General features: G+C 41.5%; 3 protein-coding genes and 2 long non-coding RNA genes across 9 annotated transcripts; 2 read left to right on the top strand and 3 right to left on the bottom strand.

Moving 5' to 3' along the window:
- The first annotated feature begins 259 nt into the window (after positions 1-259).
- On the top strand, positions 260-971 carry LOC309719692. The gene is made up of 3 exons (XR_014280298.1): positions 260-422; positions 497-641; positions 724-971. It is a non-coding gene; the product is annotated as an uncharacterized lncRNA (long non-coding RNA).
- Positions 972-10,484: 9,513 nt separating this feature from the next.
- On the bottom strand, positions 10,485-14,934 carry LOC309718374 (LIM domain transcription factor LMO4-B-like). 4 transcript variants are annotated; one of them, XM_082553523.1, is made up of 6 exons: positions 14,510-14,895; positions 14,276-14,399; positions 13,397-13,634; positions 13,200-13,296; positions 12,771-12,929; positions 10,485-12,077 (listed from the first exon to the last, which is right to left on the bottom strand). In XM_082553523.1, exons 3-6 carry the CDS (start codon positions 13,609-13,611, stop codon positions 12,069-12,071), a joined length of 480 nt encoding a protein of 159 aa, XP_082409649.1. In that variant the 5' UTR covers positions 13,612-13,634; positions 14,276-14,399; positions 14,510-14,895; the 3' UTR covers positions 10,485-12,068. The 4 variants fall into 4 exon arrangements, with proteins under 4 accessions (XP_082409649.1, XP_082409650.1, XP_082409648.1 ...); XM_082553524.1 differs by lacking the exon at positions 14,276-14,399 and having other exon boundaries at positions 14,510-14,934; XM_082553522.1 differs by having other exon boundaries at positions 13,397-13,686; positions 14,276-14,916.
- Positions 14,935-25,722: 10,788 nt separating this feature from the next.
- Positions 25,723-29,602, bottom strand: ccn1l2 (cellular communication network factor 1, like 2). 2 transcript variants are annotated; one of them, XM_082554980.1, is made up of 5 exons: positions 29,290-29,602; positions 28,940-29,149; positions 27,372-27,719; positions 26,999-27,201; positions 25,723-26,905 (listed from the first exon to the last, which is right to left on the bottom strand). In XM_082554980.1, exons 1-5 carry the CDS (start codon positions 29,585-29,587, stop codon positions 26,615-26,617), a joined length of 1,350 nt encoding a protein of 449 aa, XP_082411106.1. In that variant the 5' UTR covers positions 29,588-29,602; the 3' UTR covers positions 25,723-26,614. The 2 variants fall into 2 exon arrangements, with proteins under 2 accessions (XP_082411106.1, XP_082411107.1); XM_082554981.1 differs by having other exon boundaries at positions 28,940-29,153; positions 29,290-29,465.
- Positions 29,603-32,283: 2,681 nt separating this feature from the next.
- LOC309719709 lies at positions 32,284-33,928 on the top strand. The gene is made up of 3 exons (XR_014280301.1): positions 32,284-32,503; positions 32,770-32,820; positions 33,677-33,928. It is a non-coding gene; the product is annotated as an uncharacterized lncRNA (long non-coding RNA).
- Positions 33,929-43,135: 9,207 nt separating this feature from the next.
- Positions 43,136-68,519, bottom strand: fkbp15b (FKBP prolyl isomerase family member 15b). Its single transcript, XM_082554080.1, has 29 exons — positions 68,350-68,519; positions 58,990-59,093; positions 58,823-58,901; positions 58,562-58,631; positions 58,395-58,469; positions 58,097-58,195; positions 57,738-57,887; positions 57,554-57,622; positions 55,176-55,319; positions 54,908-55,050; positions 54,777-54,825; positions 54,574-54,690; positions 54,117-54,201; positions 53,941-54,041; positions 53,755-53,809; positions 53,533-53,642; positions 53,337-53,435; positions 53,155-53,249; positions 52,508-52,610; positions 51,252-51,423; positions 49,524-49,660; positions 49,263-49,418; positions 49,010-49,162; positions 48,518-48,610; positions 47,639-47,752; positions 45,624-45,731; positions 44,475-45,139; positions 43,822-43,930; positions 43,136-43,651 (listed from the first exon to the last, which is right to left on the bottom strand). The coding sequence occupies exons 1-29, from the start codon at positions 68,397-68,399 to the stop codon at positions 43,574-43,576; spliced, it is 3,582 nt and encodes a 1,193-aa protein (XP_082410206.1). The 5' UTR covers positions 68,400-68,519; the 3' UTR covers positions 43,136-43,573.
- Between the last annotated feature and the right edge of the window lie 2,728 nt (positions 68,520-71,247).

Below are 71,247 nucleotides of genomic sequence, written 5' to 3'. Positions count from 1 at the left end.
CCTGTTACCATACATATACAAATATATCTTAAAATGCTATATAATATTAGAATTATAAAAAATGTTTGTGGTCCTGAGTATTTATTAGTAACATGTATGTCATAATCTAAAGTAACAGTAATATATCCATTCAGCCATGTTAACGTGTGCAACCACATCAGTCTAATTTTACCCGGTTACCATATCACTTTAATGAAAAAAGCATAAACCTTTTTCTTAGCTCATAAAGGTTTAATATATTGCCTTTGTATTTGTCATGGTCCGTGGTCCTGTGTCTGTGGAATGCGTGATGCTCGGGTAGCCACACCCCCGGGCTGGGCCATCACCAGCACACCTGCTCTCCATCCCGGTGATTACACGGAGATCCACTTAATCCGGCGCTGACGGATGCTCCACGCCAGTCCGTAGTCATCCCCACAGTGGTAACCAGACTTCCACGAAAAGTGTGCATTCTCTTCTGCTTGGAACTGTGTTTAACCTGCCTACTTCTGTCCAGGTTTCTACTCGGCGTCTGCTACCTGCCTGTCCTCCGGCTCGACTGGATCTCGCGGTGCTCACCTGGCCCACTCGCCATTCCACGGACTTCCTGCCCCCACGGACTGCCACACTTCCCTCCCGAGCTCCCACGGTTCCGTTCTATCGTAAGGCCCTACTCTAACTCAGTCCTGATATGTTCTCCCCGCTTCCTGGCTCCCTAGTAATCATCTCCCCTTTCTATTGCAGCCCCCCGCCGTCCCGATCCCGGCTTCCTCGTGTCATTGTTTCCCCGGATTTTTAGTTTCTGTTTTGCTCTCTACTTTCCCCGGGTCGCCTTTCGTTGTTTTATTAAAGTGTCTTTTTGTTAGCTCGGAGTCTGCGCCTGGATCCTTTCGTGCCCGCGCACCACGGCGCATGACAGTATTGGCTTGAATTATTATATGAGTAGATTTAAAAATAAATACTGGAATACAAAAACATATGACTACTGAAAAGCAGAACGGGTTCATTTTAAAGTTGCTGAAGTGAATGTAATGAAATGATGTAATCTTTCCATGGGTACTATGTGTACAATTTTAAGGTGAAAACTGAATGCAATCCACGTTAGAATAAGGTTGTAACCAGCGAAGTGCCGTGAGTACTGTCAGACACACTGTACATTTCCTCCAGTAAAACACTCACTTTCACTTTTGTTGTCAATCATGAGAAGTTCAGCCACTCACACCAGTGAAAGCTCAACTCAGATCCACAGACAGGGCATTTTTCTGTCTCCTACAGCTCCACCATATTAACTTCCTTCATGATAAAAATAGTCCGACATAAAGGCAATGATATATGATCTCAGTCATTCACCTAAATTGGACAAATGAGGCCCACAGGTCTGAGCTGTTAAAAGCCCCCACCCATCTCTTCCATGATAGGACCAATGTGTGTGTGGAGGATGGAGGTGTGTTTTTATGTATAAGGATCTATTTGTGTTATGGCACTATGTGTGTGTGGATGAATATAAACACACGATGACTCTGTTCCATGACCCTCCATAGCATTTGTTGGAGCGTCTTTTTAAAAACAGATGTGTGTTTGTTCACCTCATGCTCTGCATGAAAGAGCGAGACAGTGAGAAGGAGCGTTGTTGCATCTGCTTCTCATTAAAGGGCGCTAATGAACGTGTGTTCCTCCTGGTGGAGTGGGGGAGTTGATGAGGGCCAGCCCTTTCTCAGCTCTCCCGTTTGTCTCAAGACAAACAGGGGAGCTCGATCCCCAGACATTCATCTGACAGCATCTTGCCGGTTCCTTCTTTAATGATGAGGGTGATGCCCAGTGGCAGGCACAACTGTGACTGTACCTGGAAATAAAAATAAGTCATGTTACACAGAGTACCTGAGATAGTACAGTGTTTATATTTATATGTAAGAGCTTTTGAATAACACAAATTCACCAGTTTCTTAAAGTCATTTGGTGCCTTTTTAAATATTATTGTTATTTTTCTTTTAGTTCATGTACTTGTGTACACGTAAATGTGCGAGGATCAACTGCAAAAAATCAAGTTTTGCAGGTGTTGCTTTAGAAAAGTAATGTATTTTGCATTTTAAAAAATTAACAAGTACTGCATTATGGTAAATATTTTCTCTGTGAAGAAAGTAATAAATTACATGCTTTGTTGCATTACACCAGCGAAAATATGGCGTGAGACATGCCATTACATAACTAACAGTTGACAATACACTACAAACCCTGGGCTCCTCATTTTTTCACTAGTGTTGCATTTGGATAGGGTCAGTGATGATACCTGGACCCTACAGAGGTTGCACAGGTAGTCCTTCCAAAGACCTTAGAGAGAAACTCAATCATATGACCCCCTAAGAGGAAGCACTTTGGCGACAGTGGGAAGGAAAAACTCCCTTTTATCAGGAAGAAACCTCCAGCAGAACCAGGCTCAGGGAGGGGCGGGGCCATCTGCTGTGATTGGTTGGGGGTGAGGGGAGGGAGACAAGACAAATCCAATACAGCATCATCTTTGCTTTGGGCCGTCAGCTACTAAGAGAAAGATCTTAGAGATGAGTGTCCTCGTTAGGGATTTGTGTTGGTGTGTGGGGCTGTAGCCTCAGGTTTATGTTGTTAGATGGTGATTATGAGACCATGTATTTTAGCTATTTTACAGAGTAACATGAAAGGAATGTAACAAGTAGTATAGCAAATTACTTTTTCCTGGGAATAATTAAGTAATGTACTGCATTGCTTTTAAGAAAACTGTAATGTGTAATAGTTAAAAACCTCAACAAACATACATAAATGTTTGACCCCAAGCATGCAATTAATTTGCATGAATACAATTTCTTTATTGCTGCTTAGCAAAGGCAGTTATTCTCAAAACGGTGCAAAAGAGAATCCAATGACAATCGATAAGAGAGTCGATAAGCAATATTGATAATTGCTAAATTCTTATCAGTTCCCATCCCACATGAGGAGCCTGCTGTATCATTTTTTCACTTTGTTTTTGGGCTTTCTTTGAATTCAGCTCTCTGTAGGTTGATCATTTTCATTTCCATTAAACACTGCAGTATCCTTTCATTCCTAACACATTACGCAGTTTGTATCCAACATGATTTATCTCCCACTGAGATCTGATGGGTTTTTCGAGTGTGTTCCTTTCATTTTTTTGAGCATTAACACACCAGTCCAAACAGCACTTCACAGATAATGTGGTTGCTCTCTTGATTCTACTCTAACACAGGTATAGGTAAACATGGAGGCTAAGGAGCTACCAGCCTGACTACTCATCACCGCTTTTGTTACTTACTGAAAACTGGCCAATCAAAATCAATTAAATTGTATCAAAGTGAGCACAATCCTTCTTCTTTCATCTTTGTTCTCTCATAAAGTTTCATGTCTGTCTGAATCTAGCCTTTAAAATTGCCGACATCTTGTAGCAGCAATTGGCAGTTATCAGTGGAAGCAGGATTAACTTGGCTTCACTGTGTGTCTCATTAACAATGGCTCGAGCTTTTCACGTTCAGCCCACCAGCTTTTTCTGCGTGTTTTCACAGACGCATTGACGTGAACTTGATGTGAGACTAGCGTGAAAGACAATCTGCTGCTGGCTCTGATTTCACTGCTCTGAGATCAGATACAAGCTCTGCTTTGCATGCAATCACATCTGACTTTAACAAGGAGCTTCTCGGATTTTTCCTTCTCCACAACTCTTCACTATCAACTAACAGTAAATATTTTGATGATAACTAGACAAGTCACAATATTTTACAATTCTTCAGCCAATTGGTCCAAAATTGCAGAAAGATGTCCAGAAGGGTCCATGAGGGCGTCGGCTTATATCAGAATCAGAAAGACAGGCAGCCCAAAATGTTGTGTTTTAATCCAGTTTGTCTTGTTAAATAGTGGAGGATTTCTTTTTCTCTTTACTTACCTTCCTGTGAAGCCGCTGGTCTTGATATGTCTGATTTACTTGTGCCAGCATTAATGCATACATTACTTGCTACTTTAAAAAAAATAATGCTTTGTGTTACTTAATACTTCTGGGATAAGTAGTTTATTAGATTACTCAAGGCATTATTTATGTGTTACTCTATGACTTGGACTGAGATGCTGTTTAACATTTGGTTCAGGCCCCGGTGCCAAACACATCCCTTTGAGAAGACACACAGGAGCTTTCTTTTAAATGCATGGTAAATTTACAGCTCCTTATATCGTGTTTTTCTTCTCTCTCTGAGCACTCAAAGGGCCTCATTCCCAAATTCATACAAGCATTTTTCTACTACTAGGTGCTTTTTATTTCACATCTCCAATGATTGAGAAACAACTTGGGGTTCGGAATCTTGAGACGGGTGCAGCCAAGGATCAAACCACCAACCTTCTGGTTGAGATGGGCAGCTCTACCTCCTGAGCTAAAGCCCGCCACTAATGTCTGTTTAAATATAAACACAAGACAGCAAAGTTAAAGAAGATATGAAGGTTAGAGTCTGCAGTCCAGACTGCTAATCACTTGTTCTGCTGAAGATCAGGCTCTGGCTTCTCTCCTCACGGTGTCATACACTCAGCTTCTACATCACTCTAGGTAACACTGTCATGCTACCAATGGTTGTATCTGTACTGGAGTGAGATTTTCCTTTAAAGATAACAATGAAAGAAAGATGAAAGCGTTTGAAAACTCATTTTATATGCAGAGAATTTGCTTTTTATTTCTCCTGAAGAGTAATGGGGAGTTAAAATAATTTCTTCTTTTTTTATATTTCAATTGTTCACAGATAATAATGGTGGTTCGTTCCACTGGAACCAAATACTGTATGATGGGAAATAGACTGCATTTATTTCTGTAGTCTTACATATGAGTGAGGGTGCCTTAAAATTCATTATACAGAATAAGAACAGACATTCAAACAGTGATATATAACACTGTACATGTGCTCTGCAGACCAGAAAAGTCCAATGGTTCTGCGTCATATCACACAGTGAAGAAATGACTTTGTTTATTAAGCACTTTTAGAGAAATGTTACAATGTGTCACACAAGTAGGAGCAATAAACCAAAATGAAAAAGTGATAAAACTGTAATGAACAGGTTATAAATCACAGAGAACAGTAATAAAACGAACACATTATAAAGTGATACTCTGAGCGATTATAGCAATCAATCAAGCACAAAAACAAAGCAGAGGCACGTTTAAACCTGATTTTGCACTAAGATGTTTTGGCAACTTCTTGGAGGCCGCTTGTCTGTTTAAGTGAGTTCAGTCTGCTTGAGTTCATTATTTATTTGTTAACTTTACAGCAATCCTTAGAATATCAGGAAAACTGCTCAGTATTATTGCTGTAAAGTCAAACAGCAGATAAAGTAAATGTACCATTATTATATGTGCAGCCTGTGTACTGATGTTGTGTTTTTATCTATCAGCAGAACACTGGGGGAGAGGTGAAGTAAGCTGGTGCTTCAACCACTTTGCAAACACCCTTCTCCTCCTGCCCTGCAGCTGTCTGTGAGTCTCTGCGGTGAGAAGGCCTCCCTCAGGTTTCTCCCACAGCCTGCTAAGGTGGGTATTGATACAACACCCCTGTGAGCTCCCCTAGCACAGGCACTGCTGGCAAAATTCACATCATAATCACTCAGTGAAGTTGGCATCTTTTTAATATGTTGGTGTTGAGCTAATCCTGTCAAACTAGTCTGGTAAGCTAAACCTCTTAATCATCATGATCAGAGTTTTCTACAGTCATTGTTCTGGATTCACAACCACAGAGAGCCACAGTTCCTTCGGTTCTTTCAAGGCTTTGATTAGTACTTCAGTACTTAACGCAGACACAGAAATTCATTCGTCATTAGGAGGAGCAGCAAAAAACAGTGACTGACCATCATAGTGAGCGATGGCTATCCAGGATAAATGCACTGATCAGTGTGCTGCCCTGACATTAGCGTCAGCTCAGATGTTTGACATACTTTGAGTTTTTTCTCACTCAGTTTGTCTCTCTGTTGGCTTTAAAAGAGGCCCCACTCTGAATCACCACACTGCCACTCAGGGACACCAGCGCACTTTAAATTACTCTAAGCCAGACTTCTTTAATGTCTGCTTGGTTAGTTAGCTGCATTGATATGCTGTATGACACACTGTTAGTTAGTGCTAAGTAACAGACAAATAAAATGCTACATTTTCACTCACTAAAATTTGAACACAAATTTCTAGAAAGCCGATATTATTTGTTTATTAAAAATCCTCCAAAAAGGCAGAAACACCAGTCCAGTCACTTGGATTAACACAGGTGAAGGATTCCCAGAAGCATTCTTTAGGGCTGGAAAATGAAGTAGAAAAATAAGGAGGAGAGAACTGAGAAAGCCCAGGTACAAGCTTACAGGCAGATTGAAGTATCTGCAGCTTCTCCCTGTTGCAGGCATTCAATGCTTTTTTTCCACTTTCAGTGTCTTTGTAGAACAATGTAGCTGGGACACCAGAGGTTGAAAGGCGGGTTACATTTGTTGACTCCATCACATTTATCTGTCTTTGTGAGTCTAGCTCTGAAAACACCATTCCTCAACCGTGTCCAACGGTGACAGCTATGGGTAATGACAGTCAAACGCTTGCTTGCTCTTCATTTACTCCGAGCTGGTAGTGTAACAGTTCGCTCAGAACTCTTAAGTGCTTGTTAATTTAATATGCAAATAAGGCTCTTGTCAATCTGAATGCATTTTAATGAAACGGCTTCTGCTTCCATGGGCGGCGGCTGCTACTGGTTGCAGTGGAGGATGTAAAATGGCCAGGGGCAGGTTGAGCAGAGAGTACAGGGGAGGTATAACTGAAGGATAGTAGAAAGACACCGAGCTAGCTGGTGTTTTAGGGGCAGAGCCCAGACGACACATTGATGGCCACATGACACTTGACATGCATTGACGGCTGGCTGCAACACTTGCAGACGATGCAGATGTCACCTTGGCACTGGACCTCTGCGATCTGTGTTATCCAGAGCTTCAAAACAGAATCCCGGGTTTTGAAAGGCGCAAACTCTTCATCAAGCAGCATCGGCACAATCACGATGAAATGCATGCCACCCTCTAAACACATCTGTCTGTTTAGGACAGAACTTAGCTCAACCTTTGCCTACATATGGTTGGTGCAGTGTGCTGAAATTGAGGTGAGCGTGTTATTGGGAAGGTGGTGGGGGTGGATTACAGGCGGTGTTAAGTCAAGCAGGAACCCTCAATGTTGCTAATTTATTTACAGATTTAATTAGATGGATAGAGCCCTCACAGATATAAGAAAGAGAGGAGAGATGTTGCCAGCGTTACAGCACTTTAATTATGGTAGCAGGCTCCTGATCCCTGCGCTCTGCTGTCTAGGGAGCCAGTTAATTAAAATCCTCATTATTTTACTTTTAATTAGTTCCCCCCTCTTTTGTTTCCTTTCACCATATGGCCGTGTTCCGTGGTCAAATTAAGGTAATTGAGCTAATTAAGCCAATCACTTTAATTATTCAAAGCGTTCCGATTGGCCAGGAGAACTTTTCTCCCTCTCCCCTTCCTGACATTCCTGAATGAGGCTCGGAGTTGTAAAGTCCCTCTCTGTCATTACGCCCCTCTACTCCCCTGCTGTAGGCAGTGAGTTATGACTGGAACATGCCTCGCTTCCTACATGTTTCAGCTCTGTCTCGTGTTTTGCTCTAGTACAATGGCAAGGTTTGCAGCACTGGAGCCCTTAGTGAGTTCAGAATCAGAATCAAAATCAGAATACTTTATTCTGATTCTGATTCTGATTTATTCTTTATTCAGAAATCACATTCAGCACACTATGGTTATGATAAATTAGGTGTGTGTTGGAAATTGTTGTAGCTGGCTCTAAACAGTCGTGTAGCTCTTCGGGATTTGGAAGCTACCATAAATAGCTTTGGCAGGCCGGCGAGCTTTCGGTAGGATTGCGAGCAAAGCTAAATGCCGTAGAGATCTTTAAGCACACCAACATTCAACGTTTTACATGCTTGGGTTCTGACAACAGTGAAACCAGATGGCGTTTTTACAGCAAACATACCTGTGTTGAGCTCAGTGCCTCAGGGTGGACAAGACCTGGCTATCAGCATTCACCAAGCACACTCCGCACACACTGAAGCTCACTTGAATCATTCATATTGAGGATCTGATTTCCAACTCGTCATGTACTTGGTCTGAATCCCTTGCTGTATTTTAAAATACGAGGCTCCCTGTTGCCATCATTTTTAACAAGCATAGGAGGCTGATGGAATTTATATTCTGAAATAGGCTGTTAATCATGACAGTGGAGGTCAGTTTTATTGCAAATGTATTAAATCCAGCCTTTAATAAGTGGTTAATGTTGTGAAAGGGTTTATTTTTTATCCAAACGAAGTGTAATTAAGTAGCTTAACACTAGCCGTCCCCAACCCCCATGCCACGGACCCATCCCGGTCCCGAGTCGTTTGGTACCAGGCCGCGAGAGTTGAGGCTCAGGTGTGAATTTACGTTTTTCAAGGTTTTTATCGTTATTTTTTTAATCGTTTTAATCGTTCACTCGGTTTTCCTGGGTCTTTTCCGTGTGTTATGAATAAATCTTCTTTTTTTTGGTACCAGTACTGGTTTTATTTTGTTGACCTTAAAGGCCGGTCCGTGAAAATATTGTCGGAACAAATATTGTACTAAAGGACACCTGAAAACAAAAATGACAATCTCATTAAACCAGAATAAGTAAACTACTCAGCAGAAAAGTAAACCCGAGATTTCTGTTAGCAAGTAATAATCACGTGTAAAGGAACTGAAGGAACTGCGTTGCTGTTTGTTAACCTATCAGGCTCCTGTTCTGCACGACCAGCTCACAGTTTGCATTTTCACGGACCGGCCTTTAAGGTGTGACAGACACTTGCTTTTCAGATAAACATTAAAATGTTCCTTTGGGATGGGCTAACCTTGAACTATTCCTTAGTTATGCTGCTGTAGACGGGGGCTTGCTGGGGAATTTCCCATGATGCACTGAGCGCTTCTTCACTTGTTTTTACAATATAAATAAAATTGAATCAAAATAAATAGTAAATATTTCAGAACAAATGAAATATTTCCTGTTAACAGGAAGTGAACCAGGCTTTTTTTCTAGTGTTTGTTCATAGGTGATTGCTGGAGAGTTGTCTTGCTAATATTTCTAAGGATTTACCTTTCACTATGAAGCACCTTGTGATAACTGTTAACCCTACGGGGTGCTGCTGTAGCCTCTCATATTTTTACGGTAATGCAGAGGCATTCGCTGTGCATCCATAATCTTATGTTAGAGCGGTATAATACCACTTAATACACAGAAAAATCACATTTTCATACAAGTAAAATATGAAAAAAGTTAGTCACAAAATGACACAAACTGCTGATACTGCACTGTGATAAGAAAAGCAGCACTGTCACTTATAGTACCAGTTTAAAATGTAAAAATTTCACTTTAATTTGATTTAAATCAGTTTTTTATTTTTCATACATCAATTCACAACAACAGTCGCCTGAATGAGCAAGTACTTGGCAACAGTGGGAAGAAAAACTCCCTTTTAACAGGAAGAAATCTCGATTAGAACCAGGCTGAAAATATTTTCTGACCTACTCGAGTAAAATCTAACAAGGAAGATGCAGTTGGTGTTCTTAGTTTTAGTCTTAGGTTAAGGGATACTGCAGGTTCGAAGCAACGTTGCTAGGAGTGGCTGGAGAATAATGAAATTGTGTCATGTTACCAAAGCATTTATTTGTCTTTAAACTGAAATGTCACAGATTCCAGTTTATAATGCATCACCTGTACATGATAGACTCTGGAAAAGAATTAGCAGCGTTGACACTTGCAGGAATGCATTGCTGCCAGTTCTGTAGTTTGGGGTGATAGTTGACACTGCAAATGTAACCGGGGATACTCAACTTAAAAGCACAAAAGTAACGAGCACTTAGATTTATTATTGAAATGTATACTCAAAGCTTTTTTTGGTTGCTTGTTTGGGGGTTGGCTCTGGTGCTCACACTCTAGGTCACATCTGGTGACACATTACAGAGTTGAAAAACAACTCCAGCATATTGTCTGGTTCCAAATACTTCACATACACAGGCACACTCGTGAGAAAGTGCTTCTGGCTGACAGACTGACAAATCAGCATCAAGGGGGGTGGCCATTTTTGATTTGTCACAGGAGTATCTGGGCAAGGAGGAGGCATCTCCTGTCCTTCTCATCATAAGCATGTAAAAATATCTTGGCATCTTCTTGTGTCTTCACACAGTGTGAGGTGGAGGAGCTCAGGCAATTACACTCATCTGCATGTGTTAATATGATTAATTAGCAGGAATAAACACTTTCCTATGACACAAGCTACACGGTGAGCCACACACCTGCAGAAGCTCTGATAAAAGACAACGCCTCATGGCAAAGTGCCTTTTCATGAGACCCGCTAATTGGCATCTGAAAACGTTCCGGCTAATTAGGAAAAGGCAGATGAGGCTTGATTAGTTTGAATGCAAAGTGTAACTTGTGGTGTGGTGGGACTCGGGAATGTGCCAAGGTTTTATTTCTTCACCATCACGATACAAAGATAATTGTAATTGTGATCATTTGCATACGTTAATGAATTTGCGTGACGCTTCTTGATCAGACGTGGAATAAATAATTGATGCGGTATCAGCACCTAGCATGACAAGTGGGACGCTTTGAAATAACTAAGCGCATTAAGGTGCGAGTTTGATGGCTGCCATGCTCCCAGGCACGGTGTGAAAGTAGAGCAGATGCTATCTTGTGCTTCCTGCACACGGCGCACTCTGTTGCCACTATCACACCAAGATTAGCTCCAAACTACGACAATGCGCTAAGACTTGAAACTTTTTATATAGCATTAAAAAGGCATAGCGAGTTAGATGCAGCTCAAGGAAATGCATTTCAGAAGCATTGCAAAGTGGCAGAGAACAAAGAACAGCAACAGGAAACAAACCAGGCTGTGTGGGAGCTTTAATTGGAACATGGTAAACAGTAAATACATAAGATTTTTTCAAACGCCCTGGATGTAGAGGGAGCTACATCCCCTTTAATTAGCCTGCTTTCAGATTAAGCTTTATAAGAAGCAAGCAGCCACCGAGTCAGTCAACCTTGGGATATGCCCCGAGTTCAGCCTCCCAGGAGCTCCAGCAGCACAGATACAGGGATCATGTTTAATTGCTTCTGTAAATGGTCAGAGCTCAAGCCCCCCAATTCCATTCCTCAGGGTAATCAGGCATGTTTTCACCATACAGGGCGAAAGAGAGTGAGAGAGCCAGTAACATCCACCACGCTAGGTACCATGCCACATGTTGCCACTGTAATGCCACTAACGGGCTTAACCTCAGATCACTTTGTGACATGTTACAAGAATCGTTTTAATTGAATTTTTCTTTCAATGCCACATACCACCACCATCCCAACACAAACACCAAACACGCATCTGGTAAAGAAACAAAACTATACAGCAGAAAAATAAAGTTGCACGGGATTGTTTTACTTTGTCGATGTGCAGGGCACAAGAGAAATCAACACGTGACAAAGCAGCGACAGGCTTTAAAAGCTTTCTGCTGCGGGTTAAAGGATTTCCAATGACTGAATATTTTCACATTTTTGTCATCCATCAATTTTATCTCCTCAGTGTCAGATCTCCAGGTGAACATGTACGTAAGAGCGAGATCAGGAGTTTAGTAATAAAAAAAATACAATTAAAAAAATAAAAACAGTGATGCCACAAGGCATCAAGCAAAAGTTCAGTCATTTTACAGCAGTCCATCAAATGTTCACTCAAGCAGCTTTTGCTCTCCTCCACTTGGCATCCAGCCTTTTGCTAGTGCAACTCCTGAGTCTTTGCATGATGCACAGACCACTTTAACATTGACCACAACATAGACGGGACTTTGCATGTAGTACAGAGGGTCTCTCTGATATGACGAGTTGTGGGATATCTTGAGTGAGAAACTGAGAAACTGTGTCCACTCTGGGAGGGGATGAGAAGCAGGTGGGTGGTGATGGGAATCCACAACAACGGCAACAGTAGCACAAGAGAAGAAAGGAGTGAAGCTTTGGAGAGGAAGGCAAGGGCAGCGCAGGGCACGTTTGCCACTCAGCATACCTGCAAATGAACAAACAAAAGCAGTGACCACAGAGTCCTGCATCACTTATCAAGTGCTCTCTTCATCTTCTAATTAATGCATAACAATGCACAATACCTGTTATTATTACAGTTCTAAACAGCAGTGTGACAGCAGCAGCTTTGAAAAGCAAGGAGATTATAGGACTGTTTACATGTTGCATTTCAGTTCTTTACAAAAATCAGTGCACATTTTTAATGTAATGTAGCGATACCGCACTACATTAAGGAAAAATGTCATTACAAGTAACAATTCAGTCATATTTGACTGAACAAGGGTTTCTAATGTTCTTTGCAGACTAGTGACGATGTCCAAGTAACCCAAATAATACATATCAAATATGTGATTTCTGACTTGTGAAACATTTTTGTTCAGTTATTTGAAAAATGAAAGTTTTTCTTCATAACACAGTGGCTGTAGTTCAGGAGCAGTTCATCTACCAATTTGAAGTTTGGTGGTTCGATCTGACTGCATTACAGCTATTAACTTTATTGGCTGCACTGTATGAATGTCAGACTTTCTGCATTTACGTTGTAGTCAGGTTACCACATATTTTTCTTCACTTTAATAATACCATCGGCCTGCTATTACCCTGTCAAAGAGGGAGTTAACAGAAGTTTCATTCCAGCACAGTGACGTTAGCTGACAGTGAATTTACACTCCGTCTTATTCACCTTCTGGTTTGTCAGCACAGAGCTGCTCTGGAGTGCTGGCAGGTGGCTGTTGAGCAAGGCAGCGCCCGGTCTGTCGTGCTCACAGAAAATTGTACCGTTGATGTAATGGAAGCGATCGCCAGGCATTAGTCTGTTCCTGCAAGTGGCACAGCTGAAACACTGCAGAGGATCGGGGAAGGAAAAAAATCTCATGTCAAAATTGAACGATTTTCAGTTGATGCTGGATGGAAGATATTAAAAATAAAACTCTACAATGCTGAAATTCTGTTGTAAAAGCACCTAAAACATCTTAAAAGACGTCTCAAAGCGTGATTATGTGTGGGTATAATTCCCTTTTCTCCTGACACATCTCCACTTCAAATCCTAGATGCTTCTGTCGAACAAGCTGCGGGAGATGAAGCACAGTAACGTGAGAGCTGGGGGATTTACCTTGAGGTGGTAAACATTTCCCTGTGCCCTCATCACCATTTCGTTGGCTGGAATTGACTGGCTGCAGGCACTGCACGCCCCGCTGTGCCCAAACAGTCTGCAAACACAAAAACAAAGATTTGGTTTTGGTAAGATCTGCATGGCCTCGGAAATCTAAAAATCAGCAGCTTCCTTTCCCTCCTTCCTCTGGCTCTCACCTGATGTAGTCGCTCCGACAAAGAATCATGCCCCCTTTGCTGTAGCAGGTGGTACCGATGTCCCCCAGCTGGGCTTGGCAACAAGAGCACTTGAGGCAGCGCGTATGCCAGTAGCGCTCCATGGAGAAGAGCAGAAAGCGGTCGGCAATCTTCCCCCCACATCCTGCACAAGACCTGGGGTCTGACGGTACACCTGGCACTTGGCTGTTCACCATGATGCTGTGGCCCTCTGAGGCTCCTGAATACACAGGATGGGTGAGACGGGTGTAACCAATCAAGGTTCACTCACCCTTTAAAGATTTCAAAAACAACATTAATGCTATTAAATATCTGGAATAGATCTTAAGAGAACGGAGTTGGTTCCAATCTGAAGCACTTTTTCACATTTATGGTTACACATGCTAAACGTTTACAAGGCTTCAGCATGACTGCAACATGCTCTAACAGGCTGACCTCAACAGAACATACGCAACATGAGAGAATTACTGTGATGTTTTTTACCCAGAATTCTTTGTGCACAGCGAGTAAAGCAGAAAAGGTCAAATATACAGTGTAGATTTGCATTCGAGAGCTGTGTAGTTTCAAAAGAAAGCTTTTTATGACAAAAATACCGGGAAAGGATTTACTCGCGTTACCGGTAGATCAAAGGTGTGTGTGCGCGCGCGCTGGAGGGGTGGGGAAAGTCACCAAATGTTACTTTTGGTAGAGTTCCGGTAACTGGAAACATCAAAAACTATTTCTGTTCGCGTCCTTTAGGTTTATATTATTATATCGTAGCCTAGATGCTACTTAATGACACGAGCTGCTAGCTTTGAAAGCGGAGCTGTGCTCAGAAATGCGCGTGCGGACGTAAAACAACAGGAGAAAAAGACGCGTTACCTTGCGGAGACGAAGCTTTTCCTCCTGACGAGAGAACTTTTTGAACCTGGAGAAATATTCAGCCTGCGCACGCTCAAAGCTGTGGCCCCACACTTAAGCTCGACATGCTCCAGGATCCATATCGCTCCAGAAAAGAACAAAACAGGATTAGCCACGGAACATTAAGCCCGGGACGGTAATAGTTGAGCAAACTCTCCCCGACGTCCAACTCCGCGGATAAATAACTAGACGTACGCGTGAGGACGACACATGACGCAGCTCGTGCTCCTCCGCTCTCCGTCACAGCTGTCTGTCTGTCAGCTCTCCCCTCCGTCTGACGCTTTTGACAGCGACCCTATTCATCAAATTCCGTAAGGGGGCTATTTAAATTACCAAGAGGGGACGCAGCCGACGAGAGGCACGTAGCAGCCAGTAGAAGAGCAGGAGGCGTGTCCACAGTCAAAATGATTTATGAGTTTATGGGGCCTTATTAATATGCATATTTTCATTCCTTGAGCTCCTTACAGAGCTTCACTGAGAGTGTAAACTCTATAATTATGGAAGGATATTTTACAGTGCTTTGGAATATTCAACATTGTGTGGGCATTTCTTTAAAGGCAGTGAATAGCTGAGTTTAGATATATATCTCCTACGTCACAGAAAACTGTCGTTTAAACTGCAGATTCTACACAAGAAATTATGAAAAGTTAGTTAAAACTTCATATCTAGACGATCGTGTAAATGCGTTTGCACCTCTGAATCCATATCTATATAATTATCTATATACTGTGTATTGTTATGATTTAAGAGTACCATACTACTTAAGTAATAATACACTGAAGTATTTGATTGACTATATTTTACAAGCCAGACTTTATTATGTGTCAGTTTATTGGGTTCACCAGTTCAAAGGCTTGTTAATACAAATATCTGATCAATCCTTTATGACCACAGTGTGCCATCCTATGGCTGCTTCCAGCAAGATAACGCTGCCTGTCAGACAGCAACTGCATGATGATATCATGTCACTAAGGACCAAAATCTCTCTCATCCTGTTGTTTGTTTACTTTTGGAACATAGTATGGCATGGTTCAATAGTTAAAGTGAGCCAGTTAAGCATACTTGCATACAGTGATGAAAGGAAGTGTATGGTAGATAATTAGTACACGCTACCCACCCTGTTTTATTTGTCGGTGATCAGCAGCACTTCAGCAGAGCAGTCTCAGTAGGTCAGAGATTTTCATTCATGAGTGTACTTCCAGCTGAGTTCCAGTAGAGGATCGTGTCCTATAATGTTCTGAACTTGGAGGTGAGCTTGGAGAAATAATGGAATCAGTTTATTTTTCAGATTTACATTTAAAGCTTTGTTTGGTTGTTTTTTACAATAATATGCCAATATAATACATATTTAATATGCTACACTGAACCAGTTTCACAGATGGTTGAGTGTAGTCACTGATAATGATACCAGCTGGTTCCTTTTTTGCTTTTCTGAATTTAGATTATTACATTTAATCTAAAGCTGCTTTCAGACATACACCATCCCTGTGCTGTGATACCAGCACTGAACAGGTTAGACCGCCCTGGTGACAGTCCCAAACTCCCAAACTCCCAAAACTCTGTCCAAGTTGTTTTGGTGGGGCAACACACTTTCTCATTGTATCCACTAGAGGGCAGTGAACACTCACTATTCAAATCCATCAGCCTCAACACTTTCAGACAGAGACAAGCAATGAGTTGCTTCTTTAAGTTGTTTTAGTATCTGTCCATTATTTTTAAATGCCATTATAAATAATCGTAATAAAAAAAACTGCTATAGTTTATGGGATGATGCAAATGTTTGTAACCAATGGGAGTCAGAGGAGCAATGTGAAGAATGTTTGCCAAATTGTAATAGTGAAGTTTTTTTGTTGTTTGTGTCTATTTTGTTATGTTTTTCGTAACATACTGCTCAAAATCTAAGCCATGATTTATTTTTATTGTGGGTGTAACCTTTGAAGAGTTAAAGCCTCTTAGTAATTCACGGAGCAGCACGCAGCGGCCATATGTAGCACCAGGGTCTCGTTTCACTCTGTACTGTACATGGTTGAAATGACAGTAAAAGCCACTTGACTTGTTCAAATGTTCAGGTCAGCTTTACTGTTGACCTGAGGAATAGTGCACACACATATACTTCCTCTGTGATCCATGGTACTACTCCTGCATTTCTGGTTGAAACTGCTGAGTTCTCTGTGGAAAACATTTACCTAATGCAATGCAACAATTCCTTTAGCACTGTCTAATCATATGTGTGCAATATGCATGGTTGTTTGTTTGTTTGTTTGTTTGTTTGTTTTTTCAAACTCAGTATTTAAACTTAGACTTGACTTAATGACAATGCAATAAAAAGTTGAAAAGTATAGAGGCCATATTACCATTTAATTTCTTTTCCATCTATCCAAAGTCTAAAAGGTCTGATGTGCCATTTGGAATGGAGTTTGTTTCAGTTTGTTTCCTGTTGTTTCCTCAGCTGAGAAGCCTCAAGGCTGGATAACGACAATTTCTGTGTCTGATTTTCTTTTTCTGTGAACGGGAACTTGAAACAACAAGCTCACATCTATAAAGGATAATGAATTCATGTTTTTACTTTTATATAGCGATACACTATACTGCCAAAAGTACTTTCTCATCTGCTTTCTCATCCATATGAACCTAAGTGACATCACATTCTTAACACATAGGGTTTAATATATCAGCCCACCCTTTGCAGCTATAACAGCTTCAGTTCTTCAGGGAAAGCTTTTTACAGGGCATCAGTTGGGACTGAATGATATTGATTTGCACTAAGTAGCAGGATTGCTTTCTAATTAATGGTATCTTTCAGCTGGTGTCATGGTAGGAGGATAATCGGGAGACTTTTTGAGTGGATTGTTCGGTTTTGGCTGTGGAATATGGATTTGAAGGTTGGCATTCAGTTCAATTCAATTTTATATATACAGTGGATCGGGGAGAGGGAGAAGAGAGGATAGAAGTATGTTAGGAACTTAGAGCAGCAAAAGAAGTTTAGAGGGGAATAGTTCAGATAACGTAATGAAAAATGATTATCAGAGAAGACTTTAAAATAATACTGACGATGAAGGGGTGCAGTTAGGCCTGATAATTTAGTCAAGAGAGCTGAAAAAGAAGTTTGAAGATGTAACACTAAAGTACTCAGAGATGGAAGTCTGTTGATAGCCGTTAAAACAGAAGAGCAGACAAATAAAGTGTTAAATACTGAAAGTACCTGCAAAAGTGTGTGAGAGAGGAAAATATTGGGGGAGTTTTAAGTGGGAGTAATCACAGGTATTCCAGTAGAGGAAGTATATCTTACAGTGCAGTCAGCAGGATTAAAAGACTGGCGAGAACAGTCAATCAGGAAAGAGTTGATGTGTCTGTAATGCTGGAATTCCAAGAACTGGTTCTTCCAGGTAGAGTTAAGATCGGATGTATGAGTTTTCCAGTAAGGCCACATATACCTCTGCCTCTCAGGTCTTATAAATGCCAGAGGGCACGTCGCTGCAGTGTGCAAGGGGAAAGTGCAAAAGAAGGGAAGGGAGAGTTTCAGCAATTTTCAACAGCAGACCAACGACAGACTGAAGAAACCCATCCAGCAATCAGAGTGGAGAAGATGATTTTGTTCATTGCGTGTGCAATAAACCGTACAGACCAAGCAAAACACAAAACAGAGAAGATTAAAATAATTGTGAAAGGGGCAGAGACATTTTTGGCATAAAGGATTTTAATTTATTTATTTTAATTTAATTTATTTTAATGTCCTGGGAGCATGTTCATAAGAGACTGGGGGGAGATGAGACGTCAGGAGGACCAGGAGAGAAGACAGTCTGAGTTTTATACAGTGAATGGGTAAGAGAGGTTTCATTAAGGATCTTAGAAAGAAACTGGATATTATCTGTATTCAGGAAGCCTGACTTCGACCAAGTTTGGATTTTGTTATTAAAGAGTTTATAAAGAGTATGAGAGTGTGTGGAGAGATAGAAGGGAGGGTACAGGGGAGGGTGTGTTATATTTATGAAACAAGTAGTTCAGTATAGAGTCCTCGGAGAATAGAACGCAGAAATGGGGTTTTGGATCAGCTGAGTGTAAAAGCAAAGCTTTACCGATTGATCTACGTCCCTGCCCTCACTTATAGTCATGTTCTGTGGGTAGTGACCAAAAGAACGAGATCGCAGACACAAGCGAATACAAATGAGCTTCCTCTGAAGGATGGCCTCTCCCTTAAAAATAGGGTGAGAAGTTCGGCCATCCGGGAGGAGTTCAGAGTAGAGCCGCTGCTCCTCCACAGGAAGGTTTGGACATCTGACAAGGATGCCTCCTGGGTGATATGTTCTGGGCATCTCCTACCGGGAGGAGGCCCCGGGGCGGACACAGGGGAGAGGGAGGTCTAGGCTTCTCTAATTAGGCTGCTGCTCCTGTGTCCTGGCCCCGGATAAGCGGAAGAAGATGGATGGATGGTATAAATGATCAAATGTTCTAATGGATTAAGTGTTTTTGTGGTAGGAAGATGAATAACATTAAGGTGTACGACCACTGTTCGTCGTACAAATGTTTACATTTATGCTACGAGGTTTAAATTCTCAGTTCATTAGACTAAAATGATGTTTTAGAAGTGGGGATGAAATCAAGGTCAAATGATATAAACAAGAGTTGGAAAGGATAAAACAATTTACGTTTCTGGGGTTGTGTTTGATGAAAGGGTGACATGGACTGTCCATATTTAAAAAATAATAGACAAAAGCTAGAAAGTGTTAAATATAATGAGGTGCTCAGTGGGAATTGACTGGGGAGCTGATAGGAAATCTTTGAAAGCCATATATATTGGGTAAATTAGATCAGTATTGTATATAATTCTGCTGCCAGAGCAAGTCTTCATAAGTTCGATAGTATCCAGTATCAGGTGCTAAGACTCTGCACAGGTGCATTTAAAACAACCCCAACAGCAGCAGTACAGGTAGAAATGGGAGAAATGCCCCTAGAAATCAGAGGAGAGCAGCTAACACTGAACTACTGTGCAAGTCTACAAAGACATGGTCAAGATCATCCAACAAGAACTATTTTCCAACCCTGCTGGGAAAAAGAGAAAAGAGAAATGAAGAGTGGGTGGACAGTCAATCTGAAAGCGGCTGAATGTAATCTGGACAAGATCAGCATTAGCCAAATAATACCACCATGGATATGTGGTGGTAAATCTACTACACCACTGTCCCCTGATGCTATAGTAGATTCAACACTATTGGACAAAAAGTTTAATTCCAAACTCACAGACAGTGCAGGCATATATTGATCAGTATTACGGTTATGTCAAAATCTATATAGATGCATCTACTAACACAGCCAACCACAGCGGGATAGTATCAAAGCAAGGAAAAGGCTCAGTGATGGATTATCAGTTTACAGTAGAGTAGAATACGGCAGACAATTGAAGAAAGGTGGCAAAAGCAACAGGAGGAAGAGAGGAAAGGGCGATGGTTTTACAAAATCCAAAGCAAAACAGGAGAAATGAGAAGCGCAGAAAGGAACAGGAGAGAGGAGACAGACATGTTATTTTTAACAGGAAAAAAAACATGAAAATATATGAAAATCTGGCTGCAATAGAGAAGATGAAACCATAGAAAATGTTTTAGTGCATTGTCAGAAATATGATGCTGAAAATGAATCGCTGATTCAAAAGCTCAGAGATATGAACGTGAGACTGGACTTGGTTGATTTATTTCACAAGAACTCGAAAAGTGAAAGTTATCCAGCCATATTTTGTTTTTTAGGACAGATTCATTTGTTTGGGAGGATATTTTTTTGTATTTCAGTCCACACCAGTTGTTGGTGGTAATGCACCATTTCTCTGTTTGCCAACTCCCAATAAATAATAAAAAGGAAACACAAGAAGAAGATAGCGTTGTTTTTTTAATTTATGGTTTGATTTCTTTGCATGTGTCGATTAGATTTGTCGTTACTGGCATCTGGCGAAAATTTCATGTCAATAGCACCTTTAGAAATATATTTACTTAGAAAATCGTTGATGTGCTCGACATTTGTTTTACCTGCTATATTAGAAAACTAGACCAGCACTACTAGTTCTTTAGGTTCCTTGTAATACATAAAGTTGCCTTATTATCAAAAGGATCAGCAGTCGCAGTACTACTGGAAACACTGTAGTAGCAATTTTAGAAGGATATCCTATAAATCAGTGTTTGACGTCACAGTGCTTCCTCGACTGTGACCTCTCGGTCTGATCAGAAGGCTTTGTGGAAAGGTTGACTTTAGCTCCATAAAAGATGTTGCTGTGACACTCTCCTGGTTCCACACGTTCTTTTTCAGCACAGCAAGAATAATAGTAATAATTTATATGGAGACATACAATGTCATTCCTCATTATCCCACTTCAGTACATCCTTCTTTAGAGTGCATGGTAGCGGTGGGAGCACGTTTCGTTTTTTTGCTATGGACAAGAGTGGCAACCTGAGCCAACTTCCATACTCCCCGAGGCCCCTGTTTATTTCCGACACAGTTCCTGTTCCTCTGTCAAGGCCATGCTGAAAGTCACAGCCTGCTGCAAGGCTGGGCAACACCTGTAGCTTCCAGTCTGAGTTTCCAGCCAATATAAACCACTGTAGAGCACCACTGGATGGCAGGCTGCCAAGCCGTCACATTTATGCAGCACGCTCTGTGAGACATCCTTCCATCTGAGGCTCTATTTTCTGTTTATCTTGAGGGTAAGTCAGGGTCATGTGAGTTTTGTAGTATTTGTTCAGAAATGATCCACTCTAAATAAACCTCGATGTTTCATGAGTACACATGTGCTGGAGTCACATGCTGTTCTGTGGGTTCGGATTAGGATTATTTAGCGGTACAATTCTGTTTTCTTCGTTTTGTTCCTACTGTTCAGTTTTGTTCTTCCAAACACACAAACATGATTCTGTCCCAGATAATGTACCCTACACATTTATATTGTAGATATCATTTTGAAAGATTTTAACTTCGTTTCTGAGGATTAGTGTGTTTTATGCTATTTTGACATTCCAGACAGGCCTAATACATTTGAGATGGAACAGAAACTTTTCATAGTTGCTAATAATCAGTATGGTCTTCTAAGCTAATCCAGTTTCCTCCTTGTTTCTCTTGATTTGTCCCTGCTGCGTTCCCAACTGTCTCAACTTCTCTTAGTCACCCTCCTCTATATTTATTGTCTTCCACGTCTTCTGTTTGTTTCCAAGTACCTTAGTTTCTATTTCCTATCTTGTCTGAGTTTTTTTAAGATTATAATAAAGCCCTCTATTGCCATTGTGCGTCATGCTAACTGTGCCAGAATAAAATATAAATAGAGACAACAGGAATAAATAACAAGCAGGAGAAATATATTTATCCAGCTGGATATTGTATCTGATGTAAAATGTATAGAAATCATACATATACCAACAAGACTGTACATCACTGTCACCACAGCGTCTGTTTTCATTCAAAGGCTTTATGGCTGTAATACCTGGTGGGTCTCTAGTCAAAATGCTCGGGCCGATGTTCTGTCCCAGTCCAGCCCTGCGCACGACACGCAGTGAGTTAATCTGAGAAGGTGCATTCAAAAATAAATGGCCGGGCCAGCGCTGCACATCGCAAATTAGCTCGCATAGACACATTAGTTGTGCCGCTTCTTAATGACGGTATCTTAGCTAACAACCCCAACTACCAGATTCAACTTGTAATTGGCTAAAAATAACTTCGCCTACCGGTGAGAGGGACGTTGCTAGCTGACAGTTTTTTCAAGCGATGTTGAAATTTCCACATTCAGACACTTCAAATGCTTCAGCAGCTGTTCGCTCAGCATCAGCACCACGGAAATACACGGATACATCCGTAGACTCAGGACAGAATTCACAGTGTGTTTTTGGGACTTTCAGGTGTTTGGACCAATGTTTTCTTTCTGATCAAACCAGAAGCTTTAATGAGCAGCTGGATTTGTCTCTCGTTAACTGGTTGGACACAGAGGACATCGAAATGCAGCTGATTGAACTGAAAAGCTCGACTCTGTGGGGTCAAAGTTTGCAGAACTACGAGCACAGCTGGAATCCACAGCTGTGTGTGTTCATGGAGCTGCATGTTCACCTGCTGGACGTCACTACCTGACAGGTTTAACTGTCTTCAGAACATTGCAGAGGCCTTATTGACAGTGTTTGGCTCTACATGTCTGTGTGAGCAGATTTTCTCTCACATGAGTCCTCAGGTAGCCTCTGAACGCTGGACACTCGGAGACCAGCGATCACATTAACATGTGTGTCTCTGTATTAACAAACATGCCATATTGGCCCAGTTTATTTTTCTTATCATTGTTGTGAGGAGGCCATAAATAGCATTTGCATTTTCTGTTGTACAGTTCATTTGCTGTTATGGATAAAAAGTCTTTTTTTGTTTCAAAATAGCTGATAACTATTCGCTGACAGCTGCCAACATCTGAGAACATATATAATTCTATAAAGTGGTTCTATATAGTGTGTAACTGTTAATATAGAGCGTTATTAAATTTATTGCTAATGCAATCATATGGCACACTGACTTCTGAGGGAATTTTAGATGCACTCATCATCAGAAAGGTTGCCGACCCCTGATTGACTGAGAGAGATGAGCTCAAAGTGTAGCCAACAAGCTCCTCTGTCACAGGTGAAACTCCAACACGACCACTAAAATATTTTGTGGTACTCTGTTGCACTTTATACATGTTCATAAATCACACCAACACTTGAGCCAGTTTCTGAAACAGAGAAGCTTCAGACTACATCAATGATGTCACTCACCCTTAAAGAAGCAATCTCAATGGTTGAGTTCATTTCAGTTTCATTTATATAGCACCAAATCAGAGGTAAAGTAAAGAGCCTACAATACAATGATTATGAAAAAGGATGTTGTATATTTCAAACTGCTCTTGTAAGTAATCCTCCTTTCCTCAGATCTTCCTTCCTGTTTGCCAGATGCTCTCAGGGCCTGAGGTAAAGACAGAGGCAGCATACTGAGCATTGTAACTAATGTAACAATATAATCGTATTAGAGACATTACATTACAGAGACATATCAGCCTAGTTCGGGAGTCACCGCACCTAGTGCTCCAAATATATATATATATATATATATATATATATATGTATATATATATAAGTGTGTATATATATACATATACACACACATATATATAAGTGTGTATATATATACATATACACACACATATATATATATATATATATATATATATATATATATATATATATATATATATATATATATATATATATATATATATATTGATATATATGTATATATATATATATATATATATATATATATATATATATATACATATATATATATATATATATATATATATATATATATATATATATATATATCAATATAGAAGTACCCCGGGTAGATATAAGGGAATATTCCTGAGAATATCAGTATATTATATCAATATATATATATATATATTGATATATATATATCAATATATATATTGATATATATTGATATATATATATCAATATATATATTGATATATATTGATATATATATATTGATATATATTGATATAATATACTGATATTCTCAGGAATATTCCCTTATATCTACCCGGGGTACTTCTATATTGATATATATTGATATATATATATTGATATATATATTGATATAATATACTGATATTCTCAGGAATATTCCCTTATATCTACCCGGGGTACTTCTTTTGGGGGTGTAAAATTCACTGAAACACCAGGATGACTCTTAAACAAAGCAGCAGTTAATTGTTGTCAGGGGCCACCAGCTTTAGTGTATAACAACTCGGATCATTTACCTGAGTTTACACCAGACAAGCAGTGCAGGTACACAATTGTCGTCATCTAGAGGCACTGAACAGCGAAGTGGATGGTAAGGAAGTCTCCATGGTGAGAAGGCATTTATGTACCGTATGTTTCTTTCTGCAGCTCAATTTTATTCTTATTTGTCATTGGTAATTTTACATGGTTATATCTACACAACACAGATATGCCTACTTAAACAATAATTAATAATTGCAATAATAATTGTACTGCCCAATGCAAGCATGTATGTATGTAAACAGAACTGGTGCTAAAACAGAACCCTGTGGAACTCCATAGTTAGCCTGACTGTGTGAACCTGACTCCCCATTTTTATGAATATCTATATTTATAGATTTAATCTATTAGATATGATTCAAACCAGCATGGTGCCTTTAATATGTACAGCAGTAGGACCAGTGGTATTCCCATTAGGACATATTTGCACTAGACCCACACCCAGTACTGATGTGCAGCACATGCAGCCCAATTAAACTAAGACAAAATAACCAAAACCCTTTTCTAGTTCAGTTGATCATGGTCAGGACTACAGAGTTGGCCAACATGTAACTCACCAGTAGTTCTAATGATAGCCAATAGATCACTGTGTTCCACTCTCCCCTCAGAATGAGGCACAGGCCGGGGTGAGGAATGTAGTAGTCCACCGTAAGGTTTGTGCTAAAGAGCCAACACTGCACGAGGACATGAGCAGAGGTGGGACGTAACAAGGTATATATGCTATAACTGTATGATACTTTCTACTTTAAGTAGAATCTTCAGGTGTTTGTATCTTACTTAAATATTTATTGAAGTGCTCTATTGTGCTCATAGTATGAGGTCTTTAAGAAAAGATGGGGCCTGGTCTTTGAAGACCTTGTAATGAGGAGAAAGACTTTAAAGTCTGTTATGGATTTAACACGGAGCCAGTGAAGAGAAGTCGATATGGGCGACATATGTTGTCTCTTTGTTGTTGTGTCGGTACTCATTGCTGCACTTTGGATCAACAGAAGAAGCTTTTAGAAGAAGGTGTAAATAACGTTACAGTAGTCCAGTATAGAAGCAAAAACAAACGAGTTTTACAGAGCCACTCTGAGACACAATGTTTGTAGAGTGAGTGAGTGACCAAGATCTCACCAGTAGTTCTGATGATAGCAGCCAATAAGCCACCATGTTCCTCTCTCCTCTCAGAAAAAGGCACAGGCCAGGTGAGGAATGTGGTAGTCCACTGCAATGTTTGTGCCCAAGAGTCAACCAGAAGCTTGTGTTAGGACCTGAGGTGAGGTGGGAAGTAATGCACAGATACTTTGTTGCTGTACTTAAGTTGAGTTTTCAGGTATCTGGTGAATATTTATCTTTTGACAACTTTTTACATTTACTCCATTTTAAATAACTTTCTTTACTTTTTACTTCTTACATTTACAAAACTCGTTACTTTAGGTTTACTGCATTTTGAGGGAAGTTATTATTTTACATCATTATGTACCAACCAAATGGTGGGAACAATAGTGCATAAAAGACAATCCTATTGGTGTACGAATCTTTAACCTCAGCTTGGAAATGTTTGCTTACTTGGACACACTGCATTTTCCACAACACTAATGGAATAATTAGAAACATTTTATTTCATATTGCTTCATTTTATGCTGTGGAACCTTCACCCAGCATAACATCACCTCAAACTTTTGTTTACCATAAAGACACATCACAGGTTAAGTTTTTATTTGACGTACAGGAGTTTACAACCAATAAACTTCTAATACACAAGTGACAGGTGTCAAATATGAAGCTTTAAGAACCAAACATGTATTTATTATATGTACACAGTGATAGACACACGTTAAAAAACACAACGGTATCACACCTCGAAAAATGAGGTGATCCTCGAATATTCTCACTCCACAACTAAGAGTGAAGTCTGTATAGCCTGTAGGATTTTAATCAATATACCAAGGTAGCATAATAAGCACAGTCTGTAAACTCCTTTCTGAAAGCCTGTCGCTGTAAAACAGACACATCTCACACATTTCCCCGTCAGTACTTGTACGGGGAACAGGTGGACTGTATCAAGCACAATCCATGTGAACCAACAATCGATGCCACTGCTCCTCAGCATTTTAAAATGTGGTGAAGAACAAAGATGCATGTCTTTGATAACCATTACTTCCTGTTAATATGCCTGTTAAAAAGCCTTCTTTATGTTTGACAAGTTGTCGTGTCACCCTCTGTGGAAAAGAAAACAAAGTTGAAAATAAATTAAAGTTTCAGTTAAAGCTCTCGGCCTACACTGTGGCATAGCAGTCACACTGTTTTGTGTCGTCCTCGAGACTGCATAGGACGCTGGAGAGGCACCGCCTGTAGCGTGGACAAAGTGACATCATCATGACAGCAAGCTTAAAGTGCAAGCGAGCGGACTCCTTTCCCACCCAGCGGACAGACATTGAGGCAGTGAGTTTAGCGAGGGGGAGGTGCAGAGTCCGCTGATAAGTCAGCATCAGTCTCTGAAAGTGTGGATGTCATTGTAGAGGTTGACGGAGGTGCTGGAGTGATAGGTGTGTTTACCACAGCTCGTACCGCAGCTGCAGCGCTGGATCCACATTACATTGTAGAGGATGTCTCCACTGGGGCAGTGGAAGCGGAGCTGCACGGTGCGAGAGAGAGACGGGGCGCAGCAGCGGCCGTCAGTGCAAGTCCCACAGGTCCGAGGCCGATATCGCTGAGCTGTAGAGCATCCACCAAAGGTGATGCTGACTGGCTCGTGTGGGCGGAAGGTTCGCTGACATTTCTTCCAGGATGACAGAGACAGCCACAGTTAAATAACAAATCTCAGATGTTCCTATCGGCATTCTACATCCATCTCCATTTGAGTATACACTACCTTCTTAGTTATGGGAAGCTGCAGGTCACAGTGCTGGATCTGGCACAGTCTGGTTTCTCTGACTAGCTGACAGTCTGGGTTGTGATTGGTCACACGACTTGAAATGCCCATCCCACATGTGGCAGAGCACTGGGTCCACTCAGTGGTCTGTGGGAAACACTGGGGCTCATGTAAGACCTCAGAGAGGGGGAACGATGCGATCTCTGCGTGAGAGCACAATACAGCAATGAAGTCATGGATGCCAGCAGACAATTAGTTACCTTGTGAGTCACTTCTTGGAGTTCTTGAGGGTTTTGTGAATATTTCACATCAATAAAGTCATCAACTTATTTGAGAGTGCTGCTCTGATGATTTACAGTATTTTCAACTTTACCTCTGAATGTATCTGCTCCGCTGGCAGCTGGGAGGGGATTCTGTCGCTGGACTGGCAGCAAAGGACTGATGTGGTTTGGGTGCAGCTGGCTCTCTGTTGGCTCACTCAGCTCCTCGCTGATGCTGTTGTCATCATCACACACCCATTCTTCACAACAGCCACCCTCGGGCTGCGCCAGCCGGGGCTTTGAGCATCGCCACCGAGGCAGGGGCACTTGGTAGGGACAGAGGGGCATGCAGCCCACCACACCATTCATGCAGGTGCACTGGTGCTGGCAAACGGGCTGGAAGTCCTCACCATGCTGGTACACTCGCCCATTGAATGCACAGGGTACGCCATGAGCTTCAGCTGACATAGAAAACAGGAAACTGAGCTGTTAGCAGACACTTTTGAACTTCATGGAAGGATACGGCAAAAACTTAATGAGTCTGTTTGCTGCGTTTTTGTGTTTTTACCTCTCACTTTGTATGTTGTATAGCTTTTTACGTCTCGCTCACAGGAAACACTGCTGATGAACTACCATTTTGGCTTTTCCATGCTTTCCCTCTGTTGTTTATCTATGTAACATGTGTTGAGGCCATCCTCTAAACACAGATGCTGTCAGCTGCCTCATAGTTCACCATTTTCCATTTTCATTTCCATGCTAAAGCCACTTTTCTAGCTGAAGACTCAGAGTGTTGCTTTGAGTGTATTATAGTGGCAGCAGCTTCACAACAGGAAAACTGTTAGCGTTATCACGTCTGCAGCTTTGATGCTAACATCAACCAATAATCAAGCATCGTCTGTGTGTTAATGTGCTGCTGTGTCACTTTTTCTGCTTTAGTGCAAATCAAACTGACTTTTTATTTCCCTGAAGGTACATGTGTGAAGGTCAAGATCCATGGAATCAAAAAAAACACATACTCATAAAATCTGTAAAATCTGCTCAACCTTTTACTTTTCTTCACACCAGGCCAGCTGAGCAGTCAAAGAAAAGGTTTCTTATGGAGGACGAGCTAAAACAAAACATTTCTGACTGGAGGTCAAAAGAGATGCTGAAGCAATGTATTGCAAAAAAAGAATAATAAATAAGCATGTAAACATTATCTAGTAAAGTTAACCTGAGTAACCTGTAAGTGAGCCTAATATTGGCCCTTCAGCTAAGACGTCATACTCTAGAGAAATACACCAAGAAATCAAATGGATTTCCTATCAGGGAGATTTCATGCTTTTTGAACAGTTTAATGCTCCCTTGTGATCTGTAATGATCCCACAGATTCATAGCACCTTTTATTTCAAATAAATGTTTGCATTCCTGCTTTTTCATTTATTTATTTTCCAGCTAGACCTTAAGCAGCTCCTCCAGAGCCATTAGAGTCATTACATAAAAGTGTCCAGAGTTCCTTTAAAATGCATCTGCAGGGTGTTTGTGGACAGTTGCTCTGTAATTTCAACAGTGTGCATCTACCCTTGCTGTCTGATTCTCGGTACAGGAGCTGTGTTTTTGTTTGTAGCTTTTGTTCCAACATCAGAATAATTATTCCTTTAATGATTTGAAGCTGTGAGCTTTCAATAAACTCCTTGCTCACCTTGACACAGTCCTCTCTCTGGGTTTCCTCCAGCCCCCAGATGGCAGTGCAGCCCCTTGATGTGATCACAAGGTTCTGTCGTGCTGCAGTCCTCATTAAACTGCCGAGCACAAACTTTGCAGCAGCCACAGTCGTCAGTTACATGACTGACGCCGGGCAGGCACAGTGGAGGCGAGGGGGGGCAGGAACATTCAGCTGGGCATGCACTGTCTACCTAAATACCAGGGTCAGAGGTCAGCTCAGACTGATTTTTATTTATTTATTTTTTAAAATGGTAATCAAAATGTTATCTAAAATAACTATATGGAAGATCACAGAAATAAAAAGCATTTAAAGCCACAGAAACTCACCATTACTGCAGCTCTGCCCAGCATAAACAGGGTGAAGGAGATCCGCTGCAAAGCAACAGGACAAAGCATCCTGATCCCAGCAAATAAAGCAAGCAAACAAAAAGTAGGCTTTCACATCCAGATTCCCAAGAGGAAAGAAGTTATTTTTGCAGCTCCAGGATGAAAAGTATCCAGAGGTGAGTTTGGCACCCAGAGGTAAATTTGCCTGTGCCTCTCCAGCAGCGTGGCTCAGCTCTACTTCAGTCAGAGGTTTCTCTCTGCACTTATAGACACACATGCCCCTGCCCTGTGACATCATTACCGCGCCTCTCAGCAGAGCGTCCAGAGAGAGGAGGAGGAGGTGTGAAACACTTACAGATGTGTTAACGTCACAGTGTAATTATGGATGAGTCAAGAGCTGCTAAATCCTGGTTAAACTGCTTGTAGTTTTCAGACTGTGTGTGAAAATCGTTAGTTTTCTATGCATGAACACGCTAGAAAGGAAACAGCAGAGGACATACTTAGCACATGAAAAAAAGAAGCCAGTGGTTGGACAGGTGTAATGGAAAACTTAAGGAGGGAATCCCGCTCAGTGAGGCTCAGAGTGATTAACTGTGAGAATGGAGAAACTCCCTGTAAACAGCTCTCTTCTACACTGAAGGACAATGTGCTCAGAACATCCTGTGTTCCCTCCGTCTCTTTCCTAATGGGCAGCATTCCAGGAAACACAGGCTTATCCTCGTGTTCCCATGATTGGCAGGAAAAACTCTGCATTCCCATTGTCACCGTGGTGGCACGTAAAGAGTGTTTTGCTGGAGAGCAGGAAAGTCCTTGCATTAAGTTGGCCTAGGCTGTCAAGAAACATGGGAAACTTAATTTGGCTTTCGATAAGGCTGCTGAAGTTTCTCTGGCCTGTTCCTTAAAAGCAGCACTGTGCAAAAGTCCACGATCGTCCCCTTAACGCTTTACATTTTGCACCTCACAGTTTAGTTTGTGAAGCCACTTAACACTGAGCTATGAATGTTTCAAGCCTTACAAAGACACTTAACTCAAGGGATGAACCGGTGTTGTGTCTACACGTAACAGACTATTTTAAATTGTATATACTTTGGACGGTGGGAGGAAGACTCCGGCTTCCTCCCACTGTCCAAAGACATGCAGCTTGTGGGGATAGGTTAATTGGTTAATCCAAAGTGCCCATAGGTGTGAATGTGCGAGTGAATGTGAGTGCGAATGGTTGTCTGTCTCTGTGTGTTGGCCGTGTGACAGACTGGCGACCTGTATACCCCGCCTCTCGCCCTATGACAGCTGGGATAGGCTCCAGCGCCCCCCGCGACCCTGAAAAGGATAAGCGGAAGCGAACGGACAGACGGACAGATCTATACTTTGTTACTTGCAGCCTGTGACAAAAGCACGTCTACAAATAACATGACAAGGATAACACAATTCTGAAATAGCATATACATATCTTGGCATGGTGTGCAGTGTGTCCTTACAAAACTTGAGGAAACTGGACACGCGGAGGACAAAAGAAGAAGCAGGTAAAAAGATAAGCTATAACAAAAACTTGAAATCCTTGGCAGAGCCTCGACTATTGTGATTAGCCTGTTCCATTGATTCCTGTCGTGCATTTACAGCTACACTTTTTTTGAGAGTGAGAGAAAAACACTCATCCCCTGAACATAAAGAATAATGACGAAGAAGAAAAATGTCTCAGCATTTAATTTTTTTCTATTTCTAGGCACCACATTGTAATTCACATGTAATTCACCACACAATAGCATAAATGTGAGCAACGTCAGCCACTTATGTAGGTTGTGTTCTAGGCTCTACAAGAGTTCCCCACAGAACTCTGATTCAGTCCTGAGACATAGAACATGGATGAATGGGTGAATGAGACATATCACATCTATCACATCTATCACTCCCAGCATGTAAAGCGCCTTGAGCATCATTAGACCCGGTTTACTTGCAATATTTAACATGGAGAAGAAAGGCTGCTGAAACATCCACAAAGACTCCTTTCATTCCTGCAGTGGACTATTTTCACTCCTGCTCTCAGGAAGGAGGTCCAGGTGTCTCAGGACCAGCTTTGACCCTGGTGCCAGACACCTGAACTGTGACCCAGCCTGATCACATCCACATGAAACAGCCATGAACTGTCACTCAGTGCAGCTGCTTGCTGGCAGTTATCACTTTTCCATCTGCTAATACTCCACATGCCTATGAAGTTTATGTCATCTTTGGAGGATGCTTTCATTCTTAAACTAGCACAGTCCACTGCAGCTCCTATATTATAGTTATACATGCAAATATATTTTACTGCTTCACTTATCTTGTAATTCTGTTTACCGAAATGACCAAGACATTTCAAGGTGTCAAAGATTTCACATTCAGACGTGATTTGAAGACTCACCCAAGCCTCCCACAGCCCACCCTGAGAGCTTCATCAAATCTGAGCATGCTGCAGTGAGCCAGCCTGTGGCCTTCAGCTCTCTTCCTAACAGCAGGCATTGCAGCTTCAGACTGAAGCAGTCATGTTACTGTGTGCAACATCAAATCAAACACAGTGTCCCGACTTATGCAAGCAGCCACCCAGACAGCCCGGCCAGCTGGCTTGTAAAACAACTGGGACGCTGAGCAGCAATGGGAAAGAGGGGGGGGGAAGCACCTTGCTGGGCAGCAGCAGGGAGGTGAGCAGTAGTCTGGATTCTTGGCATTCCTGGCCCACAAAGCCAGGATGTGTGCACTGGCCACGATGTGCATCGGACACTGATGCAGGAGCAGGAGGAGTTGAGGGTGGAGAGGTTGCCAGTTTGGCAGCCTGCTGCCCTGACTGTGTGCCAACCATTGTTTGTCAGCCAGGCAAACTTTTCCAGACCACATGGAGGTCAGGAGGCATCAGGGATTTGTTTGTTTTCTCAGTTCAATATCTGACACCAACCACCAGCCTAACTTCCTATCAACTCCTCCAACAAGTCAGTTTTCCTGCATGAATCAAGCAAGGCAGCACGAATGAATCCATGTCCAGCTGTCATTTTCTATCCTGATATTTTTAGATTCTTTCAATGTGAGACTTCCTGGAAATCTGGCAAACCAAATGGCACAGAAAGAGTGGGGATCACAGTTTCGAAGCAAACAGGAAGTATGTGCAGGATACGTGTGGAGGTGCTGTTGCTTCTGACCACAGCGAAACAAGAAAGACACAACAGGGACCCAGACAGGACCCACAGCAGTGAGTGGATTAGACAGAATTTATATATGTGAAAACTCTGCCCCTCTCACCTGGTGAGGGGCGATATGTATATGGTCTCAGTTTTCTGAGAATTTAATTTTAATTGAGCATTACAGAATATTAACCAAAAATATTAAACACCCCCCCCACATAAAAGCCTCAGGATGCAGGATGCAAGTTTTCACATAACTCCACCATTAAATAGAATATTTGCAATGATTTCTGCAGATGGGTTGTCACTGTTGTTCCCACTTCTTCTTTTTCAGATGTCTGGGTTCAACGTAACCGTTCACATTTTGTGCTACAACATGAAAATGGTAAGAAAAGAGCACACATGAATTTTACATTTTCCCTCAACATGTGGTAGCTGGTAAGTGGCTGAAGGACACTAGAGACATTGTTTGAGACATTGATGGTCATTAAGTGAAACACAGAAGTTTAGTGGAGGTGACCAATGTGAAATGTCTTTATAACCTAAAGCTAGCATTTTATGTCTGGTGCCTGTCTTATCAATATAATCTTCCAGTTCAAAACATATGAAACGTTTTTTTTCATTAATCCAAAAGCCTAAGTGAAGTGGTTCCATAGTGTTGTGGTCTACACAACAACATTTGCCCAACATGTAAAAGGTTCCTGTTTCAAAACTGAGACGAGACACAAATCCCCTGGGGGTTGCATCAGAAAGAGCAGTCAGTGTAAAAGGGAAAGAAGATCATCTGATGTGGTGAACCATGAGGGAGCAGCTGAAAGAACTTCAGTCCTAAAGCCTGCAGAAAAACCCACTGGCTGTTTTGTTGAGGGGCTAACTTGTGGAATTGGGATCTTCATCCCGATCTCACATTTGTAGCAGTTTATTCTGCCCCTAACTACCTTTCATGAACTGGTGTACGCTTTTATAGTGCCAAAGTACTATATAAGTTATATAATATAGTGCCAAAAAAACCCCACATTATTATTTTGGGCAATTTATATATAATTTCTTAGTTTTTACCTCCTTAATTTCTTTTTACATTCATTCATTACAGGCTACAGGATTTAGAAGCTGCTGGATCATGATTTAATAGAAGTTAAACTCTTCATCTAACAGCGTTTGATAAAACAGGAAATGACCATTAAAGTAACTGAATAAAAGTTAGTGAAAATATGGGCTACTCCTCCATGTGGTGTCTGCAGGTGTGGCTGTCCTGCAGCTGTATACAAAAGACAGTCATGGTTCAGCTGGCAGCTGCCCAGGAACCAGGACAGAGGGAAGCTGTGGTCTGCACATTCCTCCTCAGCATCTAATAGCAGTGATGACAGCGGGGAGCACAGAGCACTAGCAATAACCTGGCCATTGTGCGTCTGACATGAGCAGGTGTGCTGCAGCTCCTGATGGTCCCACCCCTTCCTCATGGTGCATAGAGAATGCAGCGAGTGGATTTAATCAATTAGTTTTCCTGGGTGCTGTGACTCAACAGCTTCTCTGTGGGCTGTATGTGTAGTCTCCGATGTCTTTAAATTGAGTAACTTACCCTTTTATTAGGTTATATAAACTGGGCAAAAATGAGTGCGTCTCATCGTATCAATGCATAAATAATAAAGAGCATCACCAGGAGCAAATAAGCCCAGAGGGAACTGCTTTTTTTTGTACTGCATTCATGCTATTGACTCATTTAAACCTAGTGATCAGGTTCAAAACCTGAACTTCACAATATAAAAACAAATTAATCAATAAAAATAAAATAACAGAACAATGGTTCCTTAACTTTTGTCATATATACAGTACTGTGCAACCACCTAATACTGAACAGAATTTGCAAAAAAGCAAGGCATCAACCAGTGTTTAATCTATGCATAACAAGCAGCTTGGCAAGAAAAAGAAACCATCCATCTTCTTCCGCTTTATCCGAGGCCGGGTCGCGGGGGCAGCAGCCTAAGCAGAGAAGCCCAGACCTCCCTCTCCCCAGCCACCTCCTCCAGCTTATCCGGGGGAACACCAAGGCGTTCCCAGGCCAGCCGAGAGATTTAGTCTCTCCAGCGTGTCCTGGGTCTGCCCCGGGGCCTCCTCCCGGTGGGACATGCCCAGAACACCTCACCCAGGAGGCGTCCTTGTCAGATGCCCGAAAAATAAAAGGGGTTTCTTTTTCTTTAGGAGTCAGCTGAGGTGGTTCAAGGTTCAAGGTTCAAGGTTCTTTATTTGTCACATGCATATACTTGTATAACTATGCATGTGACAAATAAAGAACCTTGAACCTTGAACCACCTCAGCTGACTCCTAAAGAAAAAGAAACCCCTTTTATTTTTAGATAATTTGTTATTAGCAGCCTGTCACAAAACAACATTTTAGTTTTTTTTAAATTGTGTTGTCTCAGTTTTAATTGTCTCAAATTGCGTGAGCAAACAGCAAAGGTAGGGGAGTGGCCAGTTGCATTAAGATATTTAATTGGGCAATACAGAGTCAGTAATGACAATGAACAAATGGGCTGCTGTCAGTCCTTGTACGGCCGGTGTACAGCAGCCATTCAGGCCGCCATCGGCCCAAAAGTGTTGGTCCACCGGCAAAGTGCCCAGGAAATGCCCTGTGTCCCAGATTAACAGTCCAATCACTATCTGCAGAGGGTCAAGCAAGTCCTTATAGTCAGCTGAACAGTGAGAACAAGATCGGGGCTATCAACACCTACGCCCTGCCGTGCCTGTCAGATACCCTGCTGGGATAATAAGCTGGCCACTAACATCAAAACCAGGAAGCTCCTGACCATGCATGGAGTCAGTACCACAGTCCAGGATGAGACAACAAACATCCACGAGTACATCAGGAAGATGTAGAAGATTAGAGGCACTAATCATGGCAGCAAAGGAAAAAGCTCTAAGTACAAGTGCCATAGAGGCTGGGGTTTGGGGGCAGGATGCAAGACGCTACCAGGCAGGGCATACATGGAACGCCATAATCAATAGTATACCGAAACATCTGTGCTGAGTATGGCCTGGAAGTCCTGAGGTCAAAATGGTAGACGTGGTCGACAACGACCGAGCTAAGATCCTGTGGGACTTCCAGACAAGTAGAGGAAGACGACCACTGTGTGTAGACATAGCGATACTGAATAACAGCGACATCAGGAAGAAGGAACATGAAGAGCTGGAGAAGTACCAAGGACTCAGAGAGGAGCTCGAGAAGATGTGGAGGGTGAAGGTAACAGTGGTCCTGGTGATAATAGGAGCACTTGGTGCAGTGACCTCACAAGCTAGGTGAGTGGCTCCAGCAGATCCCAGGAGCAACATCAGAGATTTCTGTCCAGAAGAGCGCAGTCCTGGGAATAGTAAAATATTCCCAGTGAAAGACCCTCGAGCTCCCACGGCTCTGGCAGAGGACCTGAGCTTGAAGGATAAAGACCATCCGAAGGGGTGAGAGGGGACTTTATTCATACATGTATATAACCGGAGAGGGAAAGGAAAAAGTTAAATAGACTGGTAGCTCTGTCCTGACCAGTATCCTAGACCACATAGAGTAGGTGGGCTAGAGGAAGATGTTAGCCAAGATAATGTCCATTAGGGACGACACCTCTCACACCCTGCATGACTGTCAAGGCCCTGAGCAGCTCCTTCAGCAGTGACTGTTACAGCAGCACAATACCCACAAAGGATAAACACTGTTAAAAATCCATGAGTATTATTATCGCTCCCACTGCACGTTATGTACACATAACCAAAAAAATTTTCCTACATCGTCATTATTCCATCCACTGTGCAATGCACCAGTACCACTGGCAGCAAAACAGCCCCACAGCATTATGCTGTCACCACCATCCTTGACTGTTGGTGTTCTCACCTTTATTCCTGCAAACATACCTCTTGTTATTGTGGCCAAACAGCTCAATCTTTGTCTTGTCTGATCCTTTGGCTTGTCCATGTGGGCAGATGAAAATTTTAGACAAGTTCGAAGGTGCTGATTTTGGAGAAGGGACTACTTTTTTGGTCGGCACCCTCTCAGTCCATGTGAGTCTTGGTGGTTCCTGGGTTGTTCACCTTAACCAGTTTCCTCTTATCTGACAGTCTGGGTCTTCTTCCAGACCTTGGGAAAATGTTGAATTTGATTTTTTAATAAGTGTGGGAGTATGTTATTTGAGCTTGTATGTATACTTTTGACTATGTGCAAGAAAATCCAAAATACATTTCAAATTTCAAATTATACGCCTTTGACGTGGTATATCAAAGGTGTACGCCATAATTCAACCCTGGAAAAGGAACAATTCAAAGAAATAATCAAAAGCCCAAAATTACATGACATTCATGCCCAAGATGAAAACGTATGTAAACTTTGGATCACAACTGCATGTGAAGCTGAGCACTAACTAAAGAAGGAAAAAAGAACTTTTATCAACTGGCGAGGCAGAGAAATAAAGCTGGAAAGGATGTGCAGCAGGTTAGGGTGTTTACAGATGTACTAACAAACATTTCTTGTTGAGACTGAGAAGAGAGGCCCCGATCAATGAGCAGCAGAATGACTTCTTGAGAATCAGTAAGAGCTCTTACAGATACAACGTTTGCTTTGTGCGTGTCAACAGATAAGTACAGAGAGGAGGTGCATAATGTCTGTGAATCTAATGACAGGATATGATCAGGTGAATCAGTAGAAGCAAGACAGAATGCATGTGTGTGAATGAGACAGAGACAAGAGTGAAGCTACAAACAGTAGAGTGAAATGTGGACACGTTTAAATACTCAGAGTCAACTATCCAAAGCAATGGACAGTGCACAGAGAGGTGAAGAAGAGATCGTAGGTAGGTTGGAGTAAATGGAGGCGATTATTAGAAAAACTTTCCTTTACGTTTGGTGTGAACAAACTCCGTAACACACTTCCACTTTTGTTTGTCAGCACTTGGGGAGCTCCAACCGCTTGGGTCTGGAATCCCAGAAAGCACTGTGCCATCCCTGCAGCAGGTTTCAGGAGATACAGACAAAAAGGACTCTGGAGGAGTCACGATTCATAATGTCACAGGAGGATAGAAAAAGCCAAGCCAACCAAGTAGCAGCGTGAAAACAGAACTGAAGACACTTGCAGGATTTAGCTAAAAATGACTGAGGCCAGAACATCAAAAAATGCTGCCTCTCCCTACAGCAAACCTGAGGTTATTTGACCTGCACACTGCATATTTAGTACGCTAGAATAAACAAACTGGTATTTCAAAGGAACTTTAGTGTGGGAGCTGGCAAAGTAGCCGACTGACAGACAGTGTCCTGTTAGTGGGCAGGGGAAAGGTGGCACCACCACACAGCACTGCCTGTGATTCAGAGGGGAAAATGTTATCGCAGTAAAGCTGTAAACACAAAATGTTCCAGAGCTCCCCTACGGGAACTGGGGCACTAACACATAAAGCTCATTGTGCCCGAGGAAGCTGGAAAACCATGTACACTAAAAGAAATCAAGTCATTTTTAATGAAATGACAGCACATAAGGTATTGTACATGTGAAAAAAACAGGCCTGGCTGTATTTTGTTTCCTTTGGTGAACTAGCAGCATTACTTGTTTACTTAGTAGCTAGCAGCACGCACTAATACCCAGTGACAAATACTCAGTGTTACTGGGAACTAAAATTAGGCATAGGTGTTTGTGCTGATATTCAACTGAACTGAGGTCATTTATTCAAAGGGCTCTTTGAAAGTCTTCAAGGTTTAGGGTGTGAAAATTTGGGACCAACCTGAATGGACAGCATGCGTTTGAAATCTGGGTTTGTGTAGCTTTAAAATACAATTTATACAATCAAACCAAGCCAAGGAAACTCACTTGTAAACAAAACAATGTTAGTATTAAAGCTATTCTTGCTTCTGCTGTTGTTGGTCCTTAAACCAGCCGTGGAGAAGAGCAAAGCTATGACACACACTGAGGAGAAACTGAGCTTTAAAAACAATCAAAGTTTTCACTGCAGCCGCTTCCTGTGTTTTTACCTTTTTTTTTCACATTTCTCCCACTTCCAGCGTCTCCCAAACACCACCATCACTCCCTTCCCCGTATGCTGTGGCTCTGTACAGGGGCCCATGTGCCACAAACAACCACTCTGGGACACTCTGGTTCTTTTTTGTTGTTGTCAGCCTGAGCCACAGAGAAGGCCTAAGTCATGATATGAAATGGATTTCTTCTTAATGAAATGAAAGCTAATGTTTAAAAACAGTACAAGTGTCCACTAACTGTTTTTCTGACTTGAGCAAGTTTGACTTTGAGTTGAGGCCTCCTTGCCTCCTGCTCTGTCCCACATTTGTCATCTGCATTTATGAAGTGAGAAACAAAGGAAATTGTTACCTTTGACAACTTACTTAGCTCAGGTGGTAGAGCGGGTGACCTACTTACTGGAAGGTTGGTGGTTCGATCCCATTCTGCTCTAGTCTGCGTGCCAAATATCCTTGGGCAAGGGTCCATGTTGCCCACCGATGCATCCATCAGAGTATGAATGTGAGTGAATGTTAGATAGAAGCATGAAAAACCTTAGATAAAGTGCTTGTATGATTGGGTGAATGCACGAGTTGTATAAAGTGCTTTGACTGCTCAGTGAGAGTAGAAAAGCGCTATATACGGTAAGAATCAGTCCATTTACCATGATGAAGCAATGTGATGACAAAGTTCAGTGAAACCTCATGTTGACACCTGGCATAAACCTAAATCTTGTTGCAGTCCACATGGACCATTTCGTACAAAGACCTACTCTGCAGAAGAATGTTTTATGCTGGTTTTTTGCAGAGTTTTATTTTATGATTAAAAGGTCTTAGAGGATGTAATCTTTAAAAAACATTCAAGTCGTAGTTTAACTGTACAAACCTCTCAGATTTCAACTTGAGTGCTTCCAGGACTTTTGGGTCAGTGCTGCACCATAGTGACTCGTACTATATTAGATAGTTTATATTAGGTTGGTTTTCCTGTTGTACCTGATGTGGCTGGATGACAGGAAATGACTTGACAATAACAAGTATGTCCTTTTACAAGTATCCTTGGCATACATGAGAAGCTTATGAGGAGTTGAGACAGAATTCATTTCCAGCCTTCCTGCATGGAGGCCAGGGGAATCAGGAAAATACGTGATCAACAAGCACTCTCTACACACGACACTGAAGACTAAACCCAGCAGTTGTGTTTGTATTAGCACTTTGATCTTATTCCCACTCTCACTGTGCAGTTCCTGCGAGTTGTCCAACTGAATCCCACGTAAAAGACAGTCCTAGGGAGGGTCAGAGACCTCTTTGTGTCTGTGTCAGCCTCTGATTTCTGGGTCAATATAGACTTCAAATGAGGCACTCTTAAGTTGGTTTTTTTTGATAAATATGGTTTTATACTTTTGATAACATAACAGGATATTAGTGGTGTAGTGCTGTTTTGTTATCTAAGTTTACTGTGGCTTCCCAACTTGTGCAGATTTGGGTTCTTTCACATATTGTCAAATTCCCAGGTGCAGTGTTTTGGTTGGCTTTATGTTTTTTTCACAACCTCACCAGTTGCAGTCCGGAGATGGGTCATTTCTTTCCCTCTACAAGTTTGGCTTACAGTTTTCCATGTACATGTTGCCTGGAAGGAGGCGCTGCTCTAAAGACAGTGTCAGTGCAGCATAAAAAAGATCGCCCAAAAAGACTGTAAAATGAGTGAATGTAACCCTGATCTTTAAGATATGCAATGATTCATCACTACAAGTCCAAAAGTAACACTGTGAGAAATCATGAAGTTGTTTTTGACCAGAACATATCATTCAAAGTGCAAATTAAACAAATATGTTTAATATTTGTGCATATATGCATTTGTGCAACATCTCTAAAATTAGAAATATCCTGTCTCAGAGTGACGCTGAAAAACTAGTTCATGCGTTTCTTACTTCTAGGCTGGACGACTGTAATTCACTATTATTGAGATGTCCTAACAACTCTCTAAAAATCCTTCAGTTGATCCAAACTGCTGCAGCAAGAGTCCTGACAGGGACTAGAAAGAGACGGAAGATTTCTTCCATATTGTCTTGTCTTCATTGGCTACCTGTTAAATCCAGAATCGAATATGAAATCCTGCTCCTCTTGAATAATCAGGCCCCATCTTCTCTTAAAGACCACATAGGATCGTATCCCTCCAATAGAGCCGTTCAGGCTCATCTTCTGTGCAACCAGCTCCCAGTTTGGATTCGCGAGACAGACACCTCCTCCACCAAGTTAGCGCTCCACCTGAACTGTGGACAACCTTATTCCAAAGTGGGTTGAATTCATTTTTCTCCATGAACACCCAGAACACCCCATAATGACAAAGTGAAAGAAATTAGCTTCAAATTCATCAAAATTTATCAAAAAAATAAAAAAAATAAAAAAAATACATGTACATAAGTATTCACAGCCTTTACACAATAATATGTTGAAGCATCTTTGGCAGCAGTTACAGTCTTACGTCTTTTTGAGGATGACACTACAAGCACAGCTTGGTGTATTTTTACTCCCATTCCTCTTTACAGAACTTGAAGCTCCGTCAGATTGGATGGGAGCATCACAACCACGTGCTTCGCCCCAATCCAAGGTCCTGAGGAGGTTATCATCAAAGAGGTCTTAGGTCATTGCTGCATTCATCATTCCTGTACTTCAAATATAATCCACTTTCAATGTATGAGAATAAAATAAAGCAGGATACTTTCTCCTTGCTTCCTGCAGTAAAGCCACTTGGCTAATGGCAGTGCTAGTAGCAGCTTCTAAGAAATATTCTCCATTCCAGTGAGAGAAAATCCCAATGAGCCACTCATCATCAGCCCACCCTGACACATTAACCACAGTGATGGATGGAAACACATCATCTGGTAACACATATATGCTAAAATTAGCCATCAGCCTGCATGAAACACATTATTTCAAAGTGCTGCGGCGGGTTGAGAGATGTCCCCACCTTCATAACCTGTTGCTGTGGCCCTGCTGGAGGAAAAGATTTCACCAGTCCAGCCAAAACGAATACATAACAAGTGCATGTAAACATAAAAGAGGTTGTTGGCAATTTCAATTTTTAGACAACACAAGCAATATACAACCGAAAGTGAGCATATTTTCTGCCAAGGTGTGACATGGTGAGGCGACTTCCCTGGATTCATCCGCCAGTGTTTTAACACATTATGGTCTCAACACGTGCATTAATTTCAGTTCTGAGTCACAGTTTGGTAACGATTAAGAACCAAAAGATACTCGTTTAGGTTTCAGATCACGTTTTGGGTTTAAATGCCACTTTCTCAAAAGACCCCATCTGGCAGAAAGCCATGAAGGCTAACTTCTCTCCCATATGCAGTTATTTGTTTTTTATGACAACTCTTATAAAGAATAGTAAAAAAAAAAAGTTCCCTTTAACTATAAATGTTGCAGTGATGCTTTTTTCCTTCCTTTTTGCAGACAAATGCCGAGGATCAGTAGGAGCTTGGCCTGTTTTAAAGACAGTTACCTGGTGAGTGGCTACGTAAGAAAAATCCAACAAAAAGTGGAAAAAGTTCGCTGATCCTCGCAGGTCTGAGACGATCAGGTGATTTTTGTACCATCATACTACGAAAATTTAGTTACAGGCCCTCTGAGGGCATCAGGGTGGATAAATGTTGCTTTTATTCACTTTATTATCACAATCATCTTTGAGACCCAGCTTCATTTTCCAGGGCCAAAAAATGCATCTAAGATCTGTTAAAAACTGCAGCCTTGTCAAGTGTCATATTCTAAAGCTAAAAATAAATAAATCACATACTGGCACCTATTTGAGTATGAAGGTAAAATTATTACTTCATTAATTACCAAATATGGTGTACTTAAAAACACTGTATGTATGTAAATAAAGGTATTTTCGGCATTAATTGATACAAAGTAACTATGAGTTGGTGAATAAAAACTGACCTGGAGTAAATTGCCTGATGCTTAACATTTCATGGGAAAGCAAGGCTGAGAAATGCTTTTTCTGAGGACTTGCAACATAAAAGCTAGGTTCAGTTTATTAGTCCCACATGTTTTTATGCTGGGACAAATCAGAATGTTAGCCTTGAAAAAAATACCAAGTCACTAACTGTACTTAAAACCATGAGCCAATGAAAATTTGACAGCTATATCCCATTGGAAAGGACTACTCAGAAGTCATTTATATATGTTTATGTTTGTGTGTGTATATATATATTTTTTTTTCTTTCCATATTTTTATAGAATTTAAAGGTACTAGATTTAAATGTAAGTTGCTGGGCCACTGAAAACACTGCACAGGGTAACATTAACCCCCCTAACAGACTAAATGTATTAAAGGCTCACTTCATGCCAACTAAAACTAGGAAAAAGGAAAAGTAGGAAATTTTGGCTTTTCTCACATTTGAATTGAATTCACTAATTACAGAAACCTTTCATCTGACGCCGAGCGTACATTTTCCTACAGGTTGCTCGTCAGCTTGATGGCGCTTACTCAGCAGCAGTGTAGCTTTCCTTTGGTCTAGAGCTCCCTCTCCTGGTCATTGGCAGACATGCCACTAAAGAGGCAATCATGCTTTGTGCTTTAACTTATAACCAATCAATAGTTTTTATATGTAAATAAAAGGATGATGTTCACTTCAGTGAATGTTCCTGAAATAGCCAGGACTGAACTTACACAGTTACAGTAAAACACATAACACTGAACCAGGAGAGTCAATAAAGGCCACGTGTCTCTGATCATTTATTTTTTGAAATTAATATCAGCTTAACAAAAGTACGTAAAAGTTCAGTTTTTAAAACTGTGATTAAAAACTTAGCGAGTACAGTCTGAAATCATTTATTCCTGCATGTGAATCTGCTACACTGCATGTTAAAATCTGGGCCTGAACTGATTGCATCATCAACTGTTATTAAACAAGTACAGAAAGGCATTTCATTAGATTCCTCTAATTACAGGCTTTCAAGGCTGAAGCTTTGCTTTGTCTGCAGCAGCCGATCAATGAGCAGGATCACACGGAGCTGCAGAGCTAGACTGACCATCCTCTGTTCAGTCAGTTCATCTCTTTCACCTTCACGGCTCTACCGTGGAGACACAGCTGGTACACCTTGCAGTGTTTGTAGCTTTGGAAATTAAAAGACGCAGACTAATAGTGCTCTGGTTCCATGTCAGTTCATCCAGTCCAGATCATCATCATCCTCGTCATCACCAAACAGGGGAGCAGGTGGTGGACGCCCCTTTAGGCTCTGGACACAAAGCAGAGGCAAAAAGAAGAAGAAGAAAATCACAAATAGTGTCCAAGTGCTAAAACATCTCCGACACAACACACAGGGGAAGGGCTGGGTTTAGTGGGATGAGGTAAAAGCGCTCAATCAAATCTGAGAGCTTTGCCTGAACTCTACAGATCCTTCCTTACCATCTCCTCTTCCTCTTCCTCCTCGCTGGGTGCTGCGGGGGGATTGGCAGGAGTTGTGTTCTGGAAAAATGGCTCCTCTCCATTTTCCTCATCAATTCTCCCAGTCAGACTGAGAGAATAGCAGAAAGAGGTGGGGCGAGGCAATAAAGCCAGCAGGATAGCGTTTATGCAAGCGGTTAGTTAGCAGGAGGGTATGTCAGTAGTAATGTAGACATAAATATGTTGCAAGTTACAAGTCTTTTCTTAACACTCTCTATGCGCTTAAGGTTACATTATTCATTGGCTCCACTGGTAAACTTTTCAGTATTACTGACAGCTGTTTGCCACGACAGTCTAAGAAAGAATACTTGAAACGTGATGCGTTCAAGGACGCATTTATAAGCACGAATTATAAGTCCTCACATGACGAAGTACATGAGCCCCAATTAAAGCAACCATGTAACAGACCAATGTTCACTCTGTCCTGTGTGTATAATTTTATACTGAAACATTGTTGTGATTGGCTGGAATAACATTAACCATAAAGTGTATATGAAAAGTGGACGCAGCTTCCCAGTCTATAGGGAGGCCAATGAGGCTTTTTGTTTTTTGACCAGCAGAGCCACAAAATCAAACTCGTAACTTTACCACCAGCCGTTATGACCTGTGCTCACCCTGTGTTCTCTCCCGAGGTGTCCTGAAGTTCGCTCGGTGGTGGAGGCGGGTTGGATGGGGGTCCAAAGGCTTTATGAGAAGCAGCATTTTTTTCTCCTACATCCTCTCCATCATCTTCCACGCTGTCCACGCATGCCTCACTGGTCACTGCAGCGTTCGTTTCTGACACAGCATCTTGCCCATCGTCAGGTGAACGCTCATCTGGATCCAAAGACTTGCTGGTGTCTTTATCTTCTGCAGAGCTTTCAGGAGCAGGTTGCTGCCCCTCCTCCTCCTGTACCTCGCACTCTGCTCCTGGTGCTGCCGTTATTGTCAGCTCTTCTGATTCGAGTTCAGTCGTTGAAACTGGATGGATATCTGTGCTTTGTGAATGTTCTGCCTGAGTTGTTGTGTTTGACTCACACACCGTCTCCTCAGCTGCTTCTTCCTGATCCTCACGAGTCTCCCTGACTTGATGAGAATCTGAATCAGCCACATGTTCCTCCTCCTCCTCTTCCTTTCTGACCTCTGTCTCTCCATTTATGTGCACATTCTGGTGAGGTTCTTCTTCCTGTTTCACATTTTCAACCTCTTCTTTCTCCTCTTCCTCCGCTGTTTCCTCCTCTTTTGTAATTGGTCTTGTTGCGGCCCCGCCTTTGGCACTAAGGAGCTGCAGAGTTACATTCTAGAAGAAAAGAAAACCACATTAATGGCTGGTTCTAGAATTCTGTGATTCAAAACCAAATGCCAGTCAAACACTTCCATTATCATGAGATGAGTGCTGTGATTGTACAATATGGATAAATGAACAATGCCTTTCCACCTGTGGTGATGTAAGACAAAAGATGTGTCGATTAGTCCAAACATTTAAGAACTCTGAATTTGTGCACAAAGGCTGCATATAAAAAAGAAAGGTGTGGTCTGTGGCTCTGCTGCAGTGGAGGGGTGGTACAGTAAGCTCACAGGGGGCGGTGCCAGGAGGTCTGAGGGGACAGGTGAAAGGAACTGGAACTAATGAACTCTTGGCGTGTGTGGTGTGGCAAGGAGCTGCAAAGCTGGCTTCCTGGTTGAACATAAGGTGCCGAAGCAGTGGAAGTGTTTTAGAATAAAGGCGCTACGACTGACACTCGAATGCTGTGAGGCTCCTGATCGCTTCAAAAGGATTTTACCTTAATGGTAGAGACAATGACCCCCAGCACAGCCTGGCCGGTGTAGGATTCAGTGAGATCGAACTCCCCTCGCAGTGAGTGGAACACTCCGTTCATCACACGCTTCACCTACAAGAACACAAATGGTGAGTTATGTCCCAGCATGCACTGGCCTTAGACTTCACACAGCATCACACTAATGCGCGTACCAATAAGCAAACTTTTACTTCAGCTTATTGATAAGCGCTTTGAGTGCTCAGAGTAGAAAAGCGCTATATAAGAACCAGTCCATTTACCAGTTGTGATCCATGATGCGTACCCACACTAGGAAACCCACTGATTATGAGTGAGAACACGTGTTTGGTATTTTTAGGACTAAATCATAGAAGAAGAAACTCTACGTCCCAAAATCAGACCTACTGTTGATGTACTACAAAGGCTATGATGGTGATCGGTCATGCTGTCTCAGTTTAAAGGAGCGTGAACATAATCCTGTATTTCATGCTCCTCACTCGATTTTTCTATATTATTCATTATATTCACTCATTACATTTCATCTAATGATGTTTGATTTTACAGGAGCTGCAGAGCCATCACTCCTCTGACCTAAGCTTTAAGCAACCATGACTATGGTGCAAATCAGCACTTTGACTTCCTGTTGAACCTGATGTCTCAGATATGTCTGAAGGTTCTCAGTCATCTAGGTCATGGATGAAAAGAGACTTAAAAAGAAGAAACTTCAGGAATGTTTTTCTGTCTCAGCTCCTTGGACTGATTTCTCAGAGAAACCTGTTGTCCTAACTGTTGGCTTCTCATAAAAAGATGGAGATATTCGTACCGTTCTACATAGAAAACAAAATGAGAAAATGAATTTACTGAAGCATTATTTACGATACAAACCCTCTGTGAAAAACTGTGCTCTCAAGATATTAAACATTATACAAAGTGTCTCTTCAAACAATACATCAGTCATTTAAATCAAATTAGGTTAATATTAGGCCTCTGGAAATATATAAGAGATTTTGTTAAATATAAATGTCAACTTCATGCCAGGAAGATTTTAATAATTTTATTTTGCCAGGACAGATTTCACCTGCTCAGCAGCTTAAAGCTTTTCATAATGGCCAAAATGTTTCTATATAAGCACATCATCTTAGTCTTTGCTGTGTGATGCCGTGTTCTCCACAGCAGAATCGTGTACGTTTTCAATGCAGTCCTGTGTCAGGATCTGAACATCTTCAATGTTCGATACAGGTTTTACGTACAGACACTGCTCAAGATTCTCTGATTCTTTTACTGATATTCTGTAACATATATTATAAAACCAGCCAATACTTTACAGCTGTGCATGTAGAAATATTATTTTTAAACTGTTGAACTATGTGCCCACACAGCCTCTCAAAGTCTGGGACGCTTCCCCAACTTTACTTCTAGAAGACTCTGTTCTCTCAGACTGTAGGAAGCTCGTTTCATATGCAATCATGTTCCGAGTAAACCATTTAGTTTATATGGGAATTATTTTTTACCATAACTTTCTGTGTGTTATGACAAATCACTGGATTCTGCTTATATTTACATTTAAATCTCAGCTTTTTTTGTGTTTGTTAAATTGTACATTAAAAAGTTTCCCTTAAAAAAAGTCAAATTCCTGCCAAACATACAGCATTTTCTATAATGTATATGTTACGTGGGTAAAGTTGCTAGATACACTTGAAAGTATCTCTCAACACGTCAATATAATAAATAAGAAATGGTTTTAAAATGGGTTCAACCGATATTTAACATGACGGACTCAACATCAGAATCCAGTACTGGATTGGAAACATCAGGCAGTATTATGGAAAACAAGCTGAAAGCTAAGACTAAAGCGCCTGCACTGGCATCTGGAGACATTAATGAGCTGCTGCTGATCATTTCTGATTTTCATTCTGTAATTTCTATCAGCTAAACAGCTTCTTAAAGTGACAGATGAAGACAAAGGCTGCACTGCACCTTCTATTAATTGTTCTGTTTGAAAGGTTTCATGTACTTCTCACCTCTGCTGCAGTGTCTCCAGAAGCCTCCTGCTCTTCCAGTTTGCTCTCCAGTTCTGCCACTCGTCTTCGCAGCTTCTGTCTTACAGTCGCTCCCTGCTGCTCCAAGGCTGTGTACTTGAAGAGAATAACATGACATAAATATATGTAATGTAAATCACAACGGTATGGTTGTAACCCCTCCCACCCCATGCACGCCTCCATGATGGACCATCAGAGCACACGCAGCAAAAGACTGGAAATGCAGAACTGATCCTTACAACTCCTCCTCACTCTGTAGGTGATTTTCCTGAGGATTAATAACAAAGCTATTCTGTCATTCAGACCGTGCACCAACAGTTTTTCATTGAATGTTTGTTTCATCTCCCCATCATAGCACAATACTATGTCACTTTAGAATCACCTGCACTGATAAGCTTCAGGATTTAGTTATATTGTTACTTGTTACAGTTATTTGATCTTATATTTTGCACTATCCTACTGTATACTTGTATTCTGTTGTACATATTGTATCTTATTCCTCTGCTCCTCTGCCTCTCTCGCTGCACTGAACATGTGTGCAAAAGAATTTCCCTCAGGATAAATAAAGTTCTTCTTATCTTATTTTAATCAGTCATAACAGGCATTTAACAGCTACTTCCCAGAGAAACAGAGGAGTCCCCGCCACACTTATTACCATCACTTTTAAGATCAGGATTCTGTGTAGCTCTGCTTTTTGTTCAGGTGAAAATGTCAAGATTTGGCTACAGCTTAGGCACAGTCTCCGTGCTAAAGGGCTAAATATTCCTGGGTAGTGAAGTCGCTGAAAAAATGCATTCCCAGCTAATAATAAATATTTAATCTTGTTAGACAAGATGAGTCAAATGCAGTCATCCATCTTACTTTTTCCTGAAGAGCGTGCAACTCCTCATGATGCTTGTGTTGCTGCAGCAGACTATGTTCTTCTGAGTCTCTCAGCTGCTTCAGAGCTGTAAACTATTGACAGCAAACATGATTCAACAACACACCATGTAACGTGTACGTGTCCCAATATAAACTTTTCTCAACTTTAAACTGAACAATTGAAGAAACTACTGCTGAGTGGCACAGGACACCGCAGTAATGAAACGTGTGGTAGTATTATATTATATATGTGGAATGTTTGCTAGTTACTAAATGAATGGTGAGTTAAAATGATTATTATTGTTATAATAATCATCTAGAAAAGGTCAGTGTACTTCTCACATTTCTACGTTAATTAAGAGATTCATTTAAAAGTAAGTTGTTTTTTTTAAACACGTTTCAGTGACAAAGCAACTCAAAGTGCTTTACATGAAGTGCCAAAGGGCGTAAAATGAACATCATAAGACGATATGAGAGCACGAGCTCATGCACCTTTTCCTGCAGCTGGGTTAACTTGTCCTGCAGACCCTCTCTCTGCTCTGTTAGTTCAGCCACCTCTCTGCTGTGCTGCCCTTTAGCTGAAGCCAACATCTGGGAACACTTGCCCTTCCATTCCTGCTCAAGCTCTGCCTGCAGCTGAGACAGCTTCAATAAGCATGTAAAGCAACGTTAATGTTCACAAAACACTGTTGATCTTTCCATTTAGAAGATGTGATCGCCCTTGGGCTGGATGCAGAGATGTGACCTGTTCTGATGCAGCGTTGTCACTGCTGGTCCTGGCCTTGCGAAGTTGAGCTCGGAGGTTGTCGAGCTCCTGCTGGCTGCTCTTGCGGAGCTCCTCCACCTCCTCATCCCGACGCTGACGCTCCACCTGCCATTTCTTCTTTCTTTCTGAAAGTGCCTAAATGTGAGGCACACCTTTTTGTCAGACATCCCTTTTTGATTTTGTTTCCATGGTGACTGTGTATTGCTGTAATTCATTCACAAAAGAATGAAATCCGCTTACTCGTTCTAGGCTCTCCTTGTCAGTCTTCAGGTCCTGCAGCTCCTCTTCCATGGTGTTCACTTTCAGCTCCGTCTCTTTGCGTCTTTGTTTCTCTGAGCGGTACTGAGTCTGAACCCTCTCTGCCTCCTCCTTCAGCTCTGAAACACATGAACACACAGATGGTTAGTCCGGTCCATTTTTCAAAAAAATAGTCTGACATCTTCTCCTTTGCTCTTTATGTACCAGGCACTAGATGTTCTTACACAGGGTTGCCTTGATTTTCTTGTTGCTGATGTCACACATGCATATTTTTTAAAATCAAACGTTTCTGTTAAAGTAACATTCGTAGCTCAGATGTTGGAAGGGAAAATATCTGTGTGGTCGTTAGCTCTGGCCGTAAGTTTACAGGGAAAGACAAAAGATTTAAGGCATGGACAGAACTTTCCAAATCACCACAAGGACACTGAGGCTGCTCTCCATTTCAGCAAAAAGGGAAAGCGTGAGCTCCCTGCATGGTCGAGAGTAGAGAGAGCATACATTAAGGCATTCGTTGAGAATGAAGAATTCAAAGAGAATTCAAATATTCAAATCTATCCATGCATGGATAGGGGGAGGGGGGGAGAAGTCAGATACACCCTGGACAGGTCAGCCTCCTTCCACCCCCATGACATCTGTCTGTGCAGGCCACAGAGACAGCCAGATTTAACGATTAGCCTAACCCCATTAGCTGCGCGTCTTTGGACTGTAGGAGGAAGCCCGAGTACCCGGAGAGAACCCACACAAACAGGGAACATCCAAACACCCCACAGAAGGGATTCTAACCCAGTCTCTTCTTATTGTGGGGCAACAAAAGTGCTAAGCACTAAACTTCTGGTGCTAAACGTTATGAGGATACGGGACAGGCTTCCTTCTGTGTGGCTGCTGTATGTTTTGCAGTAAAACACAGTTTTGATTTCCTTTTCTAACAATCCGATTTCAGCTTCTGTGTGACCTCAACTAGTCCTGTTAACTGTCATAATAATGTGAAGGAACAGTTATGTTAAAGAAAGAAAATCTTCTGCTTTAAGTCAGACAATTTCAGATTCAGACAGATTGTTAGGAAAACGTTTGGGGAATGTTTAACAGTGGACCTAATGATGACTATGAACCAGCCAAAGTACAAGCTCGTTACACATTTAGTCAAATTTATGAGTTTGTTCGCTCTCTCGAGGCGCTCAAACCTTTGGGTGTTTTTGCTTCTTCACTTGTATGAAATGTATTCATCTGATAAAAGGATTTGTACATTCTATAAATAAAATGAGTCTTATCCTTCCATGTTATGTCTAATATGTCCAACATGTCTTGCTTCAGCATCAGCTGCTCTAAGTTTAAACAACAGGACAAAGAAGCAGTTAAACCTGCGTAAACCATCGCTGTGTTTTTCTGTTGGAGATGTTTTAGAGAGACATGAATAAAACTTTAATTCTTTAGTCCCTGTGTGTTGGTCCTGTGACAGACTGGCGACCTGTGCAGGGTGTACCCCGCCTCTCGCCCTATGAAGGCTGGGATAGGGTTCAGCGCCCCCCGCGACCCTGAAAAGGATAAGCGGAAGCGAATGGATGGATATAATATCTGCGGAGGTAGACTCTGTATTGAATGCACCTCTCTGATTGCAGCACCAAAAATTCTGATATTCATAAAAAGGCACAATTTTTATAATGTTTTTTATACTTATCGGGCACAGTGTATTTAAATCGAGCACACAAGCACCTTCCAGCTGTGCTTCCAGGGCAGCGACGCGTTGGCAGCGGCTCTCACCGTCCTGCAGCGCTGTGCTCAGTTTACCCTGCAGCTCCGCGGCCTTCTGCTGGTGAGCTGAAGCTTCGAGCTGCAGCTGAGACACCCGCGCTGCCGCTGAAGCCAGGTCCTCTGTTAGACGAACCTGGGGGAGTTGGCGAGAGGTGAGAGGGGAAGATGTACTGGTGGCACTATATCAAAATAAAAGCCACAGAGATGGTGGAACAACATAGAAACAAGCCTGGATGAGTGTCTGCTGGTGCTAGCAGTGTGTCCCTGTGGAAGGAAAATGGTGAGTGCTGATTGATGAAAAGGAAGCAGAAGGACAAAAACAGAAATAAGGTTAGTTGAGGTGCCAGTGAAGGATGATGAAAAAGGGTGATCCAGTGGCTGCAGTCAGACTGGGATCAAATAGGAGCTTCTCACAGTTCTTTGTGCTAAATTTTGTGCTTTCTGGTCTCCAATGACCTGGAAATGACTATTTAGAGTCTCTGGATTTTTTTCAGCTGCGCTCTCTTACAGCATAACAACAAAACTGCTTTAGGCAGCATTGTCTTCCTGTAATTTAAACATCGATTATAATTCTAGATGCTTTTTCTTATTTTACAGATTCTAGCTGACCCCAGTCTGATGGCACTACACAGAGGAAACAGGCTCACCTGGCCAGAGCCCAGGTCCAAAGGCAGAGGATGCTGAGAAGAGAGAGCAGTGAATAGGAGTTTTTCCTCAGAGCAGCACTGCAGCTTGAATACAATGAAAAGAGCATTTGGAAAAGAGTGGAATCAGCAGACAGCAAACCTTTAACCAAGTCCAAACTACAAACTGGCGACACACAAGTGTACAAACTATAGGAGCACAATAAGAAGGCAGGCTGGAATCACCAAATACACCACGTTATTAAACCTTACACCACACCCTTTGTACACTTAATAAGCAATTCAATTACAAAATCACAAATAAATCCAAAACAGTTTAACCAACATTTATTCTCAGGTTTTAAGAACAAAAAAAAACAAAAAAAAACATTAAATCTCAATTGTGAAGACCCGCAGCCGCCTGCCACAAAATCAGCAGACTGTAATATGCTGCATGTGACCACTAAGTCCAACACATGTCCTGTTAAGTTCTTAGTCCTTTCACTAAAAGGGAAGTCTGTCACCACAAACATCCAAAACTCAGCCAACAGCCTTATTTGATTCATTAAAGACCAAAAATACCAAACGACTCACTTTGTCCTGCTCAGCCTGCAGCAGTCTCGCCTGGTTCTGTTCACTGGACGACTTGAGGGAGTCATTCCTCTGTTCCAGCATCAGGTGACTCTGCTCCATGTACCTGAAAAATCACACGTCTGCATCAAGCACACTCAGGCTCAAAGACTCCCTCGTGCTTTCATTAGGCTATGTGGGACTGCTTGGTTACTGTTAAGATCAAATTACAACGTGACAGAGAGACAGACAATTAAACATTAGAACTAGAAGCAACCCATTCTGAACTGTTAAAAACTGCATCACACTAAAACTCGCTGGTACTGACAGAACATCCAGGCTTATGTCATTAAAAAGTCTGAATTACAGCCTGGTACAAAAAAATGTTTTAAACTGTTAATGTTTCTGCTGTTTCTATAAAGTTTCATAACAACTGCAGCATCAAGGAATTCATCTTCACGTTAGCATTTCAGCTGCTTCCACATTGTGCCTGTATTAACAAACAAGCAGCCACACACTTAACAAACAGGCTTCAAAAGTCAGAGTCTATAAATCTCTGAATTTTACTGCCAAGATCCCTGATGGCACTGTGCAAGGAATAAGAATCTGAACATCTAAAGAGACTTAAGCTTTAGGCTGCCCCGTATCTGTGCGTAATTCTTTCAACTCACCTCTGGTTCTGGTTGATGAGATCTCCGATCTTACGGTTTTGCTCCTCGATGCGAGAACTTTTCTCAAACACTTCTTTTTTTAAACACTCATTTTCCTGAAAGCAAAATAAGTGCTCAGAACAGCTGCAGATGGGGGGATTTAACAATGCCTCTATAAAGCACTGCGCTGCTGATGCATGTACCTGAACAATTCTTTGGATATTGTGCAAGATCATGGAGGTTTCCATCGACACAGTAGACAAACCCGTGGAAAGGCCCCCCTGCTTTTGAAGATCATCGATCTGTTAAGATTTTGAGGAAAGAAGAAAAAAAACGAAATCAAATGTTTCTGCTTTGCATTAAAGCTGCTTCATGATTTTGTACCATTTCAGAGTGTACCTTTGAAGCCAGCTGATCCACTTTATCGCCTACTTTTCCAACAGCTAAGCGAATCTCTGTGTTATGCTGTCTGGCCTCAGTCATCAAGAAGGAAGTCACATCCCCAGAGCCTTGAGAAACAACAGGAGCACACAAGGGTGTGTAATTTGAAACCATTGCATCCAGCATTATTATCATGAGGTCATCAAATGAACTAGTGGCTTCCTGGTGGTTGAATCCTACCCATGTATGGGACAGCTGGTGCAGGGTAGACCTGGCCCACAGGCTGCAGTGGAGTCTGTGTGTAGGAGCAAGGCTTTGAAATGATGTAATGCACTGACATAAACACACATTTTCCATCTCTGCCACTACTTCTTCCAACATGTATTAGAAAATATTAAGTTAGTACAAACAGTGGCGATGCTACACCTGGAACGCGTGGCTGCTGGTTGGCAGTCCAGGCTGTGCTGTCACAGTGCTCATAACAGGAAGTAAGGCGGAGGTGGGAGGAGCATGAGGATGAGGATGTACTGCAAAAAAAAACACTGCAATTTTACAGATGCAGGAAGAGAGAACTGACGGATGAGTAAGGACAAGAAGTTTACCGTGTGCAGCAGCTGCAGGAGCAGTGGTGATCGGCACTGGAGATGAAACTACGGGATGATCCTTTGCTCTGCTGCCACTGGTGTCCTGGAGATAAACGCACAGGTGTTTGGTATGGAGACTGGAGCAGGCAGGGATTTAAACACCAACTTTCCAATTAGTGGATGACCTGCTCTACCTCGTGGACTACAGCTACAAACAGTACACTGGCCCTACAGGAGGGCGGTGGTCATTTCCAAAGATAGAAATCTTTTTAAAGAAATGCCTAAAAATACACTAAACCAGGCTTAGCTGCAGGATTCAGGTACATTTTCTGGAGAGTATTTTAAGCACCTGTGGGTTTAAAATGATCTACAGGTACAGGAATAAAGTTTATCAGGCTTTGGATACAAGGGCAGTAATATTTAGGTTACTGACAACAGGAAAATGCTAAACCAGTACACATGACAAGATACTGACCTCAAGCTCAGAGTCACTGGATTCAGGCTGGCTGGCCGCCCCTGTCAGAAACGGCAGCATGGGCTGGCCCATTTTTGCCATCCGAGAAATCAGTTTGGCTTTAGTAGCATCTGGGTTCTGAAATTGGAGAAGAATAGCAGCTCCAATCTTCACAGCACCAAAACAAATGAATACCAAAAACACAAAATGAGGTGCTTGCTTACAGCCAGCTGCTCACTCAGAGAGTTTGACTTTGCACGAAGTGGTGGCTCCCTGGGAAGACAAATCAGCTACTGTGAGGGAAAAAAAAGTTTAGAATAATAGTGCTAACTATTTTATCAGGTTTAAATCTTACCCTGGTCTTCCTGAACCTGAAGAGGGGGCCTGTGCTGAGGGCTCTGGGACCAGATTTTCAATACTGAGGGCTGGGGAAGGAGCAGCAGAGTCTCTGGAGCCAGCACTTGCCCGATCAGAGCCACTGTCCTTTGAGAACTTGACCTAAACCACAAAACAAGCTCAATAAGCTTCTAATATTTCAGAAAGTGGTTGAACGGTAGACTATAGTTGCTAAAACAGATACAAGCAGATGAGGGAGATGTCGAGGACTGTGCAGCGGATGTTACCCGTCGAAGCTCTGCTTCAAAGATAAGAGTGCTGTTAGCCGGGACACGGTTAGGGACACCCTTAGATCCGTAAGCTAAATCGGGTGGGATGACAATGAGACGACGGCCTGCCTTCTTCATCCCCAGCATCCCTTCTTCCCAGCCCTGTGCATACAGCGAAGGAGAGGAAAGAGATGATGAGGTAATAACATAATAGCAACAGAAGAGTGATAAACGGCACAATCTCAGTGCTCACACACTAATTTAAAGCTATGCTAGAACCTTTCAAAAGGAACTGTAGCATTTTTGGATGATTAGAAATGCAGGACAGACCCAACACAAGAGCAAATATAAATAAGTGATGATTTAATAAACTGAAAATTATATTTATTTAATCGACAACATCATAAGTTAAGGTGAGCCTAAAAGCAGCTGGCTAATCCACTGGTCTCATTTACGACCCCAGCATTGTAAAACAAATTAATATCAAACCTAATGTGAGAATGTAATATTGGCTTTTTTTGTCATTTAAGCAGGCAGTAGCTAAGCCGTTTCATGTATTATGTGCTTTTTATTTTTAATGAGTGAATGAACTGTAACATATCTTTAAAAATGAGGCATTCTCCAACTTTCTTGGTTGACTAACAGTCTGTGGACAGTGAAGAATGTGGGCTGTAGTCTCTCTAAGTGAGAAACAAACGGCTCTAAGCACAGTGCAGGTTACAATCTATAACATAAGAATAGAACCCTCTAGTGTTTTGTTAGCTTGTCAAATTACATCACAAGCTAGCATGAGGCATGTCAGACAATGATGATTATTCCCATCACCAAGTCTTGTACAAAGAAAAGAAAAAAAAAAAGAAAAGCACAAAGATTTCTGCAACATCAGTACTGATAGGGATGAGTTTTCTCTCTTCACTGGCTGTACTGTAATTCATTATAATCATCAGGATGTCTTAAAAACTCCCTGAAAAGTCTTCAGTAGCAAGAGTCCTGACAGGGACTAGAAAGAGAGAGCACATTTCTCCTGTATTGGCTTCCCTTCATTGGTTCCCTGTTAAATCCAAAAACCTGCTCCTCACATACAAGGTCTTAAATAATCAGGCCCTATCTTCTCTTAATGACCTTGTAGTACCATATCACCCTATTAGAGCACTTCGCTCTCGCTCTGCAGGCCTAATGGGAGGCAGAGCCTTCAGTTTTCAGGCCCCTCTTCTGTTGAACCAGCTCCCAGTTTGGCCCAGGGAGACAGAGCTCCCCTCTACGTGTAAGATTAGTCTTAAAATTGTCCTTTTTCATAAAGCCTAAAAAAAGGATATAGTTAAGGCTGGATCAGGTGATTCTGAATCCCCCTCTACTTATGCTGCAATAGGCTTAGCTGCTGGGGGCTTACCATGATGCTCTATTTCACTCACCATCATAATCATTATTCATTATTAATATCTGACTCCCTTCCACAGTGTGTATTGTATGCCGTCTTCCTCCCATCAACCCAACTGGTCATGGCAGATGACCGCCCTCCCCAAGCCTCATTGCACCAGAGGTTTCTTCCTCTTTTAAGGCAGTTTCTCTTTACCACTGTCGCCAAGTGCTTGCTCAAAGGAGGTTTGATTGTTGAGGTTTTGTCTGTATTATTGCAGGGTCTTTACCTTATAATTTAAAGAGACTTGAGGTGACAGTTTTTGTCATTTGGTGCTATACAAATAAAACTGAATTTTAAATACTGAATGTAGAACTAAATCTTTTCCAAGAACAGTCAAGATGGGAAGATTAGGCAGCTCTCTGCAATATGGAGAGCATAATGTTTCGAGCTTAGTCCTTTTACAACAAGCTACTTAGTCATGGTAACAGGAACTCTGATCATCATACCTAAAATATGCTAGTTGATGTACATACCGTACATATAATATTACAACATCATAGTGAAGGACAGTCTGGTCACACAGTGTGTTAACATGAACGACACACAAACTTCAGTTCACTTAAATCCTGTGTGCATCAGTGAGTTTATCAAGTTGCACAGAGCTCCATAAAAATGTAGCTAGAATTACAGTGTTTAGCTATGACAGCTACATTATTCATTCACGTTTTACTTGATTCAATGAATCCACACAGAAAGCAATTAGCTCAGCATGCATTATCTTGCTGCTGAAGGTTGGTTGCTAACACACATTCAATGCTCAGGCTGCCTAGATAATCCTCCGATGTATTTAGCACCCTGCCATGCCAATCAGCAACCACCTCATTTAGTTTCACTCGAACCACCAACTTCATATCGCCCGCACTTATTTCACCCATTCTTTTTATGGTGTTGGGTTGCCACATCACTGCATGTCACTTCCTGTGTGGACAGCCCTTTGAGCTACTATTCACAGTCACTGCAGTATACTTTCACTCACTCTGATCACTTTCCCAGCTCCAATCTTCAGTCGCAGCAACTTGTCTTTGTTTTGGTTGGAGTCAAACATCTGTAGCAATACAAATAAGATTCAAAGACTTGTTCGTCATCATAACCAGAAAATCCACAAGAGAAAAAACAAAAAACACTGATACTTGTTAAAATGAATGATGTGAGTGTTTGACCTGTCCACAAGTGTGGTTCTCCAAAAGCCAGCCCGTGTACACCACCTCCACAGAGTCTCCATTCTCCACTGACTGGCCCTCACCAAGACTGAGGTCCTGGAGTACCACTACATCTACAGTCGCAGCGCTGTTCACTTTTGCTAAACATACCTGATGATAAAAGATAAGATAACCTTTATTAGTCCCACACATGAGAAATTTGTGAAGACTTCTTCATCATGCTTGTACATAATGTAGACTACACACATCGTTTTTTGAAGATCGCCTGATACTTTTGGACTTTGTGCTGTCAATAAACAAAGTCTGTTTGTTTTGTGTTGGCCCAACTGTAATCACAGTATTTATTATTTGAGGCTCACCTCTTTGCAGAAGTCTGAAGCTGATTTCTCTGACTCAAACATAAGGGACCAGTTCTGCCTCTGGTCATCATAAAAAGTGCAATAATTGTTTTGCTGTACCTGCAGAGGAAGAAGAGCATGTAGCCATGAAAACAGTCAGTGGGGGAAACAGTTATTCTTTACAGCTGCTACAAGCTTTTCAAAAGAAAAACTATCTAAAGAACAGGGTTTAAACAGGTATCGCAATGATTATCGGAAATATATAACTAACATTTTCAGATGGTGCATCTACTTTTGTATCCTTCATGACTATACTCACCGTGAAAGCAAAGCCCACGTGAATCTTGGCAGAGGTTACTTGTTTCTGTTGGCTTAAATACAGAAGCAGCTTGTACTGAAGAAAAGAAGAGCTGAGCTCATTATTAAAAACCAAACAAAAGTCAAACCAGGAGCATAAAGTAAGAGACTAAATAACAAAGCTCCAACCTCTTTTGTTGTATGGTTGCCCAGCACAGCAGCTCCCAGCTTTCCCTGCTTCATGTACTGTCCATTAATACTACATGAGACAACACAGCTGTTCAGTGAACAGAGAGAGAACTTTGGGGGAGTAAAGAGTTTAATTTGTGTAAAGAAAAGGGGGATAATGCTCCAAACAGATGTAAAAAACAAATAAACATGAAAACTGACATTTAGAATATAGCACCTGACATATTTAGATGAGTGCTTAAAAATGGTTTTCAAACTCACTATCTGAAGGCTTGGACTGCTGTTGCAAATAATACTGCTGGAGCTCCAGGTTGTAGAGCTGGCTTCTGATTGGATGGAGCTGCAATAATATTAAAGAAATGATCAGTGGTGGCTCTGCACGACAACTGGATGTAAATTCAGCAATGCTGCAGTTCTGAGACTGTTACCTTGGTTGGAGCTCTTTCTAGGCTGTTTGGGGGCTGTGTACTGGAATGACTCGTTCCCCTGACTGGTTTCCTGGTCTAATCCAAACAGGGAAGCCAGCTTGGCCCTAAAAAACACAAAAGATTATGTACATGTGGTTGTATTTGCATTGCTATATGGTGCTTTTAAAAAAAAAAAAAAAAAAAAAAAACATGCTGGACATCTATACTGATACTGGGTAATGTGTTGGGAATGAAAGTATGCAAAATAATGTCATGGAAATTAAAATGATTAAATAAAAATTATTATATTGTATGCATGTCTGAAACATCAAACCATGATCCCAAATAGATGACAGATGGTTTCCTGGGGGATCTCCCCTCAAACAGAATCTTGACCAGCTGAAGTGACACCAACACGGCAGCATGGCAGAATGCACCAGTAGATGTGACATTGTTCCGGGGAAGGGCCTCTGTGCCACAGGGGCTGAGCAGTGAGCCGAACTCTTCAGCCCAACTGTTTACCACACATTGGTAGAAGGTTATTGCTACGGTGGTAATACTGTATACATTTATACGTCTGATAGGCATGCTTGACTAAAATCTGTTCCCTTATGTCATTGCATTTTACTGTATTAAGTAATTAAAAATAGCTACAAAAGAAATAACAATGCTTGCTTGTTTTTATTATTATTTTTATTATTATTTTTATTAGTAGTAGTAGTAGTAGTAGTACTACAACAGCCAGAGTCATACCTATTAAAGCTAGTAACACTGACTACTGAGCTAACCAAAAACAGCCTGGGTTTCTATTTCTTACTAGGGTTGGGGGGGGGGGGGGGGGGGGGGGGGAATCGATTCTGTAGTATCGTGATATTTTGTTTGCTAATAATGTATCGATACAGGGACAGCAGAAATCGATATTTTGTTACAAAAAAGGGTTTTTTTGCTCTGACTTCAGAGCATGTTGATCCTTTTTCTGAGCAAGAATCCTGACATTCCTTCACTGTCCAAATGTGTTTAACTTTATTTTGGCAGCAATAAACATGACAGTTTACTTATTTTAATTTAAGACACGTTTTATTTTAATTAAGTTTAAAACTTTTTTATTTAATGTAAAATTATATTTTGTTTTAATTTACTTTTAAATTCTTCAGTTGCTGAAGGGGCTGCATAGTTTTCATAAATTGCATAGTTCAGAATAGCTGTAATTGTACCAGATGGTTGCATTCAGTTAAGTTGGACTAGACTGTAATACAAACCGTTCAGTTTGTCAACAATAAAACTGAACTGAGAGAAAGACTGAGTGTGAGACTTTGATATTAGATAAAATGAATATTGATAAAGTTTACCTTTATGTACAGAATCTGAATATCGCAAAATATTTTTAAAAAATTGCAATAATATCGTATTGTGCGTTAAGTATTGTGATAATATCGTATCGTGGGATGTATGGTGATTCCCACCTCTATTTCTTATACAGGTAGACTACAAAGACAGTTGTCAGGCACAGGCTACATCCACACTAGCCCGGATAGATTTGAAAACGGCGTTTTCGTCTGAAAGCGAAAGCGAGTGAGAATTAAAGAATTTGAAGAAAAGCTATCTGCAGCATGTACAAACTGATATTAATCTTTAATAGGACTGTCAAAATTGAGAGCAAACAAAACAACTGCCGTATAATGCCTTCTATCTTAGTTTAATTGGTCACATGACTGCATCACATGACTAAAATGTAATTGTTTTCAAAAAGTCTTTTCGCTGTCCACACCGCGACGTGAAAGCACTGTTTTTAAATGTATGCATTTTCGAGAGCGTTTTCAAAACGCTGCATTTTCCTTCAGTGAAAACGCCGTCTCAGTGTGAACAGGAGGCCAAAACGGAGAGAAAACGAGGTGTGGACGTAGCCACAGTGTCATGGTGCTGCCCCCACCACCCACCCCTCTTTACTGAAATCCCACCTACTCTTATGTGTGATGGCAAGTCTTCAAGAGACAAAGACCAGGAAGGAACCAGGTCCAGACAGTGTGTCACCCTCCTGCCTCAAAGTATGCTCTGACCAGCTGGTTCCCATCTTCACACTGATCTTCAACAGATCCCTGAAACTGTGTGAAGTCCCCTCCCATTTCAAGCACTCCACAATCATCTTGGTCACTGGGTTAAATGACTACAGACCTGTCACCCTGATATCCTTTGAAAGACTGATGCTGGCCTGCTGGTGCTGGTTGTGAATCTTAGCTTGGCAATTCACCAGGCCTCGAGTATGGACAGCTTGTTGTACTTCTTAGGCACCAGTTTCTTCATCACACCTTCCTGCAGTTCTGACAGATGGCTAACTTCCCTCCATGCTGCCTTTATGGGCATTATTCAGACATATGCAGCAGCACAGCGCTCCCAACTACTGTACACCTTTTTTGTGTTTTTGTCCTCTAATGCAGCGGTCCCCAACACCCGGGCCGCGGACCGGTACTGGTCCGTGAGTCGTTTGGTGCCGGGCCGCAAGAGTTGAGGCTCGGGTGTGAAATGTATGGTTTTCAGGGTTTTTATCGTTAAGTCGGTTTCCCTGGGTCTTTTTCCGTGTTGTAGTCGTATGTCTTATTTTGAAAGAACTATTTACGCATTGCCATAGCGATCAGAGAGCATCAAGAAGCAGAGAGGAGGATCTCCAAAGGTTGATTCTGTTCGTCTGGACGTAGCGTTTTGTGGGAGAAACGTTTCGTCGCTCATCCAAGTGACTTCTTCAGTCTCAGCTGACTGCAGGTTTCCCCAAACGCTATGTCCAGAGGAACAGAATCAACCTTTGGAGATTTACTCACTGAGCATGCATCAAGACAGAGAGGATGTTACTCTCAATATTGTTGGCGCATTTCAGGAGGTGGCTGCTAATAAAGTTGCACAATTACACAGTGAATTCGGTTTATTATTATATTTGCAAAATACTACAGTTTGTCTTTGTCTGTATCATTTTATTTTGTTGTATTTGTCCGCGACACCTTAAAGGCTGGTCCGTGAAAATATTGTCTGATATTAAACTGGTCCGTGGTGCAAAAGGTTGGAGACCGCCGCTCTAATGTGTGCCTTTCTCTTGTTTTGAATACATGTCTCATATTTGTTATTTATTCCTGCTGTCTTTATATTTTATGACCCAACTTCCTCACTCCCCCTTGCCATAGCATTTGTGTAGAGATTAAGGAGTCAGCTGAACAAGAAAAACACGATTCAGGGAGTTGCCACATATGTCCTGTCAGTCATCAGATACTTTACTGGGATAATAAGACAGTCAAAGGAGGAGACTGGTCCCACTGACATCAGGGCAAGAAAGTTCCCTAGCATGCATGGAAGGTTTCACCACAAAAGTCCAGCACTCTGACACTTTACGCTAAGTGGAAGGAAAGAAGCTTGGGACTAGTGAGTGCCAGAACCACTGTTCAGGATGAAACAAAGATCCGCCAGTATGTCGGAAAGATGACACAACTCAGTGGTTCCCAAACTTTTTTTGCTGGGCCCCCTTTGTTTTACAAGAAAAATGTTCGCGCGCACACATCCTCCAACCACACACACACCCATATTTTGCTCCATTGCGGTTTATTTCAAACATTTAGTAAATAATTAAGCAAATACAAGTAATCTGCAATAAATTACAGGTAGTAAGAAAATAAACGACTAACTCTTTTACGCTACGTCCGCACCTACACGAGTATTTTTGAACACGCAGCTGTTTCGTCCACATGGAAACGGCGTTTCGAATCACTGAAAACTGAGATTTTTAAAACTCCTTTTTTGAGTTTAGTGTGGACGAGGAATACAGAGTTCGTCACACAACATCAAAGGTATGTGCCTTTTTCCACGTCACGCTGTACGCCACGTTATTGTTTACATGAGATGAACTGCAGAATGGCAGACACAAAATACTGTTAATCTGACTGACTGCAGGTTTTACACACAGTTACTGTCCCTCCATTTACAGAGGCAGAAGATCCCAGAACCACACGGGGGGACCTGGTGAATGACCTGCAGAGAGCTGGGACCAAAGTAACAAAGGTCACCATCAGTAACACACTACAACGGCAGGGAATCAAATCCCGCAGTGCCAGACGTGTTCCGCTGCTGAAGCCAGTGCATGTCCAGGCCCGTCTGAAGTTTGCCAGAGAGCACATGGATGATACAGCAGAGGATTGGGAGAATGTCATGTGGTCAGATGAAACCAAAGTAGAACTTTTTGGTATAAACTCAACTCGTCGTGTTTGGAGGAAGAAGAATACTGAGTTGCATCCCAAGAACACCATACCTACTGTGAAGCATGGGGGTGGAAACATCATGCTATGGGGCTGTTTTTCTGCCAAGGGGACAGGACGACTGATCCGTGTTAAGGACAGAATGAATGGGGCCATGTATCGTGAGATTTTGAGCCAAAACCTCCTTCCATCAGTGAGAACTTTGAAGATGAAACGAGGCTGGGTCTTCCAACATGACAATGATCCAAAACACACCGCCCGGGCAACAAAGGAGTGGCTCCGTAAGAAGCATTTGAAAGTCCTGGAGTGGCCTAGCCAGTCTCCAGACCTCAACCCCATAGAAAATCTGTGGCGGGAGTTGAAAGTCCGTGTTGCTCGGCGACAGCCCCAAAACATCACTGCTCTCGAGAAGATCTGCATGGAGGAATGGGCCAAAATACCAGCTACTGTGTGTGCAAACCTGGTAAAGACCTATAGTAAACGTTTGACCTCTGTTATTGCCAACAAAGGTTATGTTACAAAGTATTGAGTTGTATTTTTGTTATTGACCAAATACTTATTTTCCACCCTGATTTACCAATAAATTCTTTACAAATCCTACCATGTGGATTCATGGATTTTTTTTTTCACATTCTGTCTCTCACAGTTGAAGTGTACCTCTGGTGCAAATTACTGACCTCTGTCATCATTTTAGGTGGGGGAACTTGCACAATCGGTGGCTGACTAAATACTTTTTTGCCCCACTGTATATCTCCAAAATGTCAGAAGTAGTTAGTCATTACAAGAAGTGTTTGTGAACAAAAAAATCACGAATGTGGGATACTGTTTGTCTCTGCAGGGAGACCTACCTCGGCACTTGTGCAGGTGAAGCCAAACGGCAGATTTGCTTCACCATATTTTCTAGTCTTTGGCTTAGAATGAAGTTGGTTTGGAAACATATTCAGCGATGCTTCATCTCCTGCTTTGCGTTTCTGTAGGTGCCCGTGCTAGCAGTGTCCAAGCGTTTTGTTTTTTTCCCCCCTTTCCATCCCGCGCCCCCCCGCCATGGCTCTGCGCCCCCCCTAGGGGGCGGGCCCCACACTTTGGGAAGGTCTGACACAACTGATCCTACAAATGGCTGGACAAAGCTGGACTAAAATACAGCACAGAGGCACTAATCATGGCAGCACAGGAATATGCACAAGACTGACAGAGGCTGGGTCTACAACACTAGGCACGAGCCCAGGTGCAGGCTGAAATGGTGGTTGTGGTTGAGAATGACCAGGCCAAGACTTCCAGATACTGATGGACAAATTGGTGGCAGCTAACCAACCACATGTAGTAGTGGTGGGCAAGAAGCGGAAGAAGTCTGTAGTAACAGATATAGCCATCGCAAGTGATAGCAAAGAACACAAAAGCTTGAGGAATACCAAGAGCTAGAGATGTGGAAGGTGAAGGCAACAGTGAGCCCTGTGATCATCAGAATACTGTTGACCACAGGCAGTACCCGCCAGACGGCGGTAACAGCACCAACATTTTATTTTATAGTCAAGTTCCCAGGTATAAACTGTATATATAGCAACCAGACATGTGTAAACAAGAAAGTGTCACAAAACCACACATCATCGAGCTGGCATCAAGATGTCATTATTGTAACCATTTTAACCACTACCAGCTGATGTTTGTTTGTTTTTTAAAATTCAAATATACTATTTTGTCCACAGTCATAATACCCATATGGAAGAGATATTTATAAATCTTCTGACGTTTGTATCTGTCTTGTGTGAAACTTGTATGAAAAGCATACAAGAGTGAAAACAGATATAAGATCCCTTGAAAAATTATATAAATGAAACTTGTATCTTTTGGATATTTACTAAAACAATATATGAAAGTGGCCACTTTCATGAGTAAATCATATCAGCCTTATATGATTCACTATATGAAGAAGGCCACATCTGATGCAAGTCTTTTATAAGTTTATTCTATTTCTTTTCCATATGGGGGGTAAATTATGTGGGACAGTAAGTAAACTGTCTGTCACATATTTCACATGACATCAAGATTCTTTCTCTAATCACATATTTTATAAGCAAATGGCTGAAATGATTAGTTCGTTATCCAATTACTTGCCAAGTAATTTTTAGTCACTGGTGGCAGCCTGATACTGACCCCTGGAACTCCTTCCACTGGTAATCACTGGCATCTCCCAGAACAGACATGTTGAAAGCCTTAATGCATTCATCTCCGACGGTAAGGAACTGGGCTGAGGAGGGGCAGCCAGTTTGCATGTGTGAGTCAGAATCCTTTTAATGCTTGTTCCAATGCTCGTCTCGCTTGCTATGCTGACCACTCAACCCCCAGTGCTATCACACTTGTGTGACAAATTCAACAGCGTAGCAGAAAAAGAAGAAAAGCGCAGCGCTCTGGCTTTAGTGCTGCACGGGTCTTTGGAGGGAAGAGATGGGCTGTAGCAGAAGCCTTCAACTCCAGTCTACTCTAACAAGCAGCATGTGAGAGGAATTAGATTCCATAACACTTGTCCCTCCTCAACAACAGGCTCTACGCTTGCCACTGATCCCAAACGCTCACACACACACTGCACTACAGTCACACAGAACTCGTGCAGAGGGAGGAGGCATGAGTGGCAAAGATTAAAAAGTCAGCTGGAAGCTTTCCTAATACTCAGTGAGTCTGTCCCATGACAAAAGTGCACCAAGTTTGGGTCTTTCAACACACAGATCCCTTTTTTCTTTAAAGAAGAAGAAATAATTCAAGCTTCTGGAACTACTTTTCCAATGACACTAAGAAAGCTGCAAAACGCTGCATTTTGAAAATAGTGTCAAATTAATTGTTTTAATTGTTATGCAAAGGTTCGAATTTACACACAGCTGCTTTAAGCTACCACATTCTAAGGCCAGGCTTTGGCTGAAAAATGTAAAAGAATAAATAAATGAATGACTAAATTTATTCATAGGTTTGATAGTGTGCTTGGCATCATTGTCCTGTTACATGGCTGTCTCAGCCAACCTTTAGCCCTCGATAGATGGCCTTTTACTCCACAATACATCTCCCAGATGCTCTATGAGTGTCACCTGGTCCAGCTCGAGACATGATTATCAGATAATGAGTTCATGGTTTTTAGAAATTTAGAGAGAACATAAAAATTTAACAATAAAATACATCACTGTTGCAAGAAAGAAAAAAATTAGATTAATACTTTATAAAATTGTTAATCTAGTGATTTAGTATGCAGTGGTAAAATACACAATTCAAAACAGGTTAACTGTTTTATTGCTGCGAGCGCTCTTTATAGTGCTGCACATTAGAGCTCTGAAGCTTAGTGGACACAGTCAACATAAAATATAACGTCCCATAGCGCAGTAAAGGTGAAGCGAAAATGATTTGGTTTTTTGGCATATCAATGTGAAACTGCTCTTACTGATTGAATGGGTATTTGTGGCACGTGTCCTATGCTCTAACTGCATTTCCAGTAGTGTAAAACACACTAAGAAGCTAAGTCAAAATCAAGTATAAATATGTTTACACATTTTGTGAATGGTTAAATGAATACACACACATTCCCATGACAACGTGACACACAGTTTGCATTAACAACTGGGATTACATCATGTATTCCCCAGTACAAACTCTATAGTACTCTTAAAACACTGGTTTTTATTTTTCCATTGGTAGTATTTTAAAACACGTCCAAACGTCCAAAACTTGCTTCTACGGACATACGTCCCCATTCTTATCAATGACCGTTTACCTTCCTAATTCCTATGGAAGCAGTAAACTCTATAGAGTCATGTGAACTCTTTTTCACATAACTGTATACCACAGTTAAATGTAGTATAGCCATCAAAGTGTCTATATCACTGTGAATCAGCCTGCAGTGTTCTCATTGTATTCATTTTATTATTATTTTTAAACTGTGTGTCACAGTTTTAGACGTCCCATATCATGCTGCTTTTGTGGCTTTAGTTTCTAGAAGTAACCTCTTTATATGCACATGCACGCTTCCATAGTAAATACATTCATTTTCATTTACCAGTTAGATGTTAATAGTCAGAATGTGGTTCAGTAAGTTGGCTTGAGGAATCCTGTACTGCTTACATTGAGGGCAGGATGGGTTAAATGTTTTTCAAGAACACTTTGAAGCTCAAACAACAGTCCAGTATCTCACAATTTACTTGGCTTTCATTTTTTCTGAAAAGAAAATATCCCGATGTCAGATCTTGTTGTGCTCATTCACCCTGTGTGCAAAGCATCTCTCCTCACTCACACACATTTTTAAACAAGAAAGTCTGTGGCCAGTTCACGCATGAAAAAACATCACGCACCAACTAATTTTCACGCACCTGTCCATAAAATAAGTTAATAACTTCAGTAAATGAAAATAATGAAACTCTTTAATTTGCAGTAGCGTCCTTCTGAACGCGATGACGTTTACTGTGAAAAGGGGTAAACGTCATCGCGCTGTTTAAAAAACAAAAAGCCCCGAAGTTTTGCAGGTTTTTGCCTGATAAAATCATCTACTTCTTTTATGCTTTTATTGCGGGCGACAGATAAACACGAAAGAAAAATTACATTTGATGAAGGCTTGAACAGTCTGAGAAGCTACATTCATGAATGCTACTTGGAAAATGAGCCACAGAATCATGTGAGCAGGCAGAACCAACACCGGAGTGTTTGATATAAGCAATCATACTGCCGCAAACCTATAAGAGGTCACACTTTGCATGACAAAACGATTCAAACCCGCTCATACCTGTTAACTTTACACTGCATTAATAGTCCTGAACTTCACTTAAATGCCGTTTTATTTTCTTCATTGTGTATATGAGGTCACTTTGAAATTCGGCACAGATATGTTGCTTTGACAAAACTTCACATCACTTCACCGGGATTCTCTTGATATTCCGGTAAAACACGTAACAAAGGGAATTAAAACCATAACTGAAATATGTACTACATGTTAGAAAGGGGCTTAAAATGATCCGCCTGCTCTTTAGACTTTTTTAATGGTGGTGGACTCCATTTAATCACGATTAATACAAAGATTAAAATGAAAGCTGGGTCAACGGCTAGAACATGGGCTAAATCCTGGTGAGCTAGTTAGCTTATAGCCTAAAGAGCATTAGCTCGGAGTACAAAACCAACTCACCCTCCTGTGGGAGACAAGAAGTCTCCGTCCTCATCGTCCCCAACGAACATTTTTTTAAAAGTTTGAAGCCTTCGTCTATTAAATAAAAGAAACGCACAAAAATGTATTAACTGTTTGACATGACTAGTCTGCGACTTCCCCTTCCTGCTTGTGCAAAAGTCAGCTGACTGTCCACCTGATCCGAGTTCAATTGACCGCAACTACCACTAGAGGGGGCCAAAGACCATATATAATCCCTGAAACACGACCAGGACAGGTGAGGTAGGCAAACCGCACAAGGTCATCAGGAGTTGAGTGTTGCTCAGGCTGTGTCCCAATCCAGGGTCTGCAGCCTTAAAGGCCGCATTTTAAGGCCGATTACATTACAGCGGCGCGACGAAGGCTGTCCCAATTCAAAGGCTGCTCGAAATGCGGCCCTCAAATGTGGCCTTCATTTCCCTGAATTTTAAGGCTGTGGTGGTGTACATATCCCACAATTCATAGCGCGGCAGTCGGTGTGGATAATTTTGCCGCAGACGACAGAAGCGGAGCGGTCAAAGGGTAAACTGTCAAAAGTAAGTACTGAATATGATGTCACTTATTTATGTGCAAATGTTTAATAATGAAGAACATTAAAACATTACTGTTGGCCACATGTCGGCAAAGTTATGTGACATTAGTGATGTTTGTACTTTCAGCGTTTACTTTGTTTTAAACCCTTTAAAATATAATAATACAATAGTCGACCTTAATCTTACAGAGATTGTGATGATTTTGTGGATAATTAAAGTCAGTCATATATCCACAAACACAACAAGCTGAAAGTCAGTGATGCTGCTCGGTTTGCAGTCCTGAATATCACGGCACAAGCAGGATTCACTGCACTGTTAATGTGAGCTGTGTTATATTGCTGCCTCTGTTCGGTCACACATGTGTCCACTGCACCATCTGGGAACTCTTCTTGTTTACACTCGTAATAACACAAACACTAAATCCTGCTTCTCTGGTGCTGTTGTGTAGCAGTGTGTACACCTGAGACTGCCACCTGTCTGTCTGTCCTGCACTCTCTCTCTGTTTCTTTCTCTCTGATTGTGGAATAAAAGTATGAACATGTGTTTATAAGTTACACTTGTGTTTGAATCCTGCAGCTTATCACACATTTGATTTCCATGTGTGACACCTGCAAGTGTCCAGAGTGAGGACAGACTGAGGGACCCACTGCTGCACATCATCTGTGAGGCTTTGCAGCCCTGATGATCCACCAGGACAAACTCAGCAGTGTGTGAGGAAGAGGAGGAGGAAGAGCCAGCAGCAGCTGACAGATGGAGAGAATAGACAGACTGTTCCCTGTTTGTGAAGGACTGCTAGGAAAGTTTAACATAACTGTCTGTGCTGAATCAGTCTTATTAGGTAATGTTCAAATAATGTGATCATCCCAGTGTTTCCAGTGTGGGAGAAAGTACTCAGAGTACTCAGGGCCTTCAAGTTACACACTATGAAAGGCAGCAACAAGTTTAATGTTCAGAAACCTAAAGTATGTATCAGCAGCAGAATGGAGCTAAAATAAATGTTGGTTTCAGTTCTATGAAGCTTTGAGGATTTTGGATCAGTAGCTGCTGTGTGTGTTGCATCATATTGCTGTAATTGTTTATATGCTTTATATATTCTGAGCTAAGTTGATCTATAGTGTTACATCATATTCTATAAGGATGTTATGTGTTTGTAGACTTTCTGCCCAGTTTGACCCATTTAGCAGAAGTCAGCCTGTTTAAGGCTCTGATATCTATTCTGTGTGACTTAAAGCAGTTATGACATGGTCTGATTTTCTCAACCAATAAAGGAATATTTCATATATCAGTCTACTCTTCATTCTATCAGAAACAGTTATCACAGCTCGTACATTTGCTTTTACACATATAAGTAAGCATTGAGCCAAATTTAGTAATGCCAACATATTAAAAGAACAATATTTGCCTCTTATATATAATACATCTATAGATACACTGTCAAAGATACTTGTCTTTGAGTGAAGATTTAAGGTGATAGGAAATATAAATAAATGCAACTTGAATCTTTACTGAAGCTCAGTGTTTGACACAGAGTTCAAGTTCACTGCTGTAATATAATAATCTGACAATAACTATAATATTGGCCATATTATATTTACATTACCAAAGTCAGATGATTTTAGTCTCACGACCAACATTAGCTAATTGTTATTTACTAGCTAATCTTAAAATGACTGTTCAGTACAGAAAAGCCCAACAATCATGTTTTACAGTCACGTGGTCTCAGCCTCAGATACTCAACTAATCAAAGTGATCTCATTGAAAAAAAACGAATTTACAAAAAAACATTGTTCTCCTTCATTTCTGTCAAACAAACTGTATGAAACGTTTCGCGCGGTTAGTATCATGGTTGCTAGGCAACCTGAGCAGCGCGACGAAGGCTACACCGTCCCATTTCACAAGCCTCGCACTTCCGCACTTCTCGTGCTTCCTAGCACGCGCCGTACCTAGGCGAACTGCGCGTACTCCGAAGCATGGGTCGCTGGATTGGGACACAGCCATTCAGGGGATGCTGTCCTTTAGTCAACTCTGACCTTCGACCTTACAAGAAAAAGAAGAAAAAGAGCAGAGAATAATTTCAAAGATAAAATAAAAGTAGTAAAATACATTAAATTCTGCTGAGCTTCCATTGTTATTCCTGATTTTTAAAAAAGACAAATGTGAAATTCATAATCAATGAGGGCTATGATCCCTACACATGCGACTGAAATGACTGCTGCTGTACTTTTGGGAGCACTAATTATTACAAATAATTGTTATTGCTTTGTGGTTATTATATATGTAGTACATTTCATATATTATATCAATATTTTTTTTAATGAGGTGAAGATACTATACATACATATTCACA

This window comes from Aulonocara stuartgranti (assembly GCF_965226115.1).
Source record: "Aulonocara stuartgranti genome assembly, chromosome: 12".
NCBI lineage: Eukaryota > Metazoa > Chordata > Actinopteri > Cichliformes > Cichlidae > Aulonocara > Aulonocara stuartgranti.
The sequence above is the reverse complement of the archived record's forward strand: the minus strand, read 5'-3'. Positions and strand labels throughout refer to the sequence as shown.

Excerpts from the sequence above, each read along its gene's own strand:
- LOC309718374 (XM_082553524.1), bottom strand. The coding sequence starts at position 13,611 with ATGGTGAACAGCCAAGTGCCAGGTGTACCGTCAGACCCCAGGTCTTGT. Across the intron at positions 13,297-13,396 it reads TGTCGGAGCGACTACATCAG|ACTGTTTGGGCACAGCGGGG; the intron begins GTGAGAGCCAGA and ends TTGTGTTTGCAG. Across the intron at positions 12,930-13,199 it reads GAAATGTTTACCACCTCAAG|TGTTTCAGCTGTGCCACTTG; the intron begins GTAAATCCCCCA and ends GATCCTCTGCAG.
- ccn1l2 (XM_082554980.1), bottom strand. The coding sequence starts at position 29,587 with ATGATGTCACAGGGCAGGGGCATGTGTGTCTATAAGTGCAGAGAGAAA. Across the intron at positions 27,202-27,371 it reads CGGAGCAGATACATTCAGAG|AGATCGCATCGTTCCCCCTC; the intron begins GTAAAGTTGAAA and ends GCTCTCACGCAG. Across the intron at positions 26,906-26,998 it reads AGCTTCCCATAACTAAGAAG|AAATGTCAGCGAACCTTCCG; the intron begins GTAGTGTATACT and ends TCATCCTGGAAG.
- fkbp15b (XM_082554080.1), bottom strand. The coding sequence starts at position 68,399 with ATGTTCGTTGGGGACGATGAGGACGGAGACTTCTTGTCTCCCACAGGA. Across the intron at positions 53,250-53,336 it reads ATATCCAAAGAATTGTTCAG|GAAAATGAGTGTTTAAAAAA; the intron begins GTACATGCATCA and ends TTTTGCTTTCAG. Across the intron at positions 48,611-49,009 it reads TAACCCAGCTGCAGGAAAAG|TTTACAGCTCTGAAGCAGCT; the intron begins GTGCATGAGCTC and ends TGCTGTCAATAG.